Genomic DNA, 71,831 nt, shown 5'->3' with positions numbered 1-71,831 from the left:
TATAATCATGTTTAATGTCGTGGTTTTGAATATACCATCAGTTCAATCAGTTATGCTATACCTTTTGTAACATTATCTGATTAATTAAAGTGGCCGATGGTAGCATAGTGGGCGGTAATGTAGCCTGACTCCTTTAAGAACTCAGGTTCGTGGTCACTGTCACATCCCAATCGTTTTACATTTGAACTGTAAAAGATCCTAAAACATGATATGTAAAAACTTAAAAGGGGTCAGTAACCTCTCTTAGGTACGGTAGAATGAACTATTCACCCTTTAAAATAAAATAAAAAAAAACTACAAAGGTATGGTTGGTCTATAGAAATATAATAAATAATGAGATTTTGACTTAAATCGAATTAAGAAGGGGGCTGCACAAAGTTTGCAATATCCTTATTACATGGCAAGTAATGAGGAAACTAACTATTTCGCAATAAATGAAAAGCGGACTTCAAGGACGACGAGTTATGAACAGATGTTTGACTCATTATTCATGCCTTGGGAGCCAAAAGCTTCAAAGGGTAAAGAAAAGCGATAAAAAGTCGCTTCTCCGACTCTGCTTACTTTCTAAGTGCAGAATTCACATCAATGCTGAAATGCATTCAATTACTTCATAATAACTACACGGAAGAATATAGTTAGTACATTGCGCACCTATTCCACTATTAACATGTTCTTGATGGTCCACAAACATAATGCAGAACTTTTTACTCAGAACTAGGGTTTTAGGGGCCAAGAGGCTGATTTTACCGTTACAAGTTACAATAACTAGTCATGATATATTTGTGTGTGTGTGTGTTATTTCTTCGTCATCAAACAGTTAAGCGCTTGATTTGAATTTTTAGTAACAAAAAAAATCTACATTAATTGTTCATAAAAATAACTTGAATTTAAACATGTTTTCTAATAAATTAGTAACAACAGGGCATTTTAGCCTGTTTGGAGAGATTTCTTTTATTTTACCACCTTTTCTATTTTGTCCTTTTTTTGTAAGTGTACATCCATCAACCCGAGGGTTAATAGTTCAAGGAATAATACATTAGAACATTCTCATGGCAGCAATTAGAGATTCAAACCTCGGACATCTTGATTGTGAGCTATACCCCTTGAGTTGGTCATCTTCTAACTTAAAATATCTTATTGTTGTCGGCAAAAGAAAAAAAAAAAGTAAAAAAAGGCATGGTCTGGAGAGGGCCTAAAAAGCCTAAATCGAGCAGCTAAAATGCTAAACATGACCAGAAAGTGTTGGCCTTATATTTGGCTTGAATAACCTGATTTACAAATTTATGTTCATATTAATACTATTGAATATTAAAAAAGTGATTTTAATTACTTGAAAATACAAATTTAGAAAATTGGTGGTAAATGTTTTACGAATAATCTGCTGTACTTCTCGTGGCTCACTTCTGCAAGCTGAACTCCAGCCTTGGTTGAGCTAAAAAAGAACAAGCTCAGCTCGGTGTCTGGTTTAATACCGGCCCTAATAGAGTGTAGGACTTCATCAATGATAAGGAATCCGAATCTCACAAAAATTTCGTACATGAGAAGATAGTTTTCCAATACGGCTAAGACAAAAGATGTCATGCATTCTTTTAAGTAGGCCACATGGTAAAGATGTGCAAGACAATTAAAAAAGTTAAAATATTCGAGAAGATTCTTGATAAATTAAAGTCGGCATGCATTCTTCTAATCAGGCCACATGGTGAAGATGTGCGAGACCATTTAAAAAATTTACAATATTTAAGAAAATTCTTAGCGGTCTCCTAACGTGGCCTTCTTCTCTCACTTTTTTTTTTTTTAATTCAAACTCCTGATTTATTAAATGAGGCATGAAACAGATGTTTTTCGTGTACCACCACTACGTTAAACTTATAACTTTGTCATGGATAATTTCTCCTATGCATGCAATCACGTAAAAGCCACAGTTATGGTGGTCTGCCTCTTTTTCCCTGTGGAAATCGACTAGGGTAAGGAGGACCCTATTCAGCGGATCTAAGATTTGAAGTACCCTCATTTAAGACGAACTGCAACTTCAAATTCATAACTTCAGCAAGCGGCCGGCTTGGTATGATAACACTATGAATTTAGGATCTCCAAATTTTATGAATTTCTAACAAAGAGAGTGAAGAGAGTGAGAGGGAGGAAGAAGGCTACGACTTGAAAAAAATGTGAATAGGAAGTAAAGAATTACAAAATCATGGCAAACGACGTACTTTCAAACTTTATTAAAAGGTGATGCGGCCTCGAATCACGTGCATGGAAGGAATGGAATTCTACTGTTGTTACTACAAAAGTAAAAGGAGTTCATGTTCATGTTCATGTCTTGGACTCCCTTGAAATTCGCTCGGCAAAAGGTTTTCAGTCATTGTGGCCCCTTAACTCTTTTAAACATTCGAAAAAAGCAGCTGTACATTATTTAATCGGCCCACAACTGATTTCATATAAACAATATAATTGCTGGCCGTCCGATCTGTAAAGTTCATGGGTTCATTATTGCCATACCTTTATTGCCACCAAATGTTTCCTTGGAATGTGTGGAGGAGAGGAATTGAAAGGGCTATTTTTCTTTTTCTTCTTCTCCTTTCTGTCATTTCTTTTTTCGGTGAAACTGTGATTCATTACTACTGCCGTAAAGAAGAAGCCCGAAGGACCCTCCATTCTCTTTGAAATGTTCTAAATACATTGTCACTGTTGGTGTTGCTCTCTTTGTAAACTTTAAATGGTATCGAGTGCGACATTACACACAAAGTGCATTGTCGGCTCCCTAAAGATAAACGGAAGAAAGGAGGCTTCGGCCTTTATCCTAGCAGTACCTCAATGAGGCTGGTCTTTGGTAAGAAGAAGTATGCAATTAACAGTTTTTGTTCATTAATAGAGCTTATCCTTTTCTTTTTGAAGTAGCAGCAGCAAAGATGATATTAGAGCAAAAGAACCTAGCGCCGCTAGTTGAACCTGTTACACCTACGAAGTAACCACCGTTAATTTCAATGTGTATTAAGGACGTGAAAAGAACATTGCATCTGGATAAGAAATTGGATTGGATTCAGTATTAAGAAATGACATTGAATTGAAATTGTATTTGGATCCTGATTTGAATTTTATTTTAGACGAACATCCGATGAAATGATAGCTATTGATATACATGCCAGTTGTATATTTTTGTATACAATATATCCACACATTCCGAAAATCAACTCTTGACGTATAATAATGTGGATCAGTTTTCGAATCTGATGCAGTTGTGAATTTAAAAGTCAGATTCACATTGGATACAAATTTAACGTTCGAACTCAGATGTGGTATTAGAATATGGATTCAAATTTGATTATACAAACATCCGATAAATTGGACATAACAAAAGGTACGTCTAATTGGAATCCAATCCATTGTGACATTCAATGTCCACATTACCGTGACGTGTTCTTCCTCCTACAAGTGGATCTTATTCTAATAATTTTCTAGTGAAAAAGTTTTGCTTGAGGGCGCAATATGATGGCGCTGGTGAGGCGTATATATATATATATATATATAAGTCAATAGTACCCAACTCTTTCATGAGGTTGGTAAGAGAAAAACAAAGAAAAAAAAAATATAAACTAATATGAAATGATGAACATACCCACTTAACAACCTTCATGAGTGAATTAGGTGGCTCAAGAGAGCCACAATTATATGTTATATATATATGTATATACACGTACGTACACACATGACCTTTATTGGGTAGAACATCTCCAATGAAACTCCTATCTTGAATAATTGACATTCAGTTCAGCGACTATTCAACACAGTAGTTTTTGAATTTGATTCCTCACCAAACAATAAAATACAACCAAATTAAGGGGAGGACATTATTGGAAAGATCATTTTTTTAAGAGATTAACCTACCAATCCATCTTAAACCAAATTAATTATATAGTTTAATTCCATAGAGATCATATAATTAGAAGCCTTGTTGGTAATTATCGTTAATTATATTTGTACGACTTTAACAAAAATATCAATAGTTTTTGTTTGCATAACCAAGAAGGGATTCTTAAAATGGGCAGATGGATTGGATTTACAAGAGAGGACCTTTGTCTGATCCATATGGCCTCTCTAGCAAAATGAGTACGTTCATTGCTCAAAAGTGTATTTTTTTTTTTCAAAATTACATTTAAATGAAAAAAAATCATTTATTCTATATAAAAATTATTTCAGCTCGGTTAAAATTTTGAATCTATAATTCGGAAAAAAATTTTGGTTCCACCCCTGCCAACCAACGGATACTACCAATTTCAACAGTGCAGTTTCTTTGGAAAATGGACAGGCCTCTTAGACTCTTAGTTGAAGGAACCCTAGCTTTTGCACAAAAAAAAATTATAGAAACAGGCTCAACTTTTGATGAGCAAACAAACATATGGTCAGGCTGCTTCAATTTCTTTCATTTAAACACCTGTGTATTATGAGCAAAAGAGGTGGTTAACTAAAGTGAGTTTTTTTTGCTATACCACCAAAGCTTCAACGCATTTTTTGCAAAATTTTCATATTTCACTTGCCTAAATTTTATGTATTTAAAAATACTGTAATAATCTAATTCACTCATTGAGTTTTACAGTGGCTCCATTTTCTTTTGTTCCATAAAAACAGATTTAAGTGCTTCATAAAATTTTATTTGCACATTAGAGTCTGCCTATATATTTCATTTTTCATACAAATAGATTTGACAAAAGAACAAGCATCATCAGCTGCTAGGTCTTCTAATCATTCCAAAAAGTGGGGGAAAATGCATTTCTTGCTGAATTTTCTGCTGAAACTAAAGAGAAGTTATGAACAGAGTCGTCGGAGAAGAAAAACCTTATCGTCCGCCAGACAGTGAAGAACCCTGAAAACTAATGCTTCTTCATATCTGTCATAAAAAAAAGATCAAGGGGAGTAAATCTCGTGACATGAAGAGAATGTGGACATTCCAACCAATATGGCTAGACTACACTAAGAGAGTGATTGAACTTTGCCTAAGCCAGTTTAACCCAAAAGGGAAGTCAATGACATATTCAAAGAACATGATTTTAAGGTCTTAATTAAACAGAAATGATAAAGCCATTCTCGCTTGCTGTGCAGAAAAACATGCATGAACCAAATGACTCAGACTCATGTACAATGAACAACTTGTTAACTACCTATCTACAATAGGAACAAGATGTGTAAATTACTATAGTTTGTGCAATTCGATTGACGTACTGTTCCATTAAGATCCATTCGATTTTTTTTCGTTTTTCTTTTCCCGAGTGAATGCAACAATTGTTTCATTGTATCATAATTTACTTGGGTGAAGGACAGCAGTATGATTCCTTTCTTTGTGATTTTAGCAGAAAGGAGATGGATATTCAAGTCCACGCTTTCTGCAACTATATTGATTTTGTCTATTTAGGTTTTGAGCAGGACCCATCACAAAGATTTCTAGACAGAGGACACCGAACAATCGAAAAGGCCAAGTACTCCCAAGAATGTGCTTATTGTTTCTTACTGTTTTTGTTAAGGCATCAGAGTTCTGACACAGCAATAGCTTTGCCCATATGGCTTGAGGATTGGAACCTAGCGACTTTAAGCAGAAGGCGTTCAGCAATTCAGCTTCCGAAGTGCATCGTCTCCCTTGATCTGATGTGTGTCTCTTGCTTAATCCAGCCTGCCCATTGGAAGGGAAAATGTAAGATATCTGAACATGGAATAATTTTGAGATATCTGCTCGCACTTTCTACAGGGGATTGTGGTTGAAGATTAGGAAATGAATGATTAAGCAATTCTGTGTCACCCGTCTACAGCATTTTTTTTTTCTGATTTTGAATCTGATGGAAACTACATAAATGGTGACTAGTGTTTAGTGTCTGGATGCCTCCTTCAACAGTAAAAGGAGATCGATTCATAAAAGTATATGTTAAAATTAGCTGCTGTTAAAATTAGCTGCCTTGAACGTGGAACAAAGAAGTCGCATACTCCAAAGTCCAAACGAATATATTATCCAACATTAGGAATTCTTGTTTTGCACCGTTGTAATGAGACGTTGGACTTTCCTTTGTATATATTACGGTGTAATGTAAAGGGAAAATACAACTCGCCATTCCTGCCCGTCTCTCTCTTTGCTCACAGGAATTTCACATGGTATTAGAGCCATGAATTTAATGGCAGAACTTGCACCTATGGATATCAACAATGGCTGTTCGTCTAGTGATGATGCAGATCTCAACATCAATGGTGCCGATATCGAGATGTTGTCCGATCCCTTTTATATTCATCATTCTAATAATCTTAGAAATGCTTTGGTGTCTCAAAGTTTTAATGGAAAAAATTATAAAACATGGAGTAGAACCATGGTAATGGCTTTCTCGGCAAAAAATAAGATCGGCTTCATAGATGGTTCAGTTATAGAACCAAACAAGAGTGATCCTAACCATCGTGTGTGGGTTAGATGCAATAATCTTGTATTGTCTTGGATCTTGAATTTTGTTACTAAGGATATTTTAGCAAGCATCATATACTCAACTAATGCTAGAGAAGTCTGACAAGATTTGAAAGAACGCTTCACACAAAGTCATACTCCTCGGATTTTTCAAATCCAAAGTTCCATATGTTGTCTACAACAAGATACTATGTCCATTGCGTCATATTATACTAAACTAAAAGCTCTTTGAGACGAACTTCATTCATACTCTCTCGTCCCTATTTGTTCTTGTGGTGCCATGAAGGCATATTCAGATCAAATCCAAAGAGAGTGTGTTATGCAATTTCTTATGGGTCTAAATGACTCGTACAATTCCATTAAAGGGTAGATTCTACTTATTGACCCTCTCTCAAACATCAATAAAGTCTATGCTATGGTACTACAAGAAGAAAAGCAACGAGAAGCACGTTTTTCAAGTTCTGCAAATGAAGGAACCGCTGCCCTAACTGTCATAAAAATCAATCAAGAAAAGAGGTTCCAACAGGAGAATGGTGCTGGTTTCCAACGAAACAAAGGACAACAAACTATACCAGTCTGTAGTTTTTGCCAAGGCGTTGGACACAACAAAGAGAAATGCTTCAAGCTGATTGGATACCCACCAAGCCATCGTCTTTATGATCCCAGCTTTAAACAAAATATTGCAGCCAATGTCAGTCAAAATCAGACCAAACCAGATCTGAAACCCAGCTTTTTCAATGACGTATTTGGTCAAGACAGTGGAGGACATGATACTAGGAGCATTGCACCAGCCTTCACCATTGAACAATATCAGAGACTTCTATATTTGGTGCAGGATCAACCGGGCAACATCAATTTTGCAGGTAATATAGCTCACACAGGTAATAATGACTCAACTATTTTATATTCTCTTACTTAGATTATCGATTCGGGAGCTAGTCGACAAATATGTTATAATCCACATGCACTCCAAGAGTTAAAAATGTATAATGTACCTGTGACATTACCAAATGGGAGAACTCTCCTAGTTCATCAAATGTATAAGATATCTATGTCGTCTTTTGAAATGGACAACGTGTTATGCATACCATCATTTAAAGTCAATTTGCTCTTTGTTAGTAAACTTACTAGAAACTTAAAGTGTTATGTGAATTTTTTTTTCTGATCATTGTGTTATTCAGGACTTGACATCAAAGATGACGATTGGTCGGAGTGAGGTGAAAGGCGGTCTTTATGTTTTTTAACAAGGACCAACGTGTGCCCACACTTATTTTTCTCTTTCTTCACATGAACTTTGGTATAAGAGTTTAGGTCATATTTCATCTTCTCGTCTGAAATTAGTGAACAAAAATTTAGATTTGAGTCTTGTTTTGAAAAATGATCATATGTGTGATGTGTGCCATCGTACAAAACAGACACGACTTAAGTTCAATTTGAGTGATATTTTTACAACTCATCCTTTTGATTTGATCCATTGTGATATTTGGGGCTCTTACTACCAATCTACTATTTCTGGTGCCTACTATTTTCTTAGTATTGCAGATGATTTTTCCCGTACCACATGGATTTTCTTAACAAGACATAAGTTTGAAGGGCTCCACGTCATCAAAAATTTTTTCACCTTAATCAAAACCAAATTTAATTGTCAAATTAAATCTTTACAATCCGATGATGGGACTGACTTTTTCTCACTCAAAATGAAAGAATTTTTACAAAATCAAGGGACTACCCATCAACATAATTATGTTGCTACACCACAACAAAACGGTGTAGTAGAGCGGAAACATAGACACCTCCTCGAGGTTGCTAGGGCTCTTCGATTTGAATCAAACATTCCTAAATGGTTTTGGGAAGAATGCATTTTAACGGCTGCCTATTTGATAAATCGTATCCCCTCTTCAAAACTCGATGGAAAAATCGCTTTTGAAAGATTATTTAAGAAAAAGCCCAATATTAAACATTTGAAAATTTTTGGGTCGCTATGCTACGCCACTAACACCAGTCACAAAAAAAAATAAATTCGAGCATCGAGCGTCCAAATGCATATTTATTGGATATCCCAAGAGGCAAAAAGCATACAAGTTGTATGACATGGAAACTCACAAAGTCTTTTCTAGTCGAGATGTCGTGTTTTACAAACATATTTTTCCTTTCCAAAACAAAAAGAGTGACGAAAATAATATTGTTTTACCCATTCCTTACAACCAAGATGAAGTTAACTATAAAGAAGAAGTCAATAGAACGCTCTCTAGCACACCACTAGATCTAGATACAACCCACTTAGAGATCTAAAAACCTTTGAATCTTGATAGAGAATATCTAAAAGACCCTACTGTTCCCACCAATTCCAAACCGTCTTTTGATCTAGACCCAAATCTGACACCCAGATCCATTAGACAACAAAAAGACTTCATTATACCCTTTGATTCCAATGAGCTAAACTCTTCTCCTGATCCAAATTACCGCTCGGGTCAAAAAGCCCACAACTTGGTTGAAAGACTACTTTTGTACCCTACTCACCTCACCTTCAACCAATAGCTCTCTCATGTCAGGTCGCAAACAAAGAACAAGTTTTGCGTTGAACAAGTTTATCTCTTTTTAACGTTTTTCTAATAAACATTTTGCGTTTCTCATTGAGCCTCAAAAGTATGAAGAAGCTGTCCAGTACAAGGAATGACAAGATGCCATGGATTGCGAAATTTGTGCACTTCAAGAGAATAAAACTTGGACCATTACGACGCTTCCAAAAGGAGTAAAACCAATTGAGAGCAAATGGGTCTACAAAATCAAGTTGAGATCGGATGGATCTATTGAACGATATAAAGCTCGTTTGGTAGCAAAATGATTTTCTCAACAAGAGGGGCTGGACTACAATGAAACTTTTACACCAGTTGCAAAGATGGTAACGGTACGTGCCTTTCTCACTATTGCAGCTAACCAAGATTGGATCATGTGCCAAATGGATGTTAATAATGCATTCTTGCATGGAGACTTACTTGAAGAAGTATACATGCAAATGCCACAAGGATATACAAAACAGGAGGAGAATCAGATATGTAAATTACACAAATCTCTTTATGGATTGAAACAATCCCCAAGAAATTGGTTTTACAAGCTTTCAACTTCTCTTGAAGAATACGAGTTCACACAATCCAAAGCTGATCATACATTATTTACCTTTAGAAGTGATAAAATTTTTATTGCTATCTTAATATATGTTGATGATTTGTTAATTGCGGGTAACGCAGAAAAAGAAGTTGACAATTTCAAAACTTTCTTATGCAAAAAGTTTCACATGAAAGAATTGGGCAAACCCAAATATTTTCTAGGAATTGAAATTGCTCGCTCGGCCAAATGTATATATATTTCCCAACAAAAATATGCAACTGACATAATTCATGAAGCAGGTCTTTTGAGAGCAAAACCGGCTGATATTCCTATGGAACAAAAGCATAATTTAGAGATCGAACATGGAGAATTCATTAAGGATCCGACTCAATACCGTTGACTTGTTGGGAGGCTAATATATTTGAGCATTATTCGGCCAGATGTACAATATGTTGTCCATGTGTTAAGCCGATTCATGCAACAATCCATACTACCACATCTACAAGCAGCATTCCACGTCATTTGCTACCTCGAAAAGCATCCTAGTCAAGGCATTCTTATGAACAAAGAAAACAATATAAAATTAAGTGCTTTTTATGATTCAGATTTGGCCGCGTGTCACCAAACATGACTTCTGTCACCGGTTATTGTGTTTTTCTTGGAACAGTGCCTATATCTTGGAAGACAAAGAAACAAAACACAGTATCCAGATCATCCGCAGAAGCAGAATATAGATCCATGGAAAATGTAGTATGTGAGATTACATGGTTGAGATATCTATTACATGACATGGGTTTTAGTCAAATATCGCCAGTAACAGTATACTGCAATAATCAAGCTTCATTACATATTGCTGTGAATCCAGTGTTTCATGAACAGACAAAACACATTGAACTTGACTGTCATGTTGTACAAGAGAAATTGCTTCAAGGGATAATATGAACGTGCTATATTCGAAACAATGATCAAATAGCCGATTTATTTACTAAGGCACTTGGAAAAGAAGGTTTCAATCATCTTGTAAGCAAACTTGGTGTCACAAATCTTTATACACCAGTTTGAGGGGGAGTGTTAAAATTAGCTGCCTTGAACTTGGAACAAAGAAGTCGCATACACCAAACCACTATATTATCCAACGTTCAAGACTTGCCAAATATTTTCCAACGTTCCTCTCATATTCTCCTTCCTTAGTTAGCGCACTCACTCATTAGGAATTTTTTTTTTTTGCACCATTGTAATGAGACGTTGGACTTTCCTTTATATATATTACCGTGTAAAGTAAAGGGAAAATACAACTCGCCAGTCGCCATTCCTGCCCGTCTCTCTCTTTTCTCACGTTTTCTATGAAGGAATTCCACAGTATACATGACATCAAATCCATGTAATTTAGGTTGCAGAACATGTAGAAACTTGGTATGTGATCTCTCCTATAAAATTATTAAAAAAGTATAAGAAATTCGAGGCTTTGTTAAAAGAAGTGTGAGGAAAACAAAACTGCAGCCATATCCTAATATTGTGTTTTAAGCAGAGATTTTCATGTCGTTGAACAATCTTCTTGGATGCGTTAGCTGATAAAATGAACGTCCTTTTTCTTGAATTAGTCCAAAAGGAGAAACCCTGTTAAGAGGAGCAATAGTACTGTTGCCCTATATATATATATATATATATGAATCTAATGTTAAGGTTCATTAAGCTTCAGATTCTAATGCATTAGATATTGCAAGATCATATTTCCTATTGGGACCTGCTGATTGTACTTCCCTTGGACCTGCAGTTGGTATCCAATATTTTCTCAATGTGGATCTATAAATATGAAGATCACGGTCCACATTATAGTTATGAGTCTGGTCCGATAGTGGATCAATCACGGTCCAGATTATATATAGTTACGATTTAGTTTTCTCCTAGAATGGTCTTTCCTCACTTCAGGAAAAGTGGATCTCTTCCTGCGTGAAAATGCTAGACGAGGACGTGAACTTACGCTAACTAGCGATGTTCATTCATGGAGCAACTCCTATACTGAAAGTGTTGTCTGCAATTGATCATCAAGATCTGCCTAAACCAACCCCCTCTTTGCACCGAAAGATGCTCAATCCTTCCATTCATTAATATAAAGAGAGCAAGAGTCGCCCGAATTGTCATGTTTGAGATTGTCAGGATCGCATTTACTTGGTCGTCTGAAAATCTTTTAGTTCTCAGCTGATTTCTAGTTTAAGAAATGGTTGCAGTGCGGTGAAATATAGATCCCACCATGGATGCCCGGACTTTGAATGACAAAAGTAAACTGCATTTTCTAAAACTTCACGTCACCCAACATATTTTATGGATTGCTTGGTCTTCTCCCGCTTAACTCGCTGCTTGAGAAGTCCCCTTAAACATTACGGGGAACATAGATTCGACAAAAGAAGGAAGTCAAGAAGCTTATTTGCGATCATGAGTTCATTGTTTTGGACTGCAGCTCTTAGGATAATCTGGTATGAGTCTTCTTAAATCTACCTTACCAATTAAAACAAAAAGGAATTGCATAGAGAAACGAGGAAATGTGGAAACTTAATTAGCCCGGTATCAAGAATGTCAAATTATGAAGTCGACGGCCTGTATGTGATGAGAAACTCGCAGGCAGATTGGCATGTTCAGTTATCTACCCGGAATAACAAAACTCATGTTTCAAGCACGGAATCAACTGGACTGGTTGGAGCAGAAAGCTGTATCCCGAAGCTATCCGTTTAAACTTTTAAAGGTCGCTCAAAATTTTTGCCTGCAGTAGAAGCTAAACATAAGATACACTGATCGAGCAGGGTGGCTAGTTTCATGTCCAAGAAGATATTCTAAACCTAATTCTCTCTGCTGATGCATCCACATGGCCAACTTAAGCTTGTAAATGAACTTCTTAAATGGAAATAAACTACATATTTCACCACAAAAATCCTAAATCCTTGGTCAAGATTTTATCATTTACGAACTCTATTTTTGAAAACTATTTCCTTCTTTCTCAGCAAAAAAAGCGAGCTATATGGATGGTCCAGTTATATATATACATATATATATTAGTCTCTTAGTATTTTCATAATTTGCTTTTTATCCTTTCAAAAGTGACTATGTTTTACTTTAATGAAGGTATTATTCATTATACACCCCTGTGTCCTTTGGAGAAGAAAAGCAAAACTTGGTCGCTTCTAAATGAAGTGTTCATTCCCATTCTTTCCTTCTCTAAATTAAAAGCGACCAATATCCTCCGCACAAGTGGAACTTTAAAAAGATATTGACATAAAAAACGTGACCCAATCCAAAACGTTATCTTGCCTTTGACGCATCATACTTATCTAAAACACTGTGTGAGATATGATATGAGCATCTGTATCATAACCAAGATGTGATGTGACCACCAATCTTTTCTACGCTTCGTAATTCTTTGGCGAAAATGTTATGTTGCTTTGCATCACAAAAGTTAGGAAAGATATTGCTTTGCATCACAAAAGTTGGGAGCTTTGAACAAAAGTTCGGCTTCAAAGCATGCGGCCATCACCAAATGTCAAGTCAATGGTGGAGCTACAAATTCAAGCCCAGGTGAGCACAAATATGTAAATTAATAATTCTAGAGGGCCACTCACATATATATATATATATATATATATATATATTCATTTGTGCATAAATTTTTTACAAGTTAAAGAGAGAGAGGGAGCTTTGAAGTTGAATTCGACTTTTAAACTGAATCTGAAACCAATTACAATAGGTTAAAAACAAGCTTTCAGAATGGATTGGTATTAAATATAGGATATTTGTTTAAACTAAATCCAAAACCGGATTCAAATGTGAATTCGATTGGATATTTGTTGAAGTCTGAATTTGAATTTAATTTGGTTTCTTAATTGGATGTTTTTTTTTTCTTATTCTTTTAAGCAGTTTGGTTGGAGATGTGATCCGAATAGCATCCCTAATTAAAAGATTCGCTTGCCTGTGACACAAACATGCATGCAAGGCAATACCATTTCATTAAAAATTAAAAAAAAATCTTTTTGAATTTAGAAAATCGATTATTCAATGGGTCATGTCTACTCGACACTGGAGCCAATTTCAGATCCGGTAAACGGGTATGGTAACTAAAAAATGGGTTGGATTAATGCCAATTAGATCCGGGTTCTGTGTTCAGTTTGAGGGTCTGATCTGACGCTCCTGGGACCTGGATATGATTCACAAAAACCATGAGCCTCAGGCCCTCAACCTAAATTCAGATCTTTTTAATAATAAAATCAGGATTCAACCCGAAAGTATTGACCATCCTCTCAAATCGGTGCCACATAAAATCCGCTACTTAAATTCAGCAGCAACTAAACAGGGGACCTTAAATCCGTGGATTTGATATCACAGGAAGAAATTGACTGTCAGGATAAGCATTTTCTCGCATGTGCTCCGTCCCCTTTTGTTTTTGTCTCTTCTCAACCGAAAGAAAAGTCGCTAAAATCTCCTCCTCACGCCATTTGATCGAAAAAACAGCGAAACTTGTCCCGTGGTGTTCCTTTCCCTTCGCATGTGCTAATAAGACCTACCGGGTGCACCGTCTTGTTGCGGGGCCCTACGGATCAGCCTGAAGCTCAACCTTGATCCTGTTGTTAGAGAACTCAATTGTGTGTTAAGCCATGAAGAGGGGAAGAGAGCATCGTGAATGGTAGTAAAAAGATAAACGGAGAGAAGAGAAGAGAGACGAACCTCAAGAAACTTTTTTTACTGTGATCAGCGGCGGAACTAGAATTTTTTTCAGAGGCAGGCCAAACCATCTGCAGGTCGAGCTAAGAGGAGCGACGGTAGGGTCAAGAGGAAGAACGGGTCAGACCAAACTAAAAAAATTTGAATTTTTACATATAATTTTTTTTTTCCTAACCTCACCCGGGCCATGGCTCGGGCAGCCCCTCCCCCCTGGCTGTGATGGTTTGCGTGAATGGTGGTAAAAAGAGACTTTGGATACAAAAATATGCTACTATCACGTAAAACATTGTTCATGCATGCATAGAGAAAAAAATGACATGTACTTTAGAAAGTGATAAGCCTTTCTTTTGCTTTCAAAATCTCTTTAGTTTCGAAGGGATTAGATTTACATTAAAACATCCTTTTTATTCCTTTATTTTTTTTCCCTTTCTTTGTAACCAAACAAGTTTTTTACTCTCATACATTTCCCTTCTTCTTAATTAATTAACTAAACAAAGGATTGATTGTTCTTTCATTCTCTTTCCCTCTATCCAATTGAAGTGTTAACATTCAAATGAAAAAATCCATCCACATAATCAAAATGGTGTCTGTCGTGGCGCCGGACATAACTTCAAAATTTGAAGTCAAACCCATATTTATAATGGGAAAACAATGCTTAACATGCATAATCCAAATCGAAAACAGTTCCTCTAATCAATACACAATACTATTTCAAGTAGGAAAAAGACACTCGGACCTTATCAAATACAAGCCATCAACACCATATGCTAATAAATGAAAAGGACATGTTACCGAGAATGTGGAAAGGATCAAATCATGTTCCCGAAAATATCATATTGGAATAGACAGTTGGATTCAGGAAACCGATGTCAAACCGGCAGGAATTTGAAAGCAGGGAAGCCAATTTTAGTAAGGCAACTATGGGACTCAATCGTGCCAATCTCCATCATGTGTAGGATCCAAGTAATCTAGCTTAGCCAACCTAGCATAGGCTTACTGGGTCCGGCTAACGACCCAACTGGGTTAGAACGTGTGGACCAACTATAAAGTGAGCCTAGTTGTGCTCAATCTGAAAGTGCTATATAAGGCTTAGTGATCTAGATTGTGGGTCAATATTGCTTCCTACTTAGCACCACTCAGTAATAATTTGGCATGCATATTAAGGGGTGAACACAAGCCGAATTGAGTACGAGTTCAGTCTGCTCGTGCTTCGCTTGACTAATGAAACCTCAAGCTTGACTTGGCTCGAGCTCGACTAGATTAAGGCTCGACAAACTTGTAAACTCGTTTGAATATATCAACTTGGTTAAGGCTCGACAAACTAGATTAAGGCTCCAGCTTGACTCTGCAGTTACGTGTTGAGTTCAAACTCAACTCGATTATTTGAATAAGTCGGCTCATGAACTCCAGTTTGACTCGTTAAGCAAATGACTCGACTCGAACTCATTTACGAGCGAGGCTTTAACGGTTCAAGTTTGAGTAGCATGACCCATTGTTCACCCCTAATATTAGGCACTATGGCTTCCATACAAGAGCATTGTCAACTACCAGCTACTAAGATGGTTCTGGTCAACACACTTCGTGACGCGGTGACAGACAGTGAGTCTGAGTGTACGCAGACAGACCGCATACACAAGGTCTATCATTCTAGCCATGAAAACATGGGCTCACTGTTTCGCCGGCCAGCTCCCGCAGGCCGCCAGCCCGCCAGGGCCAAATTAGATGCAGAAGATGATCTAACATCTCCACCATCCATTGGTTTTTCATCTAAGCATCCCTGGTGGTGGGTGTCTGGGTGTGAATGCGAGGAGGAAAGCTACAAATAATATCTTTCCCATGATTGTGGCCACTGTGATCAACATCAGACCCCTATCAGATTGTATGCATCCTTAGCCGAACGATATGAAGCTGATTTTTTTAAATGTTAAAGTGCTTAGTTGAACTACCCATTTTGGCTGATTCATACGAAAAGATGTTGCCTTGTTTTTCACATTGTTGAGCAAGACAATATGGCTCTTTCTCATGTTGACATCGGATTTGGCACATTATATGTTTATGTATAATTTGCCACCAAGTTAAGCAACAACTATGTTTAGAAATTAGGGTTTCACAGTTTCTTTGGGCACCTAGTGTGCAATGAAAACGAACACCAAAGAATTATTTTTTTTTTTCCTGCCAAATGTCCTCACAATGTGAAAAATGTTTTCCAAAGTTAAAGTGAGCCCAGTTTTGGCCTGGAAAATTCTTCTCATGATTAAGATTTTCCTAATTCCTGATGAACTTTAAGATGGACTTGAACTGGTTCCTCTTGAGTTTACGCTCCGGTTACGAATATCTGGATACAGACCCGTGAGTCCAGATCCACTACGTACCACCTAAATGCAGGTCCACCAGGTCCAAATATTGGTACTTGGGGATCGTTTGGTAAAAGAACTATAAAATTAACTTTTTGACTTGGTCAAGCTGACGGCCTCCAGCACTTTCCGCATGTTTAGACTCTCCCGATCCATCTTGCTTTTAGGTTTAGACGGACCAAGTATTTAACTAGGGATGTCAACGGATTGAATTTGGATCGAATATGTTCTTAATCATACAGATATTCACATATTTGAATTCGAATTCGAATTCAAATTTGAATAAAGAAAAACCGTATCTGAATTCAAATATGATCCAAATCTAATTTTTATATTTATATCCGAATCCGAATATAAATTGTGCTTGATCAAGCTAATCAAATGTTCACATTTAGATCAATATGGATTCATCTGTGGTTGCAAAAGCACGGGCAAAAGCTTACCGGAAAGCGCAAAAGCATCTTACCGGGCCTACCAGAAAGGGATCGAGGACTAGAACCAACGTCGCCCAACGTTCCCCGTTAAGACAGCCAAGTTCTTGTTGCGTGATGCATTAATCTTTGGAACCTTGCAGTTTGCATTGGCAAAGAGACAAACCCTCGTTGGGTGAAAGCCCACAGCTGCGCCCATCTTGCCGTGTCTATCACGTTTATAACTTCCGCTCCAAATGCATGCTCCTCACACAATTGAACTTCTTTATTTATATATTTCGTATGGTACAGAGAAAGGAAAGAGGATGATTCATTGATTTATGACAGCTACGTGCATATATATCCTTATATTTGGACCTCTTAATATTATTAATCTGTTGGTTTGAGCATAAAAGAAAGATCACCAGAGTCAGGTGGCCAAGGAAGATAGAGTTGGTGGCGCAAAGCAGAGGTTGAAGGGACATTTGGTTTCCACTTTTCATCTGGGGTTCTTCTTTTTCTCTCCCTTCTTTTCTTCTTCTAGCGTTCAATCATGGCGGAAGTCCCAAGGCAGGTAGAGTAATAATTGTGCTTGCACTTCTTGTTGGTCTGTTGAAGTCCTTTTTTCTCGACTATGCTTATGGAAATCAACTCAAAGCATGTGCTCACTAGTTTTTCTTGCTCTTTTTCAACCTAAAGCTGTTTTGAACTTGAATTGGATTTCTCCTTTGATTTGATGTTTGGCAATGGGGTTCTAGATACTGGGTAGCCATTAATTTTGATTTAGAGTTTCCTGTTGCCCGACTCTCTTGCAGCAGAAATGGAAATTCCCTTTTGGGGATTTCTGTGGTTGTCTTCCTCCGTGCCTTGCTGCTGTTCGGAAGCCATCACTTCCTCTGTTTTTCTCGTTGTTCTGAAAAACTAGGGAGACCCACAAATCTCAAATAACTCAGGCACGGCTTCTTCCATCGTTCCTAACGACTCTCTCTCTTTTCCTTTGTGTCAGTTACAGAGTGGTGGGAAGGAGTCGCCGGTAGGTGACCCATGCAATTTCAGGCGGGTGGAACCGCCGATCGTGAAGAGGTCAACTTCCGACGGGTCCATCTCCCTCGACGTGGACGACGCATGCGATCCTCCACTGCCATCAAATCGCAGAATCCAGGTCAGTTTTCAATCTCATTTCTGCAATATCTACACATATCTTCATCGTCGTCAATCACAGCGGGTTACCACGAACCGATAGGAGTCGGCGTCGCCTATGCCGGATATCGCCTCAGACTCGGTTGATGAATTCTTGTTCTTGGATGGCTGGGTGGGAATAAGAACGGCCGAGTCCTTGAGCTCCTGTCTCCTCATGTCGTTTCCGTGTTCGTGCTCCCAACTTCCCAACGCCAAGCGGTTTCTGCAACTGCTTGACGGTTGGTGTCTGCCGTGTGAACTCCGCCTTCAACCTACTCGAAATCATATTTTTTGGTGCACAAGCTAAACTCTGTATAAAAAGAAAAAAAAAAAAAGGAAAGAATGAAATGAAATATATTAAATGTTCATGTAGCGTGCTTTTGAATCGGCCTTGTGTTACAGATGCAGACAAGTCTCTCTCACAAGGGATGGTTTCCCGGTGGAAGGAAGGGCCAACAGCAGGATGAGGATGATGGGTGGTCCAAATCCCACAAAGGTAAACCCATTCGCCCTTCTGTAAACAGAAGGGGCTGTCTTGTCTATTTCTTATGCTTGATTGATGTTGCGATCCATCTCTTTTTTAATCTTTTTAAAGTTAAAAAGTTCAAGTTAAATGAAGAGGTTTAGTGTAGTTGGTTGGACCAATAACTGCTAGAAGGCCCGTCTTTTATCATTGTTTTTTTTTTTAAACTAAGTTTTTATATAAAATAAAATCAACTTCAAGGAACTTAGGGTACTTAGTCGATGGTAAAAGGCTAGTTCTTGGTTCAATTCAGATAGGGTTGAATCGGTTGATCTTACGCAATTTAATTCCCTCTTAAACCTTGAGGGCATGGAGGATTGTTGTGGGAAGGAAGGACGGTGTGGATACCCCAAAGAGGCCAAAACTTGTCTTTCTTGCCTCTGCCTCAATGGTATAAGACTATTTCGGAATTTATGTGGAGAGTGGTATGTTTGTCAATTAAAGAGTTGTGTATCTACTGTTTGCAATTCAAATGAATAACACTCATGAGGATTAACTGATGATCAAACTTTCACCAGTCCGGTAGTCTGACCAGCCATGCTACAGAAGCTCAAGTAGCTACCCACTATGTAATTTTTTTAAATAAAAACAAAAAAAATTTGTTTTTATCAATATTAGGTCTGAAGTTTGATTTGGTGGGTCTTCTAAACACTACCAAAATGACAAACATTATACGAGGCAACTGATATAACATGTTTTTTATTTTCTTTTCCAAAAAAAAAAAAAAAATGAAGCAGAGTCTGCATTGAACGAGAAATGCCCATCAGTGGTTGTCCCCCTAGGCGTGAAGGAGGGATCTTGTCAACAATCCGTAATGGGAGAGCGCAGGGTGAAGAGGTCCAGACTCCCATGGCTCGATTCCAGGAAGGTCTTCATGATCTTCGCTTCCTTGTAAGTATTCACTCGAATCCTTATCCAAACCTGAAATCCAAATCTCACAAAGGTCCAAAACAGATCCCATAAACCCATTCTCCCAACATCGGATCCTGGCCCATCTGCATCATCGACCCGACTAATATCGAAAAAAAAAAAAAATTGCAGGTCTAGCGTGGGAACCATAATGCTGATATATTTCACTCTCTCGATCAACGGCCATCAAGCACAGGACTGACGATAAGATGACTTCTCCACCGTTGGATCTCTTCTTTCCTGTTTTTGAAGGGCTGCTGGCACTGAAAAGGATAAGACGTTGAAAGGGGAAAATCCTGATTCTCTCTTTGCCTTGGACTTTTTTTCCTTTTCTTCTTCAGCACTTTGCCTTTGCGGCAAGCATAACTGTGAAGGAATATGGTGGGCGGTCTCCTCTAAGTGGAAGGAAGAAAAGAGAGGAAAGAGTGAGGCCGTGAAAAGAGAGATCGGAATATATAGTTTTCTGAATACGTTTTTAGCTAGGCAGAAGTCCGTATATACAACTTGATGACATGTACAGTACAGGTACTTCTTTTTAATATACACAAGAATAGATAATGTGAGGTTGATTGTGTTGTTACTTTCCAGAATTAAAATTTTGAAATCTGATAAACAGTAAGGGTGCATTTGTTTCACTGCAGATTTGGGGTCTTCAAGATTTCAGATCATCCAACTTTAAATTCATGGTTTTTAATATGTAATGTGGATCCACTTTATAGAGATCCATGGTTTGTTTAATTTTAGGAAGCACATTTTGAATGCTGCCACAGATCTCAAATCTAAAGCTATTAAGTAAAAAATACACAAATATGCAGCTTTCTAATTCCAAAGTAGCAAAATGGTAGAAAATCCAGTCACCTTGGAGAGCTGCTCAGTAGGTTTAACATCTAATCTCTGTTATTTTGGCATTAAAAATAGCGCGGTTGTTCCATCAATCAGATTTCCTCCATATGCGAATGAGAAAAGGAGATATTGTTGAGAGTGGGATTTGAACCCACGCCCTTTCGGACCAGAACCTTAATCTGGCGCCTTAGACCAACTCGGCCATCTCAACGTTGGTTGCTCAAACGTGTCAAGTATATTATATAAAGGAGTAAAGATTTCCCTCCCCATCCTCCCCCCGTTGGCATTTTCCTCTTTGCGCGGTCGTTTGTGATTCTGGGTGTTGTAGGTGCAAAAGTCCATTCTTTTGTCAATAAAAGGTGACCCTTTTCGACTTGCCGGATCTTCATAGGCGTCATTTGTTTGTGCAAAAGTTTGGTCCTTTTCTACGCTCGCTTCTTCTTAGAGAAGCCGAGAGTTCGAAATTGAGAGTCAATTTACTGAATGGAGTGGCCAAGTTGTAAGTGGTACCTCTGATCTTTATTATCATTGTACACTTTTGGCTATGTTTCTTCATGTTGTTTTGGGGAGTTGTTGGGTTCCTGGAGCTCCCTGAGTACTGACTTGAGGTTGTTTCCAGCTCCTGGGATCTTCGATAGCCTTCCAAATTGTTGGAAGATTTGGGGTTTGGGAATTGGGATACAACGGTTCTAGTTTATCGGATATGGAAGAAGTTCAATCTAGAGTGCAGGGCTGTTGAAGAAAAGAGAGAGGTTGGAACTTGAAAAAATGCGCTAGAATGACAGCCAAGTTCATCTTTGTCTTAAGTTGGTCTAGAATTTTTTAAGTTTTCTCTACAGTTCGTCCTGCTCTAGCCTCTACATGACCATCATCTGGTTGTCAGTGTCCTCTACATGACCATCATCTGATTGTCATGTCTAAGCAACTGGAGAACTTGATTCTAGGTAGATATTGTTGATCAGTGCTACCTGGTCCTGAGATTAACAAACAAATTGTTCTTGGCCCAAAGGGGTCTTGGTGTACCGGCGCGGGCGAGTGGACAGGACCAAACAGGCATAGGCCCTTGAGGCTGGGTACCAGGCCTTATGAGTTTTTAGAATTTTACGTTGCTAGGCGAGCGACAAAGTATCTCGACCCGAATGCAATTTATCAAACAAAGCAATCAAACGGTACTTGATCTCTTTCCGAGATACTTTTCTTAATTTCCTTTTTTAACTCCTAGCTTATATCCTTATACAGTGTGGAGTGCAGTACTGTAAGCAGCGAAGAACATATGTATCACTTGAATATTCCTATGTTTTTCTGATGCTATTCTAACATTCTAACAGGACATACCGTTCTTTCATATGAATATTGGTCTTGTTTCTGTTGGAAGACATTGCATTCCATAGCTTCATATATTTGTACTAACGCTGTATGAGCTCAAACTTAACAAAAGTATATACGTTACATCATAACGTTGTCTAGAGTATGCGGGAAGAAGGTTTGCATAGTCGCGTTCGGTTAAAAACCTTTTACTTTGTTCTGCTTAGCCTTTCAGTATGCTTAGCTTCCTACTGCCGACTTGTGTTTCATCAATCAAACGCCACGCAGACAGGCCTTTAATGTCAAAGGAAGATTTATGTTGTAGACTTGAACTGCACTCGAAATTAACGTTCTACAGATCTAAGTCTCAGAGCAAGCAATCTTCCCCATTGCGTGGAAACAAAGGAATTCGTTCCGAGCAGTTTCCTCAACAAACTTCTTTTCATCTACACGCACGCATTCACACACACCGTACCTTTCCTCTGTTTCACAACAATCAAAATACAAACATGAAAAGAAGAAAGGAAGAAAAAGAGGCAATATTATTAAAAAAGGAAGGGGAGATCAACCGAGCAATTCCATCCAAGTACACAAATTCCCAACCATTCAGCTTCCCTTCGTCTCTACCTTCTCAGCAATCCCCTCGGCTGTTGCCATCGAACTCTTGGAGGCAGCAGCCTCATCTGCCTCTACGAGCTTCTTGAGGTGCTCGTGGAGAGCTCTGACCCTCTCTTCTGTCTTCCTGAGCTTCCTCCACCGGTAGGTCATATAGACGCCCACGCCACCATAGACGAGGATGTACGAGGCCCAGACGAAGGGATATGTCTCGGCATGCTCCCGGATAGCCTGCCACCGCTCCTTCACCATCTCCATCCACCTATGACCTGCCACTGCCTCACTGTCGCCACCATCTTTCCTCGTTTCCGATGCCATTTTACTGTCGGAGAGATGATTCCAGTTTTAAGGCAATGTTGCAGACTCCTTTTCCAGGACAGGATGCGGCAGCCTCTTTCCCGTTCTGCACCCTTTTGTGTTTTGCCCAAATTGGCCAATATATATTAATTGATATGGGCTGATTCAAGATCTGTTAATTATCCTTGATAAGCACATGACAAAATCATGTCTCCGAAGTATAAACAGTCAAACCAGCTCAGAATGGACAAAGAAGACGTATACAGAACAATAACTAGAAAACATGAAAATTAGTCAAAAAGCAAGAGAAAGTTGATTTAAAAAAAAAATTGCATGTGGGCTGTTCTTTGTTGAATGCTACTTAAATTCATGCCACAACTTTCTCGTGCCCATCAAATACAAATTGAACTCAAAGAGATCGGAGTTACACATGATCATGCTGTTCTGACAGTGGTACTTCTTACATAGATTATTATTTAACAAGTGCCAAGTCTATGACAAGTGACGACCATCCAGACAAAGAGAGCACAAACAGGTACCTTGTTATTTGTAAAGCCAGGTCATTCATATCTATGTTTATTACACAAAAAATAACTGCCTCGATTTGAAATTTTGAAGTAAACATAACATAAATATATACAAAAGCAAAGCAAATTCTAGCAATAGCGCAAACAAATTGAGCACCTGCCAAACAGGTCCATATTTGGATATAATTTGAATTTGTGTGCTTCAAAGCATAAGGCAGCAACAAGTTTGAAAGCCAAAAGCAACAAGGTTTCAGCTCATTAGAAAAAGGCACCTTGAATATTAACTTCTCGTTTATGAAGAATAAGCAGAACATGCCAGGGAGAAGTTATAGCATAAACCAGTAACAACCTGTGGAGAAGTTATAGCAAAAACCAAATTTTGATGGCAAACTAATTAAGCCACATCGAACATGTTGTAATAAACTGCAGCTTTCTACAAACAACTAAATCCTGTTATTGAAGCCCTCATTCAGCTGGTTGGTGGAGGAGACTGGAAAAGGATGACAAAGTCCCATTGGATCCAAAACAGACACTATTAGCATCTGTTCTTAATGAAACCCACCCAAAATGACACGATGATATAAAGTTTAGTTAGGATCTACATAAATATATCCAAGTGGCTGCTATTTGTGTCTTGGTCTTGAGCAGGAAAACCTCAAAAACAGTGAAAAGAATGGGCACTGGAAAAACAAATTAAGAAGCACACCTTAAAAAATCAGTGAAGGTAAAATAGTGGCTATTGGATTCCAACAAAATGATGCTTATGGAGCCAACATTATACCAGGTTATGAAAATTTTTTTTCTTGCCTGAAAATTCTTTGCACATTAACTCAAGTTCAAAGAGGGCAGTGCCTATCATGAACCTAAACTCAGATGATCTGGTTTGCTTCTTCATTGCTCCCAAACTCCATTACCTAGAAAAAGGAAAACAACAAAACAGACCCTATCTTGCCGTTATTTGGTCACTCCCTTCTACCTCTCTAGTCATATTCTCAATCAATATTGGTAGCCCAATGCCACCTTAAAATTCTAACAGTTTCGCACCAAAAATCATGTGATGATCAGTAAACTATAGCAATTTTTAACCACTGTCACACAAAAATCAGCCCGTATGAAAAAAAATGACAGAAGGTGGTATATTGCATGAGTTTTCCCTGGAGATTTGCCCTTTTCAAAGAGAGCAGTAATAGTGCATCTATAACTTTTTATTATTCTAATTAAGCTTTTGCTAATTTTTTAAAAGGAACTATTGCATTTCTTAAGCTAGAATCAGCTGGAAGATGCCAATACAGTATGTTCGAGGACATTCCACCATAGGAGAAGATGTTACAGTGCAAATGAAAATGAGAACAAAATTATGACTGTCAACCAGACAATACCTAAGGTGAGAAGTCCTCTATGAGACAAATGGCAGTTGAAATTCATATCGAATTAAGTTAAAGCAGGCTGAAGCTCATAATGCATGAATCAGAGTCCACGAGCTATGCGCTTGGTTGATGATAGCTGGCATCCTTCACCATCTTACAATAAATCAAACAAAACTTTGAGTTACTGAATGTTCATCATATTAATGGATTCTCAAAGCAACAGGAAAACATACAATGAAGGTGTTCGTATAGTGTCCCATTGGATGCACACTCAAAAGATTAGCATCCTTAAAAATGGATAATTCACACTGTAGTAGCCTATCAACTTGGCTGTGCTCTAAAAAGGTTCAGCTTGCCTTTGAAAATTTACTATGGAAATATGTAACAGAATTCAAGCAATAAAAGTACAATCAAATTTGAAATACATTGGAACAGTGCATGTAAGAAGAAGCTTCAGTTGCCATTATCAGGATGGAAACTGAACTGATCAAAAGAGAAAAAGAGTGGCCAGCTCATCATCAAATCACGTGATCCCCTTAAGTAACAAATAGAACCATTCACCAACATCACTCACCCCAGTCATCATGTTCTCTGCTAAAAGAAAGCAAAAATAAATCGGATGAACCAGAAATGATAAGAGAAAAAAGGCCTAGTAGAGAGGTCAGAACTGCATTTCCTTAGTCCTTTGTTAATTTTTTAGCTCCTCAGCAGACTTTTAGTTTAAGCAGTGTTTAGCATGCAGTGAAATGTAGATCCAAACATGGATGCTTGATACTGATCCTGCATTGCACTTTTCAATGAGAAAAAGTAAACAGCACGTTCCAAAAACTTCACATCACCAAAAATTTAGGGATTCATTGGTTCCCTGCTTAGCTTGCAACTCCAAAAGCCCTCTTAAGCATTGTGGGAACATATATTCAATGATAAAGAGCGGTCAAGAGCTTAGTTCTCAGTTTACATAAGTCGACACTCAGACTGAGATTAAGAGTTCACTGTTTGGGACTATGGCCGTTAACATAATATGGTAGGTGCCCTCTTAAATTTAACTCAACAATTAAAACCAAAAAATTGTGTGTAACTGTTCATTAGGTAAACTAAGGAAGGTGGAAATCAAGACGATATCAAGAATCAACAAATTATGAAGTAGACCTATCAGCATTGAGAAACATGCTGGCAGGTTGGCTTTTTAAGTTGTCTACCCAAAATAACACTTCTCTAATGTTTCAAGCACCTGACTTGGACTAGGTTGGAATAGAAAAACTATCTCAAAAGATAAAAATATCCATTTAATCACTTGAAACCATTGTCACAGAAAAAGCGTCTTATTCGAAAAAAATGTGTATAATACACGAAAAATAAGTCAGCCATATAAAATATGAAAAACATGTCTTTTTTAAAAAAATGCCAGAAAATAACACGTTTTTTTCTGTTTTTTTCGTATTTTTTATGATTTTTATTTTTTTATAATTTTCAAGATTTATTAAATTACTTAAATTTTTAAAAAATTTGCTGAGATTTTTTTGAGATATTCCCGAGATATACAACTTTGCCGTATTATACCCGAGAAATTCCTCGCTGTATAATACCCATACACGATATATATGACAATGCTTATATACATGAATCAACCAGGTCAGATTGCATATCCAAGATATTCTAAACCTAATGAGGCCACTATGGCTACTGTGTATAAGATTAAGCATCAAAAGACAAGTACACCAATGAATTTGAAGAAAAAGAAAGTGATGCTTATAATTTACGACAATCTCATCCAAAATTTCAACTAAAATATTCAAGAATGAAAAACACATGACATGAGATGCAACTGGCAGCAACTTGCATAAAGGACATACAAAATCTCATCTGACTCAACCACTTCTAACAAGGAATTTAGAAGACACAGTCAACAACTAAAATCACAAAATAAAAAATAACTAAACAGACAACATTGGTGTTCAAGATGCTTGGGAGAAATGCAAAATAACCAACAAAATAAACAAACTGTGGCGTTGTTTCTTCCCTCAGCCATCGAACGCTTTTAGCTATTACAATGAGTGATCTCTTGTGTGGACTCAGCATTGTGATTGTCAAGCTGGAGGCCAAGCCCATCCAGATGGAAGCATGCTCAAACATCCACCATTTCTTTAAAATGAAAACTCAAATACTTTTTTCAAGGTATAGAAAATTGATAGTATATATGAGACTGAATATGAGACTGGTTTTGCTCGATATTTAGTTGAATCAAGCTCACCAAGTTGGATAGGAACACGCTACTTTCAGATAGACTGTACAGCGAACAGTCTATCCATTAACTAACTCTTTTCCCCAAAAAACATCTATACTTTTTAGAATGACAAATTTCATTTATCAGTCACGCTACTTTCAGATAGACTGTACAGCGAACAGTCCTTCCCTCGTGGACCACAAATGAACTGACCACCAACAGACTGGCATGAGATCTCAAAGAAAGCATATTGAAAAGGAAATCAGTACAAAAGCAGATTGAATGCGCATAAGAAGAACTTCAAAAGAGAGAGAGAGAGGAGTGGAGGGTGGGGGGCAAACTGCAGTGCATTGAATTCACTCATTTCTGTTTATCAATCATAATAGAAACGTTCAGTAATAATGTAATCCAGTTCTCTCATTTTTCATAAAGAAACATAGCAGACCATTGTCATGCATATAGATATCAAGGAGCTATATTTGGTTTACTAGTGTGCATTCCATAAAACTACTGCAGAGAAATATTTATCTACAGTTGCATGCTTCATCTAGAAAATTTTCAGGTTTCACCAATTACGTTCAAGCATGTACTCGAACATTTAGTGTGCAATGCACACACATAAGGGGGCTGCCTCTATTGGAGTGGCAACCCTAGGGGGCAAAAAAAGGGACGATGTTGGCCGACGGACACAATAAAAAAGGGAATGGCACTAGGGCAGCCCCCTTCTGTACAGAAATTGGAGAGCGACAGAGAAGTAGGGAGACACTAAATGGATAAATGTTCGAGACATGCCTTGCGAATGGTCGGAGTCGGTCGCCGTGGGGATGGTCGGAAGTGGTCGCCGACCGCTGTGGGCACCGTCAGTGACGTCCGTGCTTCACGCGGGAGAGTGGAGGTTCCAGTCGGGAGGTGAGCAGACGCGAGGAGAGAGGGTAGCGTCGGGTGAAAATGAAATGGGCATCTCACGAGGGAACCCCCGACGCTCTCTCTCTTGTTTTGAGTTAAACAAGTCGACACCGTCCGATTAAAAAAAAAAAGCAAATTGGACGACATCAGTGCCAGTCGTGGTTTATAGAAGACGTTATCTCTTTACATGGGACTTGTTGGATTTTTTTTTCTTTCTTGCTTTTATCACCCGGCTACCACGTCGCGTGCGGTTGGATGATTATGTCAGTACATTGTATTATATATATATATTTTTTTTTTATGTTTTGCGTTTGTTATTATATATATATATATATATATATATGCCATTAAAGAGATCAGAATATGAGCAAAAATGTGATCAAAATAACCTCCCATCACGTTGGATGGATGTAAAAATTAGAAATCAAACACATTTATAACGAGGAAACTCGCATATGCGAGTAGGGGGCAAACGACACTTAACAAGCATAATCCAACTCATAAAAAACTTTCAAAATCAACAGAAATAGGATAAAAGAATGATAAGTGTCGTACCAATTTGAGGAAAAAACAGCTCTATACCAAATTGGTATGGACAACACTAAGATGGAAAGTAAGTTAAGCATGAATGAATTAGTCCATTGGAAAATATTATATTAGAATAGACAATTTGATATCTTTGAAGGGGTTGGCATAATGGACAAGGTGAGGGCACTGATATGTAAATTGAAACATAGTGAAGGCATCATCCTGAGACACAAAAAACAGCTCTAGACTTTGAGAAGATGAGAGAAAGGGGCAAAGCTTCAGCCTCACTCGAGAGGTGGGCCACTCACTTAAATAGACAATCTGATTTAGGTAGTCAAAGCGATGTCGAACCAGCAGAAATTAAAAGCAGCAAAGCAAGTTTTAGTAAAGAGAAGCGGGTTATTAACATTAGTGTGCATTGGAAACTATATGGATCCACAAACACACACATGAAATGATAGGGAGCTGATCTAGCGACTGAAACAATACCGGCAATGACTGTTATAATCGTTGTAATCACCTCAAATTTTTCAAAAAAAGGGGGCTATTAAAATTTTGGGTCTATTATTTTTAAAATAAATTTTAAATCCAAGTTTATATCCAAACTCAAATTCCAAAGCCGAATTCAAATTTTGAATTTTGGCTCGAAAACTACTTCCTCTTGGATTCAAATCTTGAATTCAAATTTCAAATTTTAGCTCTAAAATTCTTCCCTCTTGAATTCAAATCCTAAATTCGAATTTTGAATTTTGGCTCTAAAAATCTTCCCTCTTGAATTCAAATCCTGAATTTGAATTTCGAATTTTGGCTCTTAAAAGTTTTCCCTCTTAAATTCAAATTTCGAATTTTGGCTCCAAAATCCTCTATAAATACCCCATACTTCCTCCCCTCTTGGGCAAGAGTTTGTCTTGGGAGAAACCCTAGAGTATCCTCACTTGAAGACTTAGGGTTTCTCTTGAGTTTTTTCTCTCTCCCTCTTCCTCTTTACATTTCTCTTCATCTTCAACATCTTGGGAGCTTCATTCAAGGTAAGTACAAGATCATTCAAAAGAGTGATAATTTCCAATATCATTCATATCCGAGGTATGTAAACCTCCATTTTCATTTCCTCCTTTTTCCTCTTGCCCCCCCCCTTGGCCGTGCAAGATAACTCAAATGATCCCGAATCAAGAGCTACTCTTGAGTGCACCGGGAGTATGAGCAAGACGGAACAAAATCCATATCTTCATTTATCTCCAAAAATATGTTTAATATCTTGTCTTCATTCATTATTTATGCTTAAAATGATGCTCATGCATGATATTCTAATATTTCATTTATATGACCAAATGCATGATGAGAGTGAGTGTTTGGGGTTGGGATTTCTTCTTGTGATTTTTGAAGTTTGGACTTTTCCAACCCGATGAAAATGTTCACGAAATATGTACATGTTAATATGCATTTGCATGTCATTTTACGCTAGTTTTCTTTTAATCACCCCATTAGAAACCCTAAAGAGTGCCTCGATGTGTTGCTAGTTTTTCTTCCATACCCAATGGTGGAAGAAACATATTCTCTTGCAACCAACAAAATCATGACATTTTATGTTTTTATATAATCATATTTTCCAAAACAGTTTCAAAAAAAACTTCTCTAATACGGCCTTGGAGACTTAACTCAGGTTCTCGCATGAGCCCAAGTTTTCCCTCCGGCCTACATAAAAAGAAAAAAAATTTGAAGTCGGCTATTTTCAGTCCATTTCTTGATTTTAATACTCATGAAGACATATGCGTATATACATGTTATATACGTATGTGTGCACATGAATATCTTTCTTTGTTATTCTCTCTTTATGAGTTAATATATCCTTTTACAAACTCTCATATACGTATATATAAATATATATATGTGTATTCCATTTTAAGTCTCTCTCTCTTTCTAAAATGATATTCTCTTCTTTATTTGATTTAAGCTTCATTTTCACAAGGTTTCATATAGTATCTATACATATATACATATGTATATATAAATATGTATATGAATACGTATCTCTCTTCTTTTTAAATCTTTGATTTTATGATTTTCAAGATCTCTTTCTCTCTCTCTTTCTCTATATCTCTCTTGGGATCAAGTCTTTCATCTTTTTCATTATTTCAATATTTTCTCTTATCATTTAACACTTCAATTTTTCATTTGCCGACTTTACTAAGACCAAAATCAAGTAATGACCCAATATTGGAATCATGCTTGAGGGTCTACAACTCCTTTCCATTTTCAAAAACTTTTCTCCTTTTATCAAAAATATTTATTATAAAAATCTTAGATGTATGTTATGGTAGGAATGCCTTAAATGAATGTTGTGGTAGGAATGTTTTACATTCTTCCAATCATATAGGATAAATGCATTCATGCATTCTCACCCACTTTATTTCACTTATGATCACAAACACCTCTCCAAAAGAATTTAAGCAAGATGAGATATAGCTCTAACTATGTGGTAACCGAATTAGAGCAAAATTTCAAACCTACTTAAAGTCTTAAGAGAACACTAAAGTTATTTTAAAATGATTTCACAAGCTTTTCAAATGATATTTACTAGTTCCACTTTTTCTTCAAAAGATTTCACATTTTCAAGCAACTCTTCAAAAATTCTTCCAAAAGTTTGAAACATCAAACTTTCAACATTTTCTACACCGCATATAGAATAAAAAAGATGTTTAAGTTAAAACAAAATGCATCAATGATAAACATAGCCCTTGGGTTGATTACCCCCGGTAAAGGCACCGGGAACGGTCGATCCTCGTACCGACGAGCAAGTCCCTTTCTTTCCTCTTTCAAAATAAAATCTCATTTTTCTGGAGCACTCCAAATGCCAATGAAAATTTTGGGATGCAAATAGATGGCGACCGTGATGAGACCCGTCATCGTTTGGCTATGATTATAATTGATGCGTTTCTACAAACTTGAACATCTCATATATTGCCAATGATAAAGCATGTTCCCTTCTTTGGCTTTGAGCATTTTATTACATTGATTGATGATTATGTTTTCTCTCTTGCATATAAGACTAATTGAGGATGATCAATCATGTTCACCTAGATCTAGGATCAAATACAACTCTCCTCAATTTAGGACTTGTTTCAAAACAATGTTTGCTCTTCTATTTATTTTAATCACCATCTTAGGCAACATTGCATTAGGGACAACTAATTTTTCATGATTTCTCATATTTCAAAATTTCAATACCTATTTGTCCTGGTCATCATGTTGCCGTGCTTGGTCTTAGGCAGTAGCACAAGACTAAGTCTTACAACTAGACCACACCTTGGGCGGGAAAGCCCCTCGTTAATATCATGAGTGGTAATTTATGGTATATCGACGAGTGATCAAGAAGAAGTGGATAAACTTTACCTTTAGTTGCCTCATAGAGAATTTTATGCTCGTACTAAACCTCTTGACTAAAGTATATTGGCATATCTTACATGAGATAATCATAATTGTTCAAACCAAACTCAATTAGGGTCCTATGCTCCTTTTTCAAATATATGCATGATAAAAATGCTCGATGTTTATCATTGTATGATGATTGCATGTGCATCTTCTACAATCTTTGATCAATTTTACATAACATCTTTCTCATTTAAATCAATGTCTTCTTCAATCATCTCTAGCATGACCACATCATAAGCTCATGCTTTAACCCTACTATCTAAATGACATTGATTTTTCAAATATTGTCATTCAACAAATCTGTTTTCTTAGAATCACTTCAAGATGTACATTTTCATTTCCTCATTTATTCATTGGTCCAACCTCATATTCCTGGACATGAGAGCCAAGTGTTGGCTCAATTACCAATCTTTGCTTGACTTATGTCCCGCATTCCTTTTGCCATCATTTTATGCCAAATATTTTTCCATCCTTCGATACTCCTGATGTGTCTTTCTTCATATTTTATTACTTCTATAATTTCATTGGGTCATCAATTATTCATGGCAAGTCTATTTTTTTCTAGAGTTGCTTTGAAATCTACATTGTCAATTCCTTATTTATTTGTCTAACCTCATATTCTCGAGCATGATAGTCATCTATTGGCTCAATTTGCTTGATTTAAGTCATGCATTATTTTTCCTCGTTTATATGCAGCCTAATAAATTTCTAGAGTGTCTTTCTCCCCATTTTATTACTTACATAATTTTATGAGATCTTCAATTATTCATTGGCAAGTCCACTTTTTTTTAGAATTGCTTCAAAATCTACATTTCATCATACTTTGTCAATCTCTCATTTATTTGTTTTACCTCATGTTTTCTAACTCAATTACCAACTTTGCTTGGCTTAGGTCATGCATTCTTTTCCTTCAATCCTTAATACTCATAGGGTGTATTTCTTTATATTCTACTACTTCCATTATTTGGGACATTGATTGCTCTTTGTCAATCCATCATTTATTTGTCCATAGTCATATTCTTGAAAGTGATTTTGCTTGACAATTTTCTAGCATCAACACCCACAATATATACTTCTCCCCATTTTATTACTCTCATGATTTCATTGGGCTACCATTTATTCCAAATTGAATATCAATATTTACTTTACTTGAGGATACTCAATTTTCAATCACCAGACATGTGATTTTCATTTATTGAATCTATATAAATCAACTCTAGTGGAGGTCCAATCCTTTCAAAGTTAATATTCTTCACATGTCATAAATTCATAATTCTCTCTATTTTCCTATATTATCAACTTTCTATCTTGCTAAGAAAATCACTATTTATCAATCATATTTCTACAACAAATTCCTTTCATACTAGCTTTGTCCCAATTACGTGTCAAAATTATTTCATATCCAACTGCAGACACGTGATATTACCTTTCACCCTTACATATCAATTTTTTATATACATTTGAGCAAATTTCCATTATTTTCTCCGCCTCAAGCTCAGTCTGAGATCAACATGTGCTTGACTCGGGCCATACATTCCTTGTTTTCTCACTTACACTTAGCCCAATAATTTTTCAACTTCAATACATATGGAATGTATTTTTTTCCATTTTACTACTTCCATGATTTTATTGGCATCATTTATTCCAAGATTTTTGTTAATGCTCCGATATATTATATTTTCAATCGACATCTAATTTTTGACTCATTCATTCACCATGGTTCAATCTATATCTTCATGAGTCAAACCTCATATATTCATACTCTACTCGAGATTTAATCATTGCAAAACTAAGATTCTCTGTTTTGCTGCATTATCAACTAGATATCTCGCCATGACAATTACCATCTACCTATCATATTCTTATAACAAATTTTTCTCCTACAAGCTTTGTCTCAATTTCTTTACCTCAGAGACAAAACATAAATTCTTGCATACCAAAGTTCATATATATGTCTCAATTTTGCTCATACCTTATTTGATTGAGGCAATTTCCATTACTTTCTTCGCCTCCGTCTCAATCTTCTACCTAACATTCTCTCATTTATCAATCATGGTAAATTCCTAATACTGGGGCATTTTTATTATTTCGAGACATTTCCAAAATGTTTTTGCGAAAAAAATTTTTCATAAACAATCATCATTGTCCATAGAAAAGAGATCATATCCCAATCAAATCAATTCAGCTATTAAGCTAAAGATTTGATCAAGCGCAATCCGGCCGTTAGGCTCGGAACTTTCTAAAGCTAGCTCAACCATGTCACTAGACAAGAGATTTTTATGGATCAAGCACAACTTGGTCGTTTGGGGAATTTTAACAAATTCAAAATCCAGCCTTGGGTGAAAACAAAAATTTCACCAAAAGTCACTCGGAGTGATAAGAAAACTTCTTGTCACAACCAATGTTGGAGCAATGGGGTCTTATCCTCCGTTTCAACAAAGGCATTCGAGGAGATGAGGGTTCTTTCCCGGAATTGCCATTTGTTTTCGAGCAACCCATTCAGGAAAGGGGTAAAACCTGAAATTATGAACAAAACAGTAACCCACGCAGGCAAGGGTTTAAACCTACAATGCAAGCCAAAGCAACCCACGCAGGTAAGAGGTTAAACCTGCACTGCAAGCCAAAGCAACCTATGTAGGTAAGGGGTTAAACCTGCACTGCAAGCAACCTCCACCCACACAGGTAAGGATATAAACTTGCGATGCAAGTCAAGGCAACCTATTAAGGGGGGTAAACCTGAATTTCATATCGACAAACCCACGCAGGCAATGGGTTAAACCTGCAATGTAAGCTCAAACAACCCATTCAGGCAAGGGGTTAAGCTTGAAACATCTCTCCCAACATGTTTAGTTTGAAAAATTTGCGGCACTTATCTTTGTCACTAAGCACGGTTAACACTGGCTTATTAACAAAGACGGGCATTTGTAATCACATCAAATTTTTCAAAAAAAGGGGGCTATTAAAAATTTTGGGTCTATTATTTTTAAAATAAATTTTAAATCCAAGTTTACATCCAAAATCTAAGTTTAGATCCAAATCGAGAATTCCAAACTCAAATTCCAAAGCCGAATTCAAATTTTGAATTTTGGCTCGAAAACTACTTCCTCTTGGATTCAAATCTTGAATTCAAATTTCAAATTTTAGCTCTAAAATTCTTCCCTCTTGAATTCAAATCCTAAATTCGAATTTTGAATTTTGGCTCTAAAAATCTTCCCTCTTGAATTCAAATCTTGAATTCAAATTTCAAATTTTAGCTCTTAAAAGTTTTCCCTCTTAAATTCAAATTTCGAATTTTGGCTCCAAAATCCTCTATAAATACCCCATACTTCCTCCCCTCTTGGGCAAGAGTTTGTCTTGGGAGAAACCCTAGAGTATCCTCACTTGAAGACTTAGGGTTTCTCTTGAGTTCTTTCTCTCTCCCTCTTCCTCTTTCCATTTCTCTTCATCTTCAACATCTTGGGAGCTTCATTCAAGGTAAGTACAAGATCATTCAAAAGAGTGATAATTTCCAATATCATTCATATCCGAGGTATGTAAACCTCCATTTTCATTTCCTCCTTTTTCCTCTTGCCCCCCCTTGGCCGTGCAAGATAACTCAAATGATCCCGAATCAAGAGCTACTCTTGAGTGCACCGGGAGTATGAGCAAGACGGAACAAAATCCATATCTTCATTTATCTCCAAAAATATGTTTGATATCTTGTCTTCATTCATCATTTATGCTTGAAATGATGCTCATGCATGATATTCTAATATTTCATTTATATGACCAAATGCACGATGAGAGTGAGTGTTTGGGGTTGGGATTTCTTCTTGTGATTTTTGAAGTTTGGACTTTTCCAACCCGATGAAAACGTTCACGAAATATGTACATGTTAATATGCATTTGCATGTCATTTTACGCTAGTTTTCTTTTAATCACCCCATTAGAAACCCTAAAGAGTGCCTCGATGTGTTGCTAGTTTTTCTTCCATACCCAATAGTGGAAGAAACATATTCTCTTGCAACCAACAAAATCATGACATTTTATGTTTTTATATAATCATATTTTCCAAGACAGTTTCAAAAAAAACTTCTCTAATACGGCCTTGGAGACTTAACTCATTGCCACTTGTTTTCAAACAACCCATTTAGGAAAGGGGTAAAACCTGAAATTATGGACAAAAGAGCAACCCACGCAGGCAAAGGGTTAAACCTGCAATGCAAGCCAAAGCATCCCACGCAGGTAATAGGTTAAACCTGCACTGCAAGCCAAAGCAACCCACACAGGTAAGGAGCACACAGATAAGGATTTAAACCTGCACTGCAAGCCAGAGCAACCCACATAGGCAAGGGGTTAAACCTGCAATGCAAGCCAAAGCAACTCATGTAGGTAAGGGGTTAAACCTGCACTGCAAGCCAAAGCAACCCACGCAGGTAAGGGTTTAAACCTGCACTGCAAGGCAAAGCAACCCACGCAGGTAAAGGTTTAAACCTGCACTGCAAGCCAAAGCAACTCACACAGGTAAGGGGCACACAGGTAAGGGGTAAACCTGCACTGCAAGCAAACACAGAGGTAAGGATATAAACTTGCGATACAAGTCAATGCAACCTATTCAAGGGGGTAAACCTGAATTTCATATCGGCAAATCCACGAAGGAAAGGGGTTAAACCTGCAATGTAAGGTCAAACAACTCATTCAGACAAGGGGTTAAGCCTGAAGCATCTCTCCCAACATGTTTTGTTTGAAAAATTTGTGGCACTTATCTTTGTCACTAAGCACAGCTAACACCGGCTTATTAACAAAGAGGGGCATCTGTAATCACTCCAAATTTTTCAAAAAAGGGGGCTATTAAAATTTTGGGTCTATTATTTTTAAAATAAATTTTAAATCCAAGATTAGATCCAAAATCCAAGTTTAGGTCCAAATCGGGATCAAATTCCAAAGCCAAATTCAAATTTTGAATTTTGGCTCCAAAATTCCTTCCTCTTGAATTCAAATATTGAATTCGAATTTCAAATTTTAGCTCTAAAATTCTTCCCTCTTGAATTCAAATCCTAAATTCGAATTTTGAATTTTGGCTCTAAAACTCTTCCCTCTTGAATTCAAATCTTGAATTCAAATTTCAAATTTTAGCTCCTAAATATCTATAAATAAATCCATTATCCTCCCTCTTTGACATGGGCTAACCCTTAGGGGATTTCTAATACTTCATCACTTGAAGATTTGCCTCTCATTGCATTTTTTTCTTCTTCTTCTTCTCCAACCATGGGAGCTTCTTTCATTCATCTTAAAAAAAATAATTTTTTGCACAGTTTCGCCGGTCGAAATCTCTCAATCTCCGGCCGCCCCTATCCTGAAATAGAGTATTCCGACAGTTTTGTTCAAATCAACGCCGTGATTACTAAAAATGTCAAAACGCCATCAAAGTGCTCAGGTCAGTACCTCATCTTCCTGCGGTTCCAACAAGCCCAAGCTTGCCCGTTGCTGTGGATCCCATCGAACCGAATCAGCTGATTTCCTGCCACCGGTCGGGTGCCTGCTGTAACCCTCCCCTGTTCGCACGAGGAAGGAAACAGTGACTGATCAAATGGGTGGTGCTGTCACCTCCAACATCCAATCGCTGTGATACTGCACCAACAGCATCATCGGATCTTTGCGGTTCCAACAAGCCCAAGCTCGACCGGAACCAACACCAGAGTCGGCCGAAATCACAAGTTTTCCGGCCGCCTGTTTTTGAAACTTCTGTTCATGCGACAGTAGAATATAGCTCTGCTCAGAAACCATATCTTCAAATCTTGACATTCGATAATCATAAAAGTGGGCTCCTCATCTTTCTGACCTCTCCACCTTTCCAACGAGCTATAGCACGTCCAAATCTGAGCTCTGTGGAGGAAGTTCCATCCCTTGGAAGCTGCCCCTGTCCATTGACAGGCTGAGACCGCGAAACCTACGACTGCCCCAAAATAGTTCATGTTCTGCGTCCTCTGCCGACCGCTCCAATCATCAGTTCACTATCTCTCTGGTTCCATTGCATTTCTGACTCTCTACCTTTCCAACGAGCTATAGCACGTCCACATCCGAGCTCTGTGGAGGAAGTTCCAGCCCTTGGAAGCTGCCCCTATCCATCAATAGGCTCAGACCGCAAAACTTGCGACTACCGCGGGAACAGTTCCTGTTCCACATCCTCTGCCGCCAAGTGCCGCCACCGATTCACTCCCTCATTGGCTCCACATCGTACCTGAAGATTTCACAATTCCAACGAGTCATAGGACGTGTTAAGCAGAGTGGTGAGCAGAAAGTCACAGCTCCATGAACAGTCCCCTATTTCTGGCAAGTAGCGGGAGATCCTGTTGTCTTGGCTGTTGTGAGTCTTGTTGTTGCAGCCAAACCTGTTGCGAATCCGCCTTGGCATCTCAGGTGAACCAGAGAGTCGCTGCTCAGCAACAACCCATCAAACAAATTGTCTACCAAAGTGAGAATTCCTCTTCTAAATTATTTCCATTAGAAGTACGTGATCAATATCTCATTTCATTTCTTTCTCTCTTCTTCATTTCCCCATGTCTCATTTCCAATATCATTCATATTCGAGGTTGGGACCTGTCCAACCCGAGGAAAACTTTCACGAAATATGTACATGTTAATATGCATTTGCATGTCATTTTACGCTAGTTTCCTTTTAACCACTCCATTAGGAACCGTAAAGAGTGTCTCGATGTGTTGCTAGATTTTCTTCCATACCCAATGGTGAAAGAAACATATTCTCTTGCAATCAACAAAATCATAACATTCTATGTTTTTATATAAATCATATTTTTCAAAATATTTTCAAAAGAAATCTCTTTAATGCGGCCTTGGAAACTTAACTTAGGCTCTTGCATGAGTCCAAGCTCCCTTCCGGCCTATATCAAAATTTGAAGTCGGCTATTTTCAAATCATTCCTTGATTTTCATATTCATGAAAACGTATACGTATATACATGTTATATACGTATGCATGCACATGAATATCTTTATTTGTTGTTTTTCTCTTTATGATTTAACATATTTTTATAAACTCTCGTATATGTATATATAAATATATATATATATATATATATGTACGTTTTCCATTTTAAAATCTCTCTTTCTCTTTCTAAAATGATCCTCTCTTCTCTACTTGATATAACATCATTTTTATAAGCTTTCATATATGTATACAAATACATTTCTTTCTTTTTCAAAACATGTGATTTTATGATTTTCAAGATATTTTTCTTTCTCTATATCCCTCTTTGGAAGTAGTCCTTCATCTTTTTCATTCTTCCAATTTCTTACCATTTAAGATTTTAATTTTTCATTTACCAACTTCATTAAGACCACAACAAGTAATGACCCAATATTGGATTCATGCTACAATCCCAATCCATTTTCAAAAACTTTTCTTTCTTATATATGATAACTATAAAAACAAAAATCTTAGATGTATGTGATGGTAGGAATGTCTTTAGATGAATGTTTTGGTAGGAATGTTTCATTCTCTTTTAATCATATAAGAACAATGCATTCATGCATTCACATTCACTTAATATCACAAATGAGCACAATCACATCTCTAAAAGAACTTAAGCAAGATAAGATGGAGCTCTAACTAGGTGGTAACCGAATTACAACAAAATCTCAAACCTACTTAATGTCTTAAGAGAACACTAAAGTGATTTGAAAATGATTTTTTCAAAGTGATATTCATAAGGATTTTTCGATTCTAGTTTTCCCTAAAATATTTACATTCTCAAGCAACTCTTCAAAAATCTTTTCAAAAGTTTGAAACATCAAACTTTCAATATTTTTTAACACCACATATAGAATAAAAAAGATGTTTAAGTCAAAACGAAATGCATCAATGATAAACATACCCCTTGGGTTGATTACCCCCGGTAAAGGCACCGGGAATGGTCGATCCTCGTACCGACGGGCGAGTCCCTTTCTTCCCTATTTCAAAACAAAACCTCATTTTTCTGGAGCACTCCAAAACCAATGAAAATTTTGGGATGCCAACAATCGTATTCCCCAAAAAGAATGCTTCAACAACAATAAAAGAGGCCAAACCAACACAAAACTGCTAAAAATCAGAATCATAGGACTACGAGCATAAGATCAAGTTTCCAACACCAATATTGCAGCAATATATGCCAAGATATTTGCTAAATAATGTAGAAAACAAGAGACACCAATTTACGTGGAAAAACCCCCAATAATAAGGTAAAAAACCACAGGCAAGAAAGATATATATTTATACTTCAAAGAGGCAATACAACTACATTGTTCTTCTTGCAGAGAATAGCATAAATCATTCTCAAGAATGAATGCACAAGAAAACAACAAGAAAAGAAATCATTGTATGTTCTTCTTTTCTTTCTCTTGTTTTCTTCATTTTCTCTCTTTACACTTGCACCCACACGGCTGCACAAACCCACAACCGTGCTCTTCTTCATCTTCTCATTCTCTTCTTTGCCTTCTTCTTTCCCTTCTCCTTGTTGTGTGTGAGCCACGAGGGAAGAGCCCTCTTTTCTTTCTTCAAAAGAGTCAAAAAACGAGAGAGAGGGACGTGAGAACGATGGGGATAGGGCACCGTCGGGTACCCTCCCCTTTTTCTTTCCACCCGGGTCGGGAACAAACTCACCCTCCAGCCTCAAGAGAGGGAACATACCTGCAAAATGAACAAAAATCAATACACTGCCTTAAAGGCAGTCATCTCAACTAAGTCTCTACACATGTCATGCTTCTCTTTAGGTAGAGGCTTCGTCTGCATATTTGAAGGATTCTTCTTTGTATGTATCATCTCTAACTGAATCAGTTTTTGCTCAAGCACATCACGAATCCAATGATATCTGACATCAATGTGTTTGGTCCTTGAGTAGAACGCTGAATTTTTCGCCAAGTGTATAGCGCTTATGCAACATATATGTCTTCTAACTAAGACTTATATCATGAAGAAAACTCTTCATCCACAACAACTCTTTACAAGTTTCAGATGCTGCAATATATTCTGTCTCTATAGTGGAGCAACACACTTCTGCAATCTGGACTGCCATGATACAGTTCCCCCTGCAAAAGTTAAGACATAACCAGAAAAACTTTCTAGAGTTCAAGTCACCTGTCATGTTTGCATCAACAAATCCTTGTATCTCTGTATTAGAGTCACCAAAACATAAACAGTAATTGGAAGTATGTTTAAGATACCTTAGGATCCACTTCACTACTGTCCAACGCTTCTTGTCTGTATTTGACAAGAACTTGCTAACTACACCAACTTCATAAGCCAACCAACTTCATAAGCCAAGTCTGGGCGTGTGCAAACCAAAAGTGTGATTCTTATACAAAGAATTCATCTCTTCCTGCATAGCTTTAATCCATTCATCTTTATGCACATCCTCTTCCTCTACATCTTCGTCAGTCTCACCATGCTTAGATGAAAATTCTTCAGGTCCTGCACAGGTTGGCTCATGAACACCACTAGCATTCACACCTAACTGTTTGTCACCCATGACATCTTCAATCGTCTGATCCTTTCTGAAGACAACATCACGACTTCTCTAGATTTTGTCATTCTTTAGATATCATAATCTATAACCAAATTCATCATCTGCATAATCAAGAAATATTAGATGAATAATTTTATCATCTAGTTTGGTTCTATGTTCTTTTGGTACATGCATGAAAGTTTTACAACAAAAAACTCTGAGGTGATTATACTTAACATCTTCATCTGACCAAACTCTCTTAGGAATATCTCCATCTAGAGGCACTGAAGGTTACGCATTACCTCTGCCCAAAAATACTTAGGCAACTTAGAGCTAGATAACAAACTTCTAACTCTCTCAATTATAGTTCTATTCATCATTTCTGCAACGCCATTATGTTGTGGAGTATAGGGAACTGTCTTTTCATGTCTAATACCATGCCTTATACAATACTCTCATAAAGAAGATGCTATGTACTCACCTCCATTATCTGTATGCAGTCTCTTCATCTTCTTACCAGTCTCGTGCTCAACCTCTGCATGAAAAGTCATGAAGATACTACTTACTTCACTTTTGTTTTTCATTGTAAACGCTCACACCTTCCTAAATGCAACATCAATAAATGTGACAAAATAGGATGTTCCACCTTTAGATGTTACATTTATAGGTCCACATACATATGACTAAACTAAGTATAAAATATCTTTAATTTTTGAAGAGCGTTTTTTTAAAGGAAATTCGATGCAACTTACCAACCAAACGATGATCACAAGGACATAACTGTGCACCATTTGCCTTTGGTAACAAATTCTTCTTTGTGAGTAAATCGATTCCTCTTTGACTCATGTGACCTAACCTCTTATGTCACAAATTTGATGAAGTACCAGCAGTAACTGCATTCACATCCACACTACTGATTTGAGACTTTATCTCATACAAAGAGTCAAATCTGTCACCTCTAGCCAACACTAGTGCCCCCTTTGTCAATTTCAATCTTGTCCGACTAAACGAAGTACAATATCTATTTTCACTTAATTTTCCTATAGAAATCAGATTCATCCTAAGATCTGGAACATGTCTCACATCTCTCAAAGTCTACTCCAAGATCACCTGCTTTGTAGAATAAGAACAACTCTCTACATGGTATGACATAATATGATGCCTCAGTATCTAAAATCCTTGTAGAATCATCATTCTGAACTATAAGACAATCATTTTCTTCAGATAAAAACAATACTATTTCATCATCTGAAGCAACTGCAGTGTACTCCTTTGGCTCCACATTCTCTTGACTCTTCTTTTTCTGTTCTTTTCAATTCCTACAATCAATTTTCTTGTGACATCCACAATGAAAGCATTTACCTATCATATTGGGCCTTGATTTGGACTTAGAGTTTGATTTGTCATGTCACTTGTTACGGTTCTTCTGCCTGTCCCTGTCTCCCATCACTAGCACTTGTGAGCTACCAGTACCAAGAGACTTTCTCTTTGTCTCTTCATTTAGAATGTTGCTCGTTACATGCTTCATTGTAAGCACACCATCTGGAGCAGAGTTGCTGAAAGAAACAACTAAAGTCTCCCAACTATCGGGAAGAGAACTGAGCAATAAAGTGTCTGTAACTCATCATCTAATATCATTTTCATAGCTGACAACTGATTGATTATGCTCTGTACTTCATTCAAATGCTCTAGCACTGGTTTTTCCTCTCTAAGTTTTAGATTTACCAATTGTCTAATCAAGAAAGCCTTGTTCCCAATTGTTTTCCTCTCGCAAAGATCATGCAACTTCTGCCATAACGACTTCGCGCTTGTCTCTGCGGATACCAAATGAAAAACACAGTCATCTAACCATTGTCTGATGGTGCCAATGGTTTTCCCGTCAAATAACTTCCATTTTTCATCTGTCATATTCGCTGGCTTCTGGTTCTCAATGGGTGCATATAGGTCTTTACAATACAACAAATCTTCCATTTTGGCTATCCATATGGTCCAATTGTTCTCAGTTAGAGAGACCATCCTAATGGGGGTCGACTCCATCCTTCAATAAGAATGCACACAACCAACTTGGCGCTAACCTGTCTATGATACCACTTTGTTATAATCGTATTCCCCAAAAAGAATGTTTCAACAACAATAAAAGAGGCCAAACCAACACAAAACTGCTAAAAATTAGAATCATAGGACTGCGAGCATAAGATCGAGTTTCCAACACCAATATTGCATCAATATACGCCAAGATATTTGTTAAATGATGCAGAAAACAAAAGACACCAATTTACGTGAAAAAAACCCCAATAATGGGGTAAAAAACTACAGGCAAGAGAGATATATATTTATACTTCAAAAAGACATTACAACTACGTTGTTCTTCTTACAGAGAATAGCATAAATCATTCTCAAGGATGAATGCACAAGAAAACAACAAGAAAAGAAATCACTCTATGTTCGTCTTTTCTTTCTTTTGTTTTCTTCACTTTCTCTCTCTACACTTGCACCCACACGACTGCACAAACCCACAACCGTGCTCTTCTTCCTCTTCTCCTTGCTGTGTGTGTGATCCACGAGGGAAGAACCCTCTTTTATTTCTTCAAAAGAGTAAAAAAACGAGAGAGATGGACGTGAGAACGATGGGGATCCCGGGTCGGCCCGTCGGGTCCTCACTTGAGGGTGGACCCGACCCAACAATAACAATGTAAAAGCGATGAATATTCTAGTGCATATACTGCTCTAGTTTTAGGCTTCTTGTAAAATGTGTCCCTTGCATTGTCCTGTTAATGCCTAGAAAATGTGAAGCCAAACATGCGAATAAATTTGAAAAGCAGAAGTAATTGAATGTGGTAACCAAAAGATTGGAAGGCCCGTTGCAAGTAAATAATGAGGTGGATTGATTTATTTGTAATGCAAAGGCCATGGTTCAAAGAGATGAGCAGAGGAAGTTACAAGTAGTGATTATATTAATTTGTGCATTTTGCTGGTTAGCTTAAAGCAATAAATGGAATGTTGAACATGAAATTTGAAACTCATCATCATCTCAATTTCATAAAAGCATGCATGTGGCTTGGCATCTTGAATATTTCAAATTTTCAAGCACCTTGTGTTTTTGTATGTCGCCATGTGGATGCTCGGGGCGTGCAAGGGAACCATTTTTGCCTCTCCTTAATGTTATATACAATTGCTGCAAAGAAGCATCGCGTTTTAACTGAAGGCGGTAAAAGCAAAATTATTATACAGTAAATACTAAATACATGACATTGAGATAACCAAATGCAGACATCTTTTCTTTTCTCCAACTTGGTAACGCAGGCAAAACTTTTATCGAACTTGCACCATTTCTAGGACATATTTCACAAGTTTGCTCCACTTGCATTACTTCTGCAATAAGTTTCGTGGCAACGCAAACATTAGGTCATCTCATTTGATACGTAATACTGGTTATGTTCGTCAACCTCAATATGAACTCTTTAATAAAGAGCCTTTAGTAACTTTTGCCTTGACTCTTGCCACCAAGTACGTACCACGATGGAGTGCAGGAACTTTCAAACAAGAAATCTGGGAAGGCCAATTTTGTGACCTGTGCGTCTAACATCTTCTTGCACTTGCTGTCTGAACTCCCCAAAGGTAAACTTCTTATACATAGCTGGTCTTCTACATGTCTCTATGACAGTATCATATGAGGGACAAAGGAAGAAAGCCACAGAGAACCTCTCCACTATTTTGTTAGCGATTACTCTATGCTCCACGCTTTTATAAGCATCGTTGCTCCATGCCTGGACATACAGCAAACTGGTTGTCATGATCATGACCATGAATATTATGATGGTAATTGATGATGGTGATGATAATCATTTTGACATTCTTAAATGTTTTTAAGGATGACGCACATGACAAAATAAAAGAATTAGGATAAAGTACCTGAAACAGGTCGCCAATGTTAACTATGAGGGCCTTCTGATTAGGCTTGACAGTGATCCACTTTCCATCTTTCTTCAGTTGCAGACCCCCAACTTGGTCTTGGTGCAAGATTGTGAGGAAGTCACTGTCAGTGTGAGATATCAGCCCGAAGACCTCAGAAGACAGTGGACATGGAGGGTATCTATTGAGTCGCAGATAGCATGAACTTGGGCCGCAATTCTGTGCGAAGTAACTTGTTCTGAATCCCAAACTCTCTGTCAACAGTTGAGCCAATTGTTGTGCCAGGTCCGACACTGCTGCTGCATACTCATTAATGGTTCTTCTGAAAGTGATCAACAACCATCCATGAGCAATCACCATAGTGAAGATGAAGAGAACAAGATAAAAGAAGCATAAGTTGAGTAACTATCTTATCAAGCTATAAGATGACTCAACTATGCTCATAAAACATTTGAATCATGTCCTCTGAAGTTGAGATCAGGTCACTTGGTGTTGGGCAACAACACCAGGCCCCCGCAGGTGTCCAGTAAAGAACAACTTTGCTTAGAAGTGATCCTGCTGTGAAGCATAGTGTTCTTGGGTTGTAAATCAAATAAAACACAAATTAAGTTGCCTTCTTCTTCCTCCTTTTCTGAGATCTTGGCAATCAAGTCTAAACCATTCAGCTAAGCCTCATATTGTACATTCTCTGGATGCCATTACTGTGGAGCTTTGATTTAAATTAAGGCATAAAAATGTCCAACCGTAGAGTGCGTGAGCGTGTCTACCCATATAATTAGTCGCATCCGATATACATTATAAAATTATATTTCATATATTTTTTGTTATAAATATAATATTTATATGTTCAATATAAATATTTTATTTACCTTTTTACTGAAATCAGGTCAAGCTGGCCGAACGCCGGCCTAGGTCTTGATGATTGAGATCAAGCCTAGACCCGTGGGCACATACCCCGGGTCGGCCTGTTGCCCAATCCTACTCATAACCAGCTACGTTCCTCAAAGAAAAGTAATATCAATAACTTAACTTCTTAATAAAAAATAAATTCTCAACATATTTGTCCCAATGCAGCCCCATGTTGCACTTGAAATATTGCAGATCCGATTTCAAGAATTTCGGTACCAATGTTATCAATATTTACAAACAAGGGATGAAGAAAAGCACAATAATTGCCTTTCTTTCATTTCAGGACAAAGCAAAAACTGTCTAGTTCCCGTGCCGTGGATTTGCCGACTTTGGAAGTGTAGAGAATATTTAGGCCCAACTATGCTTAAATGTCAATGCCTATTAGATCCAAATCCAAATGATATTCAATTGATAATCTCAATATTTCAAATATTTATAAATAATAACTTTAACTGAATCTCATTAACCAAAGCTTAAAATTAAAATAATTCACAAAGTGAACTAAAAACCCAACAACCGATAAGCACAAAATATAAAATACTTAATTCATCAAGATAAACATTACGAAAAGACACTCAAGAAAACTCGCCTATAATGAGCTTTCTCACTCAAGCACACCCACGCACTGGTCTTACTCAACACCAACTTGAAGACACATACCAATGAGCACATGAGCGCCTTTAGTGACACGAGAGTCTTACTCAACTCTTAATGCACAATACAACGACCACCATCTATTTATAGGGGTTGAGAAAGTCGATAGTAAATGTTCCATCTTATTTTATAATTTTCATTTTTTTTTCTCTTGTTCTTTGGCAGACCAACCAACTGCTCATTATTAAACATCTATTAGAGTTTGTTAGATCCTGCATGAGCTGGTCTCTCAAGTTAAATATAGGACATGCTATGCTTCTTTGAGCCAAACAACACATAGGAACCTAAAGCTATAATTTATGGCATAAACAATAAGTTCTTAGTCATTTTTGAATCATGATAAATATTATGTAATATCTGACAGAAGTTGGCTACAACCTCCATTTCTCTAATATGTGTCACAGAAAGCTTTGTGTTATTAGCAATACCAACAACTCGATTCCCTTCATATTTTTTTCATACTTATAAATTTACTATTGTCACCTATCATATGATTTGAGCATTCATAATTAATTATCCAATCAATTTGACAATTAATCTCATTTTCCTCCTTCAATGGTTTTATATAAGTAGAATTACATCAGTGTTGCTTAGTCACTTGTTTTATCTCCATCAAGGTATAGAAACGAATTTTTCTTTATAATTTCATCTTTCTCCATGTTGGTTACTTATCATGACTGCATTTCCTTCTTCTATTTTTACCCCGCAATCACAAGTAAAATGAGCTAATTTTTTATACCTAAAACATTTCTCTCGTGGTCATCATTGTTGTGTATTTCATTTCTTTTCTCTTTCTATGTTTTGTTCTTTCTTTTCTTTAATAGATCTTCCTTGAAGCTTAATGTCTATCTTGACTGGCTGAAGAGATCTCTAACCCTTGCTAAACAATGCTCTTGAGTGAAAAACATAATCATTTGCTTTGCAAATGTTTCTTGATTAACCAAAAGATTCTTTAGCCCCAATAAAGTTAGTTGAACTGGTCAACCCTAAACAACAATAATGAAACTATTAGTTCTAGACAAAGTTTATGAATAAGAATTATTCGCATATGGGTCTCACTAATCTTAGACTTACGGTCAATTTGCAAATCTCACTATATATATTCTTACCTTCATAAAAGACTTTTCTTTGAGTTAATGTGGCCAATTCATTTCTAGCAAGTGTAGGTAGACAGACTCAAGAAAACAACATTGCAAAAGCATTTTCTGATTTTTTAGGAGTTTTTGCATTACGTATATGATCTAATAAATCATTCTCATTAATAACTTAATTACAAATAAAGTTTTTCCTGCTTTGGTCATCCATTTCTTCCTAGCTTCCTCGTCGGCAGGAATTTATGTGATCCCGATACTATATCCCAAAATTTATGGTAAAAAAATATGACTTCATACAAGTTCTTCATTATAAATAACTATTCTTGTTAAACTTTTCAATATTATTTAATGCAACTACTATCGCCACGATAATCTCAAAATATAATCACAGTATATATCAACTCAAACAATCTCACAACTAGTTCGATCCTTCGACTAAACCTCCTTCTTGTACCAAATGTAGAGAATATTTGCACCCAACTGTGCATAAATGTCAATACCCACTAGATCTAAATCCAAATAATATTCAATTCAGCAGTCTCAATATTCTAAATGTTTACAAATAAAAACTTTAATAGAATTTCATCAACCAAAGCTTCAAATCAAAATAGTTCACCAAGTGGACTAAAACCGAATAACCAACAGATACAAAATATAAAATACTTCATTCATCAAGATAAACATTACGAAGAGAGAATCAGAACACACACTTAAAGCTCAGGTAACGAGCATTCTCACCGAAGCACCCCCCACGCACTTCTCTTAACACTAACTTCAAACTCCACGCCAACTCACGAAGCGAGCACATCATGACCTTTACTGACAAAAGACTCTCACTCAACCCTCAATGCACAACACAATGATCACACCCATTGTGAAAGTCGGTGGCGAAGATTCCGCCCTGTTCTATATTTCTCTTTTTTTTTTGTCTTTTTTTTTTAATTATTTAATCATTAGGCAGCGACTCGCAAAAAGGATAATGCCTCTTTGAGTCTTCTCGACTCTTCCAAGAGATTCGGTGTGGCAGCAAGAGCCAAAGCTGTCAAGTATATTGTTTGACTCTTCTAAGAAACAGCAGTCTTTTTCATATTATGCGTTCTGCTTTTCTGCAAGCCTAGAAGTCTCCAATGCATGAACTGTGCTGAAACTTTTTAAATACGTGAGCTGCTATTTATGTGTCTGCTTTCGTAGCTTAATTTCTACGTTTCATAATGAGGTAACTGATCAAACAGCGACTCTTTTGGATCACAATTGACGTAGGCCGCTAGTGCTTGGACCATCCTCCACCTCGCGAAAACATTTGGACATTGATATGTATACAACAAAATTATGGGGCACTCATTGTCTGCGCAGACACGTCTCTGCCGACCACCCACTTCGCAAAAAATCTTAATCCTATCAATTTTTTCTGTCACAATCAAATGCTTATCATTAATGTGTAAGAAGCTGGAACATTCAAGCGGTTGGAGGATTTCACCTAGACAAAAACACGCCCTTATCATACTCTTATATCTACACTCAATAACAATCATTTGCGCCATTGATTTGAAGCATGATGGTAGAAATTAAGTTAAAAATATGGAAACCAAATTACATTTTTAAGAGATTGAAACGTTCCTCAATGAAAGAGGGAGAGAGAGCTATCTATCGTACTTTAAAAACAATGGATCAAATAGTTTCTATTAAATCTGGTATATAAGGGTCTCATAGCTACCTACTTTCCCATATATATAGAGTTAATACTATCATGTGCCAAATAAAATTTGAAATTCATCATTAAAAAGAGCATAAATTATCACTAAGGCAACCTGCACAAATAATCACCATACACAATACAAATTGTGGTTAATGTCAATTTAGTGACTGTTTTCTAACAAATTTTAAACTGGCAACATCTACATGCAACAGCATTGAACTCCCTATACTTGGATTTAGGGTCATTATGGGCCTTTGCTTGGCAGCTAATGAACTGGGAATAAAGCTAACCGCTGGTAAAATTTTAAAAAGAACACAATATTTAAATGCCAGAAACTTCAGCCAGTTTTGTAAACGAAACAAATGTGATGATGTTTTTCACTTTTCAAATCCTATTGCCTCTTTCTCCACAAGTCTTCTATCAAAATAAATGCACATTGCTCGTATTGGCTAGCTTAAGATTGTTTATTTTATGAGTTCAGAGTTGGCCAGATGAGCCGGTGGTGGAATCGAAATTTCTCACCGAGGGGAACTAATACTTTAAATCGCATTTTTACGTGGCAGGCAATATATGCTTTAATTTGTACTTTGAGTGTCCGAAAATGTGCAAATGCTTAAATGTTTATGAGATACCAATATATAAATATGCAATTCATGTGAGCTGTGTGGGCAAATTGCCCGCACAAGCCCCTATGTGCCTTCGCCAGAGAGATGAAGGTGACCAAGTCAGGAGCAGCTAGTTTCTCTTCGCTGTCCTGTCATATTCTTTCAAGAAAAGATAAGGTTGAACGAAATGGGGGGCGCGCACCTTAGAGTACTCTTATCTGGATGGCTGGGGTCTGAACAATTTGCCAGGGGAATATGGAAGGCTTCTGACCATGATAGTTGCTGCAGATTGGTGGCAGATGGTGCACCCCACCGATATGTTTCTGAAGAGAAATCCAGCAGCTTCTCCTTGACCTTCTTTTCAAATGGTTGCCCAAAAACTTTGGCCTGTTCACCGCTCATCCTGTTCAAAAGATCAGTTGAGATGCCATGATTCACAACCTGAAAGAAACCCCACTCGGATGAAGCCTTTGCCATGGCTCTCACGCATTTGTCGCGTTCTCGTCTTCCCGTATTCAGTTGATCAAGGTCTATCAATGGCAGTTCGCACTCTTCAACGACGGTGTCATGTTCCGTTTTGTGTTGTTTCTCAAATAGAGTCTTGTATGTCTTCTGCAGTGGAGGTTCTGATTCCTGCTTCTTCCAAATATTACGAATGAAAGCCAAGTTCAGAAACAAATTAAGGACCCAAAGCAATGACGAATGAACCATGTAAGGATTAAACTTGTAGACTTATAGTAGATTATGGTCATCGATTTAGTCCCTTTGGGAAGAACGTGTTTTACCATTTCTAGCACTGCTGGGCTGAAATAGCACCTTTTGATCTGCTAAGAAATTGAGTTAACATGACCAAAATGTTCATGTCACTGCAGTATTATTATATTTGTCAGTATATGTGTTTCTACATATTGCATATAGATATTTTACTTACATGTAAATAAGTAAGCAAAATGGGTTCGTCTTCTTATGGCTTTACTAGCTAAGACAGGAGGAGTAAAGCTCTGTGAAAATGAAATTATGGTGGGGTTCCAAGATTAAGATATATTCTCGTTTTATGGGTGGCTAACTAGCTCAAAAAAAAAAAAAAAATTGTACGCAAGTGGCTGATATTCCTGCATCATAATTAGCCTGCCACGACATATTCTTCTGAGTGTTCAGCAGCATCGATGAATACGTCATTGCTTGATCAGATCCATGCTTACTTGTCTATCTCGAAAAAAGAAAATTACTTCTTATAAGAAGGTACCTTGACTTAGTTGATAAATTTTATACTAAAAATAATGTGCTTTTACTTTGCCACGCATACGAACAAGTTCGTTGATCGTGAAATAATACACGTGATTTCAAAATCTTAAGCTAAAGTTGGATGTGCCTCTCATGTATGAAGCTACGTACTACTCTCTAGACCTCCTCCAATTCAGTTGTTAAATCTCTAGATCTCCTTCGTGTCAGTTGCTAAAACCAGCTTATAAAACCAACGGAGAAAACAAGCACCATGACAGAAGAGGTAGACTTCCACAGTGAAAGGGACAAAGTTCGCGGTTCTTTGGATGTCACCAACCTTACCAACCTTACTGTGGATTGTGCCATTGAAGGACCCACGTTCAGGCATGATGGCCATGGAACTTTTGGATCTTAGCTGTAACCTTATCACTACTAGACAAATCAGTGCCTGCGCCAATCATCCTCTACCACGATACAATCTTTTACCGAATAGTCGATAGCAACTACTTGGATAGATCCAGAGTACATGAATTAGTTTTATTGCCTATAAAATGTCCTTTTAAACCTCCATTATAGCTTTATGGCCTAGCCAGTAGTCGGCAATTGATTCGACGCCTTATAACAAAATCATAAAGAGACAAACCTCTGTGGTGGCAATTCAATATTCCAACCATGAGGGGTGGGGCCATATTGCAAGGCGTCAGTTTCTCTGATCCCTACTACTTTAATACAGGTTTCCTTGGGTGTGTTCCTAAGGAAAGACTGCAACAAAATGATGTCATTAATGTTTCACCATACATAGTCCCAGTGGGCGGAGGCTACCCTCATAATAGCGGAAGCCCTCCCCCTTTCTCATCTCGGGGTTTAGGGGCTGCTTTAGGAGTTGGATGGTTCTGTGTTACAATTGCATTGACATTATTTGCACAAGTAGTACCCATGAACGATGATCAGGCTCCATAAGTCTGTCAGTCAGAGTTCCACCACCAAATTTTCACTTCTCTATATATTGAATCATGTCCCTTAATTGAGTGCATCTAAACTTAAAAAATTTTGTAAAATCAAAGTGCCTCCTCACTGCGTCTGGAGTGCTAAACTTAAAATATTCGTTAAAATATTCGTTTGGACAGCTCCGTGATCGACCAGGTCACAAGGAGCTTCGGTTCATTAACTGGTAGAAGCAACTTGTAAATGCAACCAAATCTAAAGGGCATGCATGTTTAAAACTAAAAATTTACAGCCCCGAGAACAAGAACATGTCTGGCCTAGATGGTAGATGTGTTAGCGAGGAAGAAGTGGATCTTTCATCGATCAAGACACCTCTCACATGAGAGGTATTTACCCTCTCAATTCACCAACAGATCTTTTACGACAAAGACAAACATGGATTGAGAAGGCGATAAGGTGCTGCCACTTGTGAAATGATTTGAGACTGTGGCAGATGGGATATGGCTTTATTATTGAAAGGACCTTCCGGCCCACTCACTAAATTCCGTGAAAAATTTTGTCCACAGACCTTTTCGTGCGGATCTGATGAACGATAGGGGTCTGCCGAAGCCCCAGCTTGCCAGGAACAGCTGCAAAAGTGCAATTCTCCAAATGATGAACAGGTTAAACTCAAAAGGCTGAGAAAAAAAAGAGAGAGAGAGAAAAGACAAAGCCAATATGTGTGTGTGGGTATTGTGTGTGGGTGCTGTGTGTGTGTGTGTGTGTGAGAGAGAGAGAGAGAGAGAGAGAGAGTTTCAAAGCTCAAACATTTCGAAGATGCAACTGGATCCGCCGATTGATGCCAGTCGCAACAATCTCCTTTTGGCACTCTGCCAAAAGAATATGAAGGCTTTCATTTAGATAAGTTCCACGAGAAAGATAGAAACTGTGATTCCAGGAGAACTTTTTTTTTTTTTTAAAGAAGTTCAGTGAATATGGCCAACGTGATGACTCATGAACAAGTGCATAGATTTAATCATCCGATAATTATGTGAAATACCGCTAGAGCCGTTCAGCTCCTCATCAGTAATGCCACCAACACTATATTCACAAGATTGTCAAGGGTCATCAGAAAACATTAATGATCTAACTGCAAGTTCCCCATGAATCAAACCAAATGATTAGAAAACATCAGTGACCTCTCTCTCTCTCTCTCTCTCCCCCCCCCCCAAGCTAAATCTGAAGGCAATAAAGATCACCACCAAGTTTGTTCTGATCAAGCTAAGGGTGGGATAAAAATGCAGAAAATCTTCAGTTAAGACTTCATGCAGGCAAACGTAGTTAAATGATACATTTTCTTCAAGTCGGATGTTAGAAACCTCTTTTTAAAGGAAAAGAAAACTACGAAAAAGAATTGGGTGTAGAGTGAGAGGCACAGAGAAAGCATCATTTGGATTCTTACTTCTGTCGTGCCAAAATGGTTGTGGCGTGAGAGAGAGAGAGAGAGGGGGAGAGAGAGAGAAGAGACGCAAATTTTTGTTCAAGCAGATGGCCTACAATGTGCAACTCAAGTTTGAACTTTGAAATTATGCATGCCCAATTCAGACGACCAATTCATGCATAAATTCCTTTACTTAAGATTCATTACTTGAACTTTACAGCAAAGCTGTCGCAGAAAGCTAGTATAATGCATAAATGACAAGGTGAAAGAAAATGGGCAATATAAAAAAACACAAGCATGAAATAAGAAAACACATGCAGGAAGAGCAAGTCTCGTTGGGAAGAGAGGATCATATCAAAGATCAAACCAAAATAAAGGAGAAAATCTCAATGGATGACAAAGCTGAAATTTTATTGATGAAAATCATAGTGCAAAAAAAGGAAAATATTCATGGCAGAAAATCATGATAAATAAGAGTTACCATCGACTCAAACCACTATTGTAAGAGCTCCAATTGATGTAGGAGCATCTTTGCTAACCACAGTAAACATGTCTTATTTACATGAGGGCTTTGAGCTCTATGGATTTTAATGCTGACGGCGGCCTTGCATGGACTGGGAATAATTCTAGCCTTGTTAATTAAAATGCTTCTTTTTGCTCATGTTTTTATATTTTTCGACAACAGTACCCTGCCTTCTGAAATGAGGGCAACAAGCGAATGGAAGAGAAAAATTTTTAAGACATCAAAAGCACTTCGTGTGTCTTCTCGAAAAGACAAGTAACTAATATTGCAAGAATCACACGAGAACATCCGGGGATGAAATTTATACGATCTCTCTCTCGCTCGCTGTCTCTCTCTCACTCTCTCTTTCCTAGCCGAAACTCTGGACGATGGTGCTTGTGCAATCAAAACGATGTTAAAGACAAGAACAAACGGAAACGCAAGCGACGTATTAAAAGAAGGAAAGAAGCTAAAGAAAGCACCTGGAATCAAAGGAACGGAACATTAGTCAAGAAACGGCAACCGAAAAATCAGTATATGAACGAGAGATAATTAACAGAAAGAGAACTGTGGTGAGGAAGTGTATGGCGGCCCTTATTTATAGGGTGAGGAAGAGGGAGAGAGATGGTAGTTGGCAAATTTCTGAGCCCAATTAAGTCATCCAGGATCATCACCGTTGATTTTCATTATACACCAACCATTAATAGAGGAAATTTCATTTGAAAAATAATACATGAAGATTTCGTTCGTGAGACGAGGAAGCTGTTTATTGGTGTAGTGGGTGTTCCCTGAGATGAGCGTCCTCTCGTTAATAGAACAGGTCTGTATTTTTTTCTTTCGGTTCCTAGGACGCTAGGAAATAGGAATATTATTGTTATGTCTCATTCCTGGCGTTTTCTAGAACCAAACAGGTCATGTGGGTTGTCTGGACAGGTGCCCATATAGACCTACATGCTTTATTTTATTTATATATTAATTCTTTCATAAAATTTAATCGTTAAAATTGTTAATTAACTAACAGTCACTAAAAAAATAGTGGATTTACCAATGCGTGGGAAGGAGGACGTAGGTAAAACGGCATTTCCATCGATGAAGATCACGTTTCACCGACGGCGGAGCGATAATTGGATGTTTAGTTGAGTGGTGTAGCTATATGATGACTGGAGTTCTTTATTTTTAAATAGGAATCTTAAATATCTATCCCTATATTTTTATAAGTGCTCCATCAGATTTGAATACTTTTAAATAAATGCTTCTCCAGGGAACTTTTCTAGCTCTGCCACTGGTTTAGTCCATGCAAATTTTTCATGAAACCAAATTACTTCTCCATGAAACCAAACATAAGCTGGGCTTCTCATGAACATACCTTTGTGGAAAGAGTCAGAGACAGTGCGCTAATTAAGCTCCTTTACTCTTTTTCCTTTTCCCTTTTTTGAGAGTTCAGGACATGCCAGTTTCTCACACCACCCTGCAAAATTTTATTACTTTCATATAGGTGCCTCCAACTACTTGCTCAACTTTATATATATATACATACATGCCCCAAGAGATATGAGAATTAGTGGCCCTCATCCTAAAGTTTCTTGGTCTGCCATGGGAGCCAATTGTGTGTTGGTTTATTGCAGATTGAGTTGTGTGCCCACAGGTGGGCAGGCAACAAATTGTTTGAATTTGTATTTGTCATCTTAAGAAAGAAACTTGAATGCTAGCGAGAAAGAGAGAATAATAAATGTACAGAATTTTGTAGTTTGGTGGAGGAACACCTACGTCCACGGAGGAACTAGACACACTCTCTCTATTGTCACTGAGAGTGGTGTTCTTTCTCATCACATGTCCTTAAACGATTAAATGACATATTCTCGAGATATTTCTTTACATTATCATTGGCATTACAGAATGGGAAATTGCCAATTTCTTCAACTGAAGTGCTTTGGCAACTTTTGAGGCCAGCTCTATTGCCAACCTCTTTCCTTGAACGTTGTCTTTATCTTCTACTTTGTTATGGCATGGTTTGATAGAGATGTCATTTTCCTCAACACTCTCCCTCAAGCTGATGTCAGTAAGATTTAGTGTTTCTGAATTGTAAAAAAAAATTGAACCAGCTAAAGGCTTGGTAAAAATGTCTGTGACTTGGTAATTGGATCTAATAAACTTTATCTGAATATTTCCATTTGCAACTTGTTCTCCCACAAAATGAAAATTGATTTCAATTTGCTTAGTCTGTGCATGAAAAATAGCGTTTACAGCAAGGTACGTGACTCTCGATTTATCACAACCACAAGACTGGTTTCTTCTTCTTTGAAATGCCAAGCTCATCTAAAATTTGCTAAAGCCATAAGATTTCTGACATTCAGCATGAAATGTGAGCACCACTTTGTTTGATCCTTGAACCACCTCTATACTAAGAAAATGATGCATGACGCCAAGGTGCTTAACAGAAAATTATTTGCTGATTCTGTCAATAACTTTCTGAATTTCAATGGAGGAGTCCCCTATAATCAAAATATCATCAAAATACACCAAAATAAAAATTCTATTAGCTCCATGTTTGGCAAAAAAAACAAAGATGCATCTGCCATGACTCATGAAATATAAGTGTCAACAAATATTCTTTCAATTGTTAAAACCAAGCGCAATGTGCTTGTTTAAGTCTATATAAAGTGTTATGAAGACGACAAACAAATGAGGGTTTTTCCTTGTCCTTGAAACCAGGGGTTTGACACATGTAAACTTTTTCATTAAGAAGACCATGAAGGAACACATTGTTTACATCTAAATTTTGGACTTTCCATTCCATACTAAATAATGAGTCACACTGTAGTGGGTTTTATTATGAGCGCAAAAGTTTTTTCATAATCAATACCTTCTTTTTGGCTAAATCCTTTTGCCACCGATCGCTGGCTAAAAAACCATTGACATGTTTCTTTATCTTGAAAACTCATTTGCAACCGACAGTATTTTGAACTTTCTTTAGGGGAACAAGGGCAGGTAAGAGTTGTCATTTCTTCTAGCATTGCTTGTTTCTATTTAGGATCACCCATGCCCTCATCATGAGATGTGGGCTCAATCTCTACAACTTGACTTAGGAAGATTCTTGGTTTCCTGGTTCCATCCGTAGACAGGGTTGTCATGTGGTGTGTCCTACTAGGCTGGATTTGTCATTTCTTCTAGCATTGCTTGTTTCTATTTAGGATCACCCATGGCCTCATCATGAGATGTGGGCTCAATCTCTACAACTTGACTTAGGAAAATTCTTGGTTTCCTGGTTCCATCCGTAGACAAGGTTGTCATGTGGTGTGTCCTACTAGGCTGGATTTGGTCACTGAGTTGTTCGGTTGAGTCTTCAATAAGGTTGGGTCCATCTGAGATGAAGAAGAACTGAGTTCAAGAATAGGCTCAGATGGAGTAACAATAGGTACATGGTTTAAGGCATTTTGATTGTCTTGGTTCTTACTAGGTAAATTCATAGGTGGTAAAAGAGTTAGTTGCATTTCAGCAGGTCTCATCTTAGTTTTTTCCTCTTCAATTTTTTTCTTCCTCACATAATATTGGATGCAGTAGTTTTCTATTTCTTCAAGAGTAATGGACATGTTTTTATGGGCATATAAAAAATGTTCATAAAAAACAACATGCCTCGATATAACATCTATGCAAAATAGGGGTCAAAACAACCATACCCTTTGTGAGCAATTGTACCAGCTATATACCCAACAAAAATACAAGCTCGTGATTTTGGTTTTAAGTTGGAGTAAAAAGAGGAAAACACGTACAACCAAAGACTTTAAGATGATCATATGTGGGAGCCTTTCTAAAAAGAATTTCAAAGGGATTTTTATTTCAGGTGTTGGAGCTTGGCATCCGATTGATCAAGCATACGAGGTTCCAAAGGCATCAACCCAAAACTTTGATGTTAAAAAAGCATGCATAAGTAATGAAAGGCCAATCCCGGTAACATGACAGTGTTTTCTCTCCGTAGTGTCATTTTGCTATAGTATGTTGGGACATGAAATCCACTGTTTAATACCATGCATCACCAAGAAGTTGGAGAACTCTTCGCTTAAAAATTCTCCTCCTCTATAAACATGAAGAATTTTTTTCTTTTGAGTCCAATTGATTTTCAATCACTGATTTAAAACCGGCAAAGCAAGTGAAAACATTATATTTATTTTTAAGTGGGAACAACCAAGAGAATTTTGAATGTTCATCCACAATTAATAAATAGAATGTAAACCCCCCTGTGGATGGCAAGGCAGATGGACCCCAAACATCAACGTGGAGCAGCTCAAGAGCACTTTTGGCAACAAAGTTAGACTTGTTAAATGACAATTTATGCAATTTACTAATAACACAATCTATGCCCATGATTGTGTTATGATGCTCTTTGTTGGAAATCAGTCTATGCTTCTCAAGAAAATCAACAATCCTTGCATGCACATGTCAGAAACGATAGTGTCATAGCTTCATAGCTTATTCTTTGTCCTAAAGGGCTTACTCTCCTTTTGAGTCACAAAAGTGGCAGCAGTGGGTCTGGGTCACCAATATAATCCTTCCTCAAGAGGTCCTTCAAAAAGTATACTCCCTTTCACACGATCCTAAACACAAAAGCCATTATGATTAAAAATGAACCAACAATGATTATCCTTGAAAAAATGTGCAATTGATGTCAAATTTTGCGCAATAGAAGGAACATGTAACACATTATTCAACTTAAAACTAAAAGAGCCATGATGAAAAACTGCCTTACCGGTGTTCGCAATCATCATTTGTTCACCATTGCCAACCACAAGTCCCTCTGTTTGATCATACTTTTGCTTGTTTGAAATATTTCTAGCTTCACTAGTAACATGATGTGTTGTGCATGTATCCGGAATCCAAACAGAATTTCTGTCAAGGACCATAGCAGCAAATGCTTTGGAAATGTCATAATAGGTAGGAGCAATGTGATTTCTGCGTCCACAAAACTGACACACAACTTGAGAATGGCCTTCTTGTTTGCTATTATTAAACCCGTGATAGTATCGTTGTCTTCCTCCTCCACGTGAATGACCTGCTCCACACCCACGAAACTAGATCATCTTCTTTGACACGTTCTCCAATAGTAGCAAGCGAATCAAATAAAAACTTAACATGATTCAAATATTCAGTCACTGATTTATCTTCCTTCTTAACATTATGTAAATTGTGTTTCAAATGCACAATTCTAATGTTTGGTTGAGAGGCAAAGGTTTTCTCAAGGGTTACCCAAGCATCATGTGCGGTGGGAGTGCATATGATTTGGCTCAAAACAGCTTCTGAGACGGTTGCTTTTATCCAACTTAATGTTGGTTGGTCCACACGTTTCCATGCCAAAAAGACAGGATTAATTTTCTTGGTGTCTCCCTCACCAACAAACTCTTCTGGGGCTGGACACGGGCCTTCAATATATTTGATCAAGCCTTGGCTGTACATCACCAACTAAATTTTGTGACTGTCACAGGAGGTAATTGTTGTGATCAATTTTGACCAAAACCAGCCAGGAGAAAGCATTCCACTGAATCGTTAAGGACTGCATCGGCATAGTGCAGGCTCTGATGCCATGTTTGAATTTGTATTTGCTATCTTAAGGGAGAAACTTGAATGCTAACTAGAAAAAGAGGAAAAGAACAAATGTACAAAATTTACGTGGTTCGATGGAGGAACACCTACGTCCACGGAGGAACTACACACACACTCTCTGCTGTCAATGAGAGCGGGGTTCTTTCTCATTATACATCTTTAATCGGTTACATGGCAGATTCTCAAGATATTTCTTTACATTATTGTTGGTATTACAGAATGGGAAATTGCCAATTTCTTCAACTAAAGTGCTTTGGTAACTTTTGAGGCCAGCTCTATTTCCTTAGAACGTTGTCTTTATCTTCGGCCTTGATATGGCATGGTTTGATACAGTTGTCACTTTCCTCAACACAAATATGTACCAAAAGAGGGTGGGAGCATTTTTTAAATTTGCTGCAAAGTAAGTAGACATTTTTTACAATTTTTTTCTTACCCACTTAAAAAGTTTCTTTTTATTGTTTTAATAAGAGTATTTGGGTCATTGCCTTTCCTTTTATGCATGCAGTCCACTCCTGTGCAGCTAACCAGCTTGGGGTTTATTAGAACAAAAAGGATAGTAGAAAGCGGGCAACTTCAATTTTCTTCAAAAGCTCATTAATGTTCTTGAACAAATGTCACTACCCTTATGCGACGCATCATTTACCATTATTGATGGTCTCATTATTTGCCCTTTCCTTTCATAAAAGCTAATGTTAATCATTATTCGTGAAGGATTCAGGAGCATCCTTAACAAAAGTATATAGTTTCTTAGTCGGCAGAAGTGGCCACCATTAGTATCTGTCTGTATCTGTAAACACATGGAGAACTTTTGTTAGTAGGTGCATGCATGTACGTGTAGTGGTATGCGTAGAAGACCGCATCAGAGTACAAAAGCAAAGTCGGCAGAGCATTATTATTATCAACAAACAAAGCATGTGAAGGAATCCCTCCAATTCTTAGATTTTATGAGGGTCGCAATTAACTAACTATAGCCAAATAGACTGGAAGATTTGGATTTATATAACAGAAAATTGCAACCTGAGTACTTTTCATGTCGGCACTCTTTTTTCCCTATTTCTCTGAGGGAGAGTTATATGCTATGTCGGCAAACTACTGTTCTTTAATAACTAAAAAAAACCACGTGAAAGCATTCGTTTGTCCTATAGCCTTGGTTAGGGTTGCAAATAATTGATTTGAAAAATAGCCACAGATACAGTTTTCGACTTTTTATTCTTCTCGAATATTCTTTGGCAAAGTTGTTTTTTGGAAAAAAAAAAGGAAAAATCTCAGAGTTTTTTAAAAAATGAAAATGTTAGGTAAAAATTCAATAAATTATAAACTAATAAATATTGTATCGCATTTAGAATGTCAAGTTAAATATCTAGAACAAGAAAAAATGAAACAATGAAACAAAAGTTGAAAAAAAACAAAAACAGAAAATGAAATAAAAATAAATGAAAAATGACTAAAAAATCTTTTTAAATTCAAGAATATTTTTAACGTTTTTTAAATATCGAGATATTTTTCCCTTTTTCATTTTCTACAGTTTTTTTGTTAATCTTGCGATATTTTCGAAAATATCGCCTACGGTTTGTAGTTGTGTCCAAATTGAATCGGCCGGTAAAATAAAATTGACCAATCATTTTAACTTATTTGGAGCATCAAACAGAGTGTCCAGTTCCAATACCTGTAACATTCAGCCGTCTGCCTCTGAAAATACCATCATTACACGAGTCAAATAGCTCTTCATGCCGTTAAGGATCCAACACTTCCATAGGCGCCGACCCTTTTAAGTCCTAAGACTCTAAGAGTCCGAAAACAACAGCAAGCAGGTGAAGTCGCCGGCGATGATGTGGAAGCTTGGGAAGAGAGAAGGAATCCGATGTAAAGCTACCCACAATAGGAGCCTCCAAGCATCACGGGCCACGCCCAATAGACTGTGGTTAAGTAACCACTGGTTTGAAGCAAAAGGATGCCCCTCGAAAGATTTGATTCACAGTGGTCAATTGGACTTGCAGATTGATGAAGTATAGCCTCAAGATCATCATGATGTGTTCTTCAATTCCAAGTGGGTTAGAGCTATGAAAGATGAAACGGTAGCATTTACCAAGAATAAGACAAGGTCCCTCACTTCTCTCACGAATTCTACCAATGTCGTGGGACACAATTGGGTTTTTAAACTTAAATGAAATCCTGATGGATCTGTTGCTCGCAAGGAAGCGAGGTTAGTCGCCAAAGAATACAGCCAGCAGGAGGGAAGTGACTATGATGAAACAATTAGTGGTGTTGTTAAACCAATCACAGTTAGAAAGGTCATGGCTATTGCTATTTCAAAAGACCCTGAAATGTTTAAGCAGGCGATATGTTCCTCTTCCATGCATGCAAATGGGTGTTTGAGGGCCCGAAATTTAGATGGAAAAGATGCTCTAACATCATCATACCATTGGTTTCTCATCTAACCATTCCCCGTGCAAGTGGTGGTTAGCAATATAAAGTGGATGCTGCATATACTTTTGACATGAGTTGTCCAATGTTATCAACATTAGGGTGCATTGGCTTCCCTGTATCTGTTGATACAGGATCTGTAGTTGTAACTAAAACGATGTGGAGCTGATTTAGATACAGATTCCAAGTTAGCAGTGGCAATGTAAAAGCGATCACTATAGCACATATAATGATCTGATTTAAGGATTCCTGTAAAATTTTTCCCTTGCATTATCCTGTTAATGCTTAGAATATGTGACGCCAAACATGCATGTGAATAAATTTGAAAAGTAGAAGTAATTGAATGTAGTGACCAAAAGTTTTGAGGGCCTATTGCTGGTGAACAATGAGGTGGATTAATTAATTTTTGTAACGCAAGGTCATGGTTCAAAGAGATTAGCAGAGGAAGTTACAGGTACTGCTATGTTAATTTGTTGTGTTGTGCAGGTTCATCAAAGCTTAGAACAATAAATGGAATGTTGAAAATGAAATTTCAAACTCATCATCATCTCAATTCTCATAAAAGCATGTAGCTTGGCATCTTGAATATTTCAAGCGCCTTCTGATTTTATATGTCTGCACATGGATGCTCAAGACGTGCAATAGCACCTTTCAACCTCACCTGAATGTCAAACACAATTTAAGCAAAAGAAAAGTTATTATACAGTAAACAGTACTAAATACATGACATCCAGATAACGGTACACTAACATCTTTTCTTTTCTCCTCTTTGTAACATACACTATTTCTGAAACATATTTCACAAGTTTGGGCCATTTGCATTACTTATGCAACAACTTTCGTGGCAATGTAAACACTAAGTCCCCTCATTTGGTAAGCAAGTTATGTTTCTCAAGCTCAATATGAACTCTAAATGAAGAGTCCTTAGTAACTTTTGCCTTGAGTCTTGGTACTAAGTACCACGATGGAGTGCAAGAAATATCAAACAAGAAATCTGGGAAGGCCAATTTTGTGACCCATGCTTCTAACATCTTCTTGCACTTGCTGTCTGAACTCCTCAAAGGTAAACTTCCTATATATAGCTGGTCTTCTACAGGTTTCTATGATAGTATCATATGAGGGACAAAGGAAGAAAGCCACAGAGAACCTCTCCACTTTTCTGTTAGTCATTACTCTATGCTCCACGCTTTTATAAGCATCGTTGCTCCAGGCCTGAACATACAACAAACTGTTTATCATGATGACCATGAAGGTAATTGATGATGGTGATGATAATCATTTTGACATGCTCAAATGTTTTTTCTTCTGCTAATGTCAAAATATGAGAACTAATATAAAGTACCTGAAAAAGGTCGCCAATGTTAACTATCAGGGCTTTCTGATTGGGCTTAACAGTGATCCACTTTCCATCTTTCTTCAATTGCAGACCCCCAACTTGGTCTTGGTGCAAGATTGTGAGGAAGTCACTGTCAGTGTGAGATATCAGCCCGCAGACCTCAGAAGACACTGGACATGGAGGGTATCTATTGAGTCGCAGGTAGCATGAACTTGGACCACAATTCTGTGCAAAATAACTTGTTCTGAATCCCAAATTCTCTGTCAACAGTTGAGCCAATTGCTGTGCTAGGTCCGACACTGCTGCCGCATACTCATTAATGGTTCTTCTGAAAATGAACAGCAACCATCCATGAACAAAGGTGAGTACCATAGCGAAGAAGAAGAGAAGGACAAAGAAGCATAAGTTGAGCAACAATTGAACAATGGTGAGTACCATAGCGAAGAAGAAGAGAAAAGGACAAAAGAAGCATAAGTTGAGCAACAATCTCCTATGAATCAATGAGTTGACCGAACTATGCTCATAAATGTTTGAATCATGTCCACTGGGGTTGAGGTAAGATCACTTTTTTGGCAACGATAGCAGGCCACACATGTGCCAAAGTGCACTAGCGAACAACATGGTTTAGAGGCCATATGCACATGGTTAAATGGGTTAACTTTAAAATTTGTAGTGAAGGAAGCTTTACTAGCTCAGTCACCTTTCTCATCATTGAGAGAGAAAGGACCAGCCTAAATATCCAGTTACCAGCCGTAGCAAAGGATTGAGAAACTAATAACTAACTCTTTAGACCTGCAAGATTTCCTAATGCAGTATTAATGAAAAAGATCGATAGCTTATGTTTGAGTGGCATATGGAGCAAGTGATCTACATCCATGTCTTGGTGTCTCCACTTGGGTGGGGTCCTGACAAGTTAGCTGATATGATATATATGAGCCGATCTGTCTGCAGGCTGGCTGCATCAAAGACGTGAGTTTATAGGAGAAGGAAAGTACTTGATACACGGTTCACAATCCAGTTAACATAGCAAGGGTTGTCTGGCTCGTGTTTAGCTCTGAAGATATGATGCATGTGAATCCACATAAACCAATAAACTCTCACTCTCTCTGTCTCTCGTTCTCTCCAACCCCCTAACTCTCCTTCTCCCCCGCGCCACCCCCCACCAAACACACACAACTCTGTGTGTGTGTGTGTCTATCTTTTATACACAAGCAATTTGGTTTAATCATGGCCCTCGCTATACGGGTTGCTCAGCATGAACTAAGCATGCCCAAGCTCGGCTTAATTACTGATCTATATGAGCCAAAAGCTGAGCCAGATCTGATTTCCTTTTGAAGTAAACAAGCCAAGCCTGAGCACCAGCGTGTTTGGTTTCCTTTAAGCAGTCGTATTATTGCTGCCCAACATAAAAAATCGAACGCTGATGAAATAGACAATGCCAACTTAAGAAGCAAAGAAAATAACAAAAATGGAATATTAAAGGGAAAGAGAAAAAAAGGCAAGCATATATGTTCTTTAGGTACGTTAAACTGCCACTGTGAATTTTTCCCGTACACTTGCCGACCATGGTAGTAAAAGACAACCGATCAAACAATCGCTAGCTTGTGACTTCCAGGCGGTAAAATCCATCGAAGCTCCTCCCCCTCCCCACAGAAGTTGTGCATGGTTGGGTCTTGGAGTGAAAGATGCTAAACATGAGCTTGAACCTCATTAGCTTTTTGGGTGGAGTCATTGTTGCCAGAAATCGGCCAACTAGCAGCCGACACACATTCTGTTTAATCAATTAGAGAATATTGTACGTGTTGCCGACTTAGGGAGAGCAGAAATTTTCCTCAGGAAAAAAAATACTGCGTCAAAGCTGGCCCACTTAAGGGGCAGAAATCCAAATTTCCATATGATTCTGAATACGACTCTTTTCTGCAACCCTTGCCTCTCCAAAACCTGAAAAGTACTTATACTGTTTTGACACATGGGCTGCTATTTGTGGGTTTGATCTTCAACCTCTAGCTTTCTGAGTTGCATAATTGACGCTCAAACAATGTCATTTGGATGCATTTGAATTGGACGGCCAGTGCCTTGACAATTCTCCGTAAGTGGGTCCCCTCGCATGTGCATTAGACACATGTCCGCCGCTCCTCCACTAGATCTTTCCATATATATTATAATGCCTATGGACGTTAGTTAACGAATAGCTAACATTTAAGAATTTGTCTAATCATTAATTGTCAATAGAAACACCATAAGTGATCGTGAATTGGCTTTAGTTAATACTGATATGGTGACTGTTTTATAAGTTTTTAAATTTTAGCTATTCGACAGAAGCTGGTATTCAATATAATTAAATTGTCTTATATATATATATATATAATCTGACGTTAAAAGAAAAAAAAAAAAGAAAAAAAACGGAGGAGATGGCGGGGAGAGGCCGGTCGGCTCCCCTCCGCAGCACCGGCGATGCCCCGCCAGCCACCCAGAATAGCTGGCAATCCGCCGCTTGGCTTTGCCAGCCACCCAAAACGGCTGGCACCGCGGCGACCTCCCCTCTGCAAAAAAAATATGCCCTTGAAGTGGCCACCACTCCCTGTTGCCGCTGGGACGGCCCCGCGGAACATCAGGGGTCGGCCTTCTAAGGCTACCACTGATCACAAAAATGATGGATCTGTATGACACCACCTATCCCAACTGCGGACCATGGTTTTTATAACGTAATGTATCGGCAGTTATGAATTCTCTTGTTTGCTTCAGCAATGGATTTCATATAATGCAGATTGTTTAGCCTAACGAGTTTAAACTTCCTTAGATGAACGTGAGCCAAGCCATGAGCTCTTTGCGCAGCCCTGAAAATTTCTTTCCAAGAAACACAAGCCAAGGTACAACGAAGTGTGAAGCGTACCTTAGAGTGTTATCTGAATAGCTAGAGTCTGAACATTTGGCCAGAGGAATATGGAAGGCTTCCGACCATGATAGTTGCTGCAGATTGGTGGCAGATGGTGCACCCCACCGATATGTTTCTAAAGAGAAATCCAGAAGCTTCTCCTTGGCCTTCTTTTCGAATGGTTGCCGAAAAACTTTGGCCTGTTCATTACTCATCCTCTTTAAAAGATCAGTGGAGATGCCATGATTCACAACCTGAAAGAAACCCCACTCCGATGAAGCCTTTGCCATGTTTCTTATGCACTTTTCGCGTTCTTGTCTGCCCGCTTTCAGTATATGAAGGTCTATCAATGGCAGCTCGTGCTCTTCGACGATGACGTCATGGTTCTCCATTTGTTGTTTCTCAAAGAGAGTCCTGTACGTCTTATGCAAAGGAGGGTCCGATTCCTGGTTCTTCTGAATAGAGCAAATCAAGCCAAGTTCAGAAACAAAGGACCCAAAGCAATGACCAATAAACCGTGTATTTAAGGATGAAAGTTGTAAGTAATATATTATGGTCAATTGAATTAGTCCCTTTGGCAGCAAAAATGTTTACCTTTCTAGCTAGCTGGGCTGAATAGTCAGCTGTACTGGTTAATCTTTTAACAGTTGATTTGACATGGCCAAAATATTCATGCCACTAATTCTACAGTTTTGTGCGTGCGTGTTATATATATATATATATATATATAATTTTAAGTGGAAGGAAAGAAATTCAAATGTTATTGGTTCAATATTAATCATACCTCATAAACCTGTTCTGACATGTCCTTCTGACTGTTCAGCAACGACTGCTTTGATGAATCCATCATTGCTTGATCTGACCAACCTTGTTTACTCGCCTATGAGAAACGGAGAGAGAAATCTAGTAAGTCTATCTCAGGAGAAGAAAATTAATTACTTTCTTAAGAAAATACTTTGATGCAGGTAATAAACTTTATAGTGAAAATCATATATTTTTGTTCCTCCCACGCCGGATGATAAAGTTAATCATGAAACAGTACACGGGTGATTGCTACCCAAACGCCATCAAAAATCTTCAGCCTCACTTGGGTGTGCCCTCTCATATATGAAGGCACGCACTACTCTTTCCTTCATTTCAGTTGTTAAAACCAGCTAAAATAGCTACAACCAATGATGAGATCGCAAGCACCATAAATTGAAGAGCTGGAGTTCCACAACAAAGGAGAACCAGATTCATTCTTCTTTGGAGATATCACCAACTTTATAAACTGTGAGTCCTATGGCTGAAATGGACGCATGTTCAGTTCTGATGGCCGTCATATTTTGGGACCCAATCGTAACCTTAATTGTCATTACCAGCCATTAATGATTGGCCCGACTCTCCTCCAGTACCCCAACAAGCTTTTATTGGATGATTAATGGCAAATAAGCCAGTACTTGTATCAATTTTGTTGCCTAAGAAATGTCTCGAAGCTTGACTAAGCTTCACTGGCCAACACGGCTGGCTATTCGTCGGCAACTGGCTGGACGCACTCACATTAATCATAAAGAAACAAAACTCTATGATCAGAAATTCCGGATTTCATGATTCAACCACTTGGGGTTGGGCCATATTGCAGCGTGTCAGTGTCTCTGGTTCCTGCAGCCACTTCAATGCAGATATCCTTACAAGCAATTCCAAAGGACAGACTGCAAGAAAATAATATCAAGTGTAACCTATTTATATTCAATCCTAGTGCATTTTCACTGCATCTTGGGTGGGTGCTAAATTCAAAATCTTCATCTGGGCAGCTCCAAAATTGACTATGACATAGGGGGCTTGGCTCTGTTCATCTGGTTGAAACAACTTGTAAACGCTGTCAAATTGACATGACATCAATGTTTAAATCTCAAAATTTACAATCCTGAGAACAAGAGCACACATGCCCTAAATGTGTCAGTGAGGAAGAAGGGGATCAGGGGTTTTGTCAACCAGAGACCTCTCACCGTGCAGTTAGAGGGGAAATATCTTGTAAAAATTATTTTAACAAACATTAACTAGTTAACAAGAGATGAAAAGAATTTTAATTTGGGTTTGATTTACCCTCTCAACCCACTAGCACGTTTTTGACTTCAAGGACAAGCATGTATGGAAAGGGCGATAAGGTTCTGCTGCCACTTCTCAAATGATTTGAGACTATAGCAGGTGGGACCTGGCCTTATTATTGGAAGGACCCTCCGGCCCACCCACTAAATTCTCTGAAAAAATTAGTCCACAAACCTTGTCCTGCGGATGTAATGAATGGTGGGGATCTGCTGAAGCCCCAGTTTGCCAGGAACAGCTGCAAAAGTGCAATCCTCCAAATCATAAACAGGTTAAGTTCAAAAGCCTGCGAAAAAGAAAAGGAGAAGAAAACCCAATGTGTGTGAGAGAGTTGGACAGGTGGGAGAGAGGGAGAGTCTCAATGCTCAAATTTTTCAAAGACGCAAGTGGCTCAGCCAATAGATATCGGCACCCGATCTCTTTTTGGCACACTGCCAAAAGGAAATGAACGTTCTCTTCAGAACTATTCCGGCAGAATCTGTGCTAAAGGGAGAATTATTAATTTTTAATAGAACTTTAGCAACATGCATGGCGAGATATACATGATGACTCATGAGTCAGTGCAGATTAAAAGGTGCGCACGAGAATTATGCGAAATACCACCACAGCATTCGGTTATTCATCATCAGTATGTCATTACACCATATTAACAAGATTATCAAGGACATAAAACCATCAGTAATCTAATGTCTAACTGCAATTACTCATGAACCCAATAAAATGAATGTCGCTCTCTCTCTCTCTCTCTCTCTCTCTCTCTCTTCGAATAGGAATGAAAGTGATTGTGGAAGTCCTAAGGGTGGCTAAATTTAGAAACCTCTGCCGCTAAGGCTAATTCCCATTGGAGGTGGATGTTTTAATGTTGATATGTATATGAGTTTTGGCAGTTAAGACTAATTCATAGAGGCAAATGCAGTTAAATAATTCCTTCTTTTCTTCCACTCGGATGTTTAGAAGCCTCTTCAAATGAAAAAGAAATTTAAGTAACTAAGTAAAAGAACTTGGTGAAAGAAGGAGAGATGCAAATGTTGTGTGTGTGTGTGTGTGTGAGAGAGAGAGAGAGAGAGAGAGAGAGAGAGATGCAAATGTTACATCAGACCACCAATTCATGCATAAATTCCTTCACTTAAGCGTTCATTACTTGCGCTTTACAGTCACTGTATTGCGGAAAGCAACTAATAAAGCACAAATGACAAGGTGACAGAAAATAGGTAACATAAAACGAATCAAGCATGAAACGAATGAACACAAGAAAGAGGAAAGTCTCATTAGGAAGAGAAAATTTCATAATGAGGAAATTATTCTGTAGTGCGCAATAGCTTGCCATGCTTAAATCTCTCGCAAGGAAATCAAAATCATTTCAAGAGATGTCAAGGATTTTAGAGAGAGAGAGAGAGGTGGCTGAGAGGAGGAGGTGGGAGGAAGGGGCTTGCCTCCGTTGACAGTCACGGAGGAACCACTGATCGTTAGGGTCGTTTTCTTCCCCACCATGACCCTGCCCTCTGAGAAGACACCAACTTAGCAAGTGAATCGGCCTCGCAGAGGTTTAGACAGGGAGGCCGCCAGAAGCATGAATTGCTGCCACTGCATCCGTCTAACCTCTGCCTATCAGTAAATTAAGCGATGTGTTTTGTACTCTTCCCGTAGCATTAATCTAAGACATGAACAGAATTCCGTGTGCCTGCTCGAATAGATAAATAAATAACATTACAAGTATCTCACGCAAATCTTCTATGATCAATTTACATCTCTTTCTCTCTCTCGTACACAAACTCTGGATGATGGTGCTTGTGCAATCAAAAATATGTTACAACAAAAAAACAAGTTTGTAATCCAAAATTTTGAGAACGCAAGCAACGTATAAAAACAAGGCAAGAAGCTGGAGAAAGCACCTGAAATCAGAACGGAACAGTAGTAAAGAAACTAGGCACCGGGAAATCAGTGTATGAGAGGAAGAGAGAGAGCCACACCAAGGAAGTGATGTTGGCCGATATTTATAGGGTGAGCAAAATAGAGAGACAGAGTATATATATATATATGCAAGTGGCCAACTTTGAGCCCATGCCACATGAAGCGAAAGGCAGGCGGGATCATTAGGGTGATTTTCAATATCCAACCGACCGTCAATGTCTGGCCCTCTGCATGTTCAAGCTGCTGAAATGACATAAATGTACTCAGAAAGAGATAACAAAACAAATAAAGTTATTTTTCCATTTAATCATGGCCAGAGGGCAACACTGGCGTGTTGGACAACCGAATACCACACATCCAATACACGTGCTCCGAGGGTGCATGGATGTTCCATGTTTGAGAAAAAGGAAAAACAAAAAAAACAAAAAAACAAAAACAAAAACAAAAACAAAAACAAATACAGTAACATTCTTACTAAAAATTTCCATCTTTTCAAAAAAGGGAAGCCTGTGGAATCCCTTGTGTGACTGCGCCGACTTGCTTCCACCCAGTTCATAAGTTCATGATCAGAAGTGGAGGTTGCAATTCAAGGAATTGATGATGAAACCGTGAAATTACTGTGTGGAGCTCCATATCTCATCTCTTTTCTGCAAAAATTAAAAAAGACCATGTAAATTTTAGACCAGCTTAGTTTGAAATCCAGATAAGATCTGTAAGGACTAAAGATTCGAAGGATTGAAAACCTTTGGAACCTTGCAAGCCATAAACTAGGAGCCATGCAGTTACATTCTTATGATAAAATTTTGAAAAAGATTTAAAAAGTGATTACACAAAAAGGGTAAACGTGATTGCATTATTGCACCCAGTTTGCATATTATCGCTTTCCTTCATTGATTCAGCAGCAATCAAGTTAAGCTTATTCCAGCAACAAACTGAACTTCATACATTCAAGCTCAGTCTGTTTACCTGACCAGTACTTCAGTTGTTTTCGTTTTAGAGAGTTACCAATCAATCCTTAGATCCGCCTCTGTTAACGCGCATCTACACGTGTTTTTATGTAGTTTCTTCTTCATTCCTATGGCGCTTCCTAACTCAAAACTGGTTGAACATAGGTGGGACCGTGAACTTCTGTTGGTTTATTGGAAAGGAGGATAGGAAAGAGAGAGCAAGTTAATTTCAACTCTTGTAAAAATTTATTGAGCTTGTTACAGATCGATGTCAGTTGTCACTACCATTATATGCATCATCTACTATTAATCTTTTATTGCAATCTCTATGTGTAGTACTCACATAAAGGACTGCCCGCTTGAACGCAAAAGCCAAGTCGGCAAAGCATTATTGTCAGCCGACGAAGCATATATATATATATATATACTTGTGAAAGAATTCCTCCAATACTTACTGCAAACTGATCATAGTAACCAACTATACCACAGGTCGGATCAAACTTGGATTTTAACAGAAAGATATTGCATCTCGAGTTTCATGTCGGCACTTAT

At 37.8% G+C, this 71,831-nt stretch overlaps 4 protein-coding genes and 1 non-coding gene across 13 annotated transcripts; 1 reads left to right on the top strand and 4 right to left on the bottom strand.

Annotated features, from left to right (window-relative positions):
* Positions 1-17,311: 17,311 nt before the first annotated feature.
* On the top strand, positions 17,312-20,183 carry LOC116263917 (uncharacterized). Of its 3 annotated transcripts, none has more exons than XM_031643742.2 (5): positions 17,312-17,586; positions 18,025-18,174; positions 18,594-18,687; positions 19,449-19,605; positions 19,756-20,183. In XM_031643742.2, the coding sequence occupies exons 1-5, from the start codon at positions 17,566-17,568 to the stop codon at positions 19,823-19,825; spliced, it is 492 nt and encodes a 163-aa protein (XP_031499602.1). In that variant the 5' UTR covers positions 17,312-17,565; the 3' UTR covers positions 19,826-20,183. The 3 variants fall into 3 exon arrangements, with proteins under 3 accessions (XP_031499602.1, XP_031499600.1, XP_031499601.1); XM_031643740.2 differs by having other exon boundaries at positions 17,318-17,586; positions 18,019-18,174; XM_031643741.2 differs by having other exon boundaries at positions 17,327-17,586; positions 18,019-18,174; positions 19,452-19,605.
* A 413-nt stretch (positions 20,184-20,596) lies between these two features.
* On the bottom strand, positions 20,597-20,677 carry TRNAL-AAG (transfer RNA leucine (anticodon AAG)). Its single transcript has one exon. It is a non-coding gene; the product is annotated as a tRNA-Leu (tRNA).
* A 1,502-nt stretch (positions 20,678-22,179) lies between these two features.
* LOC116264922 (uncharacterized) lies at positions 22,180-24,730 on the bottom strand. Of its 3 annotated transcripts, none has more exons than XM_031645382.2 (2): positions 24,590-24,730; positions 22,180-22,867 (listed from the first exon to the last, which is right to left on the bottom strand). In XM_031645382.2, exon 2 carries the CDS (start codon positions 22,702-22,704, stop codon positions 22,378-22,380), a length of 327 nt encoding a protein of 108 aa, XP_031501242.1. In that variant the 5' UTR covers positions 22,705-22,867; positions 24,590-24,730; the 3' UTR covers positions 22,180-22,377. The 3 variants fall into 3 exon arrangements, with proteins under 3 accessions (XP_031501242.1, XP_031501240.1, XP_031501243.1); XM_031645380.2 differs by having other exon boundaries at positions 22,180-22,855; XM_031645383.2 differs by having other exon boundaries at positions 22,180-22,796.
* Positions 24,731-44,533: 19,803 nt separating this feature from the next.
* On the bottom strand, positions 44,534-54,658 carry LOC116263833 (gibberellin 2-beta-dioxygenase 8-like). Of its 3 annotated transcripts, none has more exons than XM_050080414.1 (5): positions 54,589-54,658; positions 52,753-53,053; positions 50,218-50,654; positions 45,058-45,379; positions 44,534-44,912 (listed from the first exon to the last, which is right to left on the bottom strand). In XM_050080414.1, the coding sequence occupies exons 1-5, from the start codon at positions 54,609-54,611 to the stop codon at positions 44,682-44,684; spliced, it is 1,314 nt and encodes a 437-aa protein (XP_049936371.1). In that variant the 5' UTR covers positions 54,612-54,658; the 3' UTR covers positions 44,534-44,681. The 3 variants fall into 3 exon arrangements, with proteins under 3 accessions (XP_049936371.1, XP_031499482.1, XP_031499485.1); XM_031643622.2 differs by having other exon boundaries at positions 52,753-52,813; positions 54,589-54,654; XM_031643625.2 differs by having other exon boundaries at positions 50,218-50,648; positions 52,753-52,813; positions 54,589-54,654.
* An 8,184-nt stretch (positions 54,659-62,842) lies between these two features.
* LOC116263975 (gibberellin 2-beta-dioxygenase 8-like) lies at positions 62,843-70,411 on the bottom strand. 3 transcript variants are annotated; one of them, XM_031643827.1, is made up of 6 exons: positions 70,314-70,411; positions 68,599-68,707; positions 67,121-67,216; positions 66,355-66,791; positions 63,468-63,789; positions 62,843-63,337 (listed from the first exon to the last, which is right to left on the bottom strand). In XM_031643827.1, the coding sequence occupies exons 3-6, from the start codon at positions 67,184-67,186 to the stop codon at positions 63,107-63,109; spliced, it is 1,056 nt and encodes a 351-aa protein (XP_031499687.1). In that variant the 5' UTR covers positions 67,187-67,216; positions 68,599-68,707; positions 70,314-70,411; the 3' UTR covers positions 62,843-63,106. The 3 variants fall into 3 exon arrangements, with proteins under 3 accessions (XP_031499687.1, XP_031499688.1, XP_031499689.1); XM_031643828.1 differs by having other exon boundaries at positions 68,599-68,659; positions 70,314-70,405; XM_031643829.1 differs by lacking the exon at positions 68,599-68,707 and having other exon boundaries at positions 70,314-70,379.
* Positions 70,412-71,831: the final 1,420 nt, after the last annotated feature.

Source organism: Nymphaea colorata, chromosome 11 (assembly GCF_008831285.2).
Source record: "Nymphaea colorata isolate Beijing-Zhang1983 chromosome 11, ASM883128v2, whole genome shotgun sequence".
NCBI lineage: Eukaryota > Viridiplantae > Streptophyta > Magnoliopsida > Nymphaeales > Nymphaeaceae > Nymphaea > Nymphaea colorata.
Note: the sequence above shows the minus strand (reverse complement) of the source record. Positions and strands in the feature narration are given on the sequence as shown.

Coding starts and splice junctions, on each gene's coding strand:
- LOC116263917 (XM_031643740.2), top strand. CDS start 17,566: ATGGCGGAAGTCCCAAGGCAG. Junction 18,175..18,593: donor CATCAAATCGCAGAATCCAG/GTCAGTTTTCAA, acceptor CTTGTGTTACAG/ATGCAGACAAGTCTCTCTCA. Junction 19,606..19,755: donor TTCATGATCTTCGCTTCCTT/GTAAGTATTCAC, acceptor AAAAAATTGCAG/GTCTAGCGTGGGAACCATAA.
- LOC116264922 (XM_031645382.2), bottom strand. CDS start 22,704: ATGGCATCGGAAACGAGGAAAGATGGTGGCGACAGTGAGGCAGTGGCA.
- LOC116263833 (XM_050080414.1), bottom strand. CDS start 54,611: ATGTTCCGTTCCTTTGATTCCAG. Junction 53,054..54,588: donor TTCCGTTCCTTTGATTCCAG/GTGCTTTCTTTA, acceptor TTCTTTTGGCAG/AGTGCCAAAAGGAGATTGTT. Junction 50,655..52,752: donor CATCAGATCCGCACGAAAAG/GTCTGTGGACAA, acceptor AATATTTGGAAG/AAGCAGGAATCAGAACCTCC.
- LOC116263975 (XM_031643827.1), bottom strand. CDS start 67,186: ATGATGGATTCATCAAAGCAGTCGTTGCTGAACAGTCAGAAGGACATG. Junction 66,792..67,120: donor TGTCAGAACAGGTTTATGAG/GTATGATTAATA, acceptor TGCTCTATTCAG/AAGAACCAGGAATCGGACCC. Junction 63,338..63,467: donor ACATTGGCGACCTTTTTCAG/GTACTTTATATT, acceptor TTGTATGTTCAG/GCCTGGAGCAACGATGCTTA.